General features: G+C 47.1%; 1 protein-coding gene and 4 pseudogenes across 3 annotated transcripts; 4 read left to right on the top strand and 1 right to left on the bottom strand.

Moving 5' to 3' along the window:
* The first annotated feature begins 5824 nt into the window (after positions 1-5824).
* LOC144114910 (uncharacterized) lies at positions 5825-9829 on the top strand (annotated as a pseudogene). Its single transcript, XR_013311163.1, has 4 exons — positions 5825-5882; positions 8266-8482; positions 8906-9227; positions 9612-9829. The product of XR_013311163.1 is annotated as an uncharacterized LOC144114910 (transcript).
* Positions 9830-22414: 12585 nt separating this feature from the next.
* On the bottom strand, positions 22415-26754 carry LOC144114234 (uncharacterized). 2 transcript variants are annotated; one of them, XR_013310987.1, is made up of 5 exons: positions 25257-26738; positions 24513-24673; positions 24015-24288; positions 23736-23846; positions 22415-23453 (listed from the first exon to the last, which is right to left on the bottom strand). XR_013310987.1 is itself a non-coding variant. In XM_077647833.1 (4 exons), exons 1-4 carry the CDS (start codon positions 25436-25438, stop codon positions 23283-23285), a joined length of 738 nt encoding a protein of 245 aa, XP_077503959.1. In that variant the 5' UTR covers positions 25439-26754; the 3' UTR covers positions 22415-23282. The 2 variants fall into 2 exon arrangements, 1 of the variants encoding a protein (XP_077503959.1); XM_077647833.1 differs by lacking the exon at positions 24513-24673 and having other exon boundaries at positions 25257-26754.
* Positions 26755-32119: 5365 nt separating this feature from the next.
* Positions 32120-35063, top strand: LOC144114904 (uncharacterized; annotated as a pseudogene).
* Positions 35064-50990: 15927 nt separating this feature from the next.
* Positions 50991-53827, top strand: LOC144093673 (uncharacterized; annotated as a pseudogene).
* Positions 53828-71482: 17655 nt separating this feature from the next.
* Positions 71483-71934, top strand: part of LOC144114897 (uncharacterized) — a 1144-nt pseudogene continuing 692 nt past the window's right edge.

Genomic DNA, 71934 nt, shown 5'->3' with positions numbered 1-71934 from the left:
AAAGAAAAGATCGAAGCATCCGCAATAAGGAGTATCAAGAACGCACTCAGTCTCCCTCAATCAACCTCGACTACAAGATTACTGACCATTGGAATGCACAACGCAGTAGACGAGTTGGCGGAAGCCACACGAACCACACAGATAGAGCGGCTCAGTCTGTCTGACACCGGGCGACAAATACTGAGATGGGTGGGCCTTCAACACGACAGGGGCACCACCCCGAAAGTTAGTCTCGACAACAGGTACAGAGACAACCTCTACATCCCGCCGATGCCGAAAAACATGAGCCCAATTCACCACAAGGAAAGAAGGGAAAGCAGAGCCAAGGCCATAGCTAGAGAAATGGACTCGAAACCACCGGAAACAGTGGCATACACAGACGCAGCCACCGGAAAATCTGGGGCCGCGGTCGCCGCGTGGTAGATGGGGCAGGCATCCCGTTAATTACAGCATCGATCAAAACAAGAAATGCTGACATCGCAGAGGAAGTGGCTCTTGCACTCGCGTGTGTCGGGACGCAAGCCAACACCATAATTAGTGACAGCAAGACGGCCATCTGGAACCTCGCCAAAGGAAGGGTGGCGGCAGAAACGAAGAAAATACTTGAATCCAGGGAGATTTCCCGTAAGGTCAGAATTATTTGGACTCCTGGCCACGAATCGGCACCGGGGAATGAAGCCGCACACGCGCTCGCTCGAGACGTCTACTACCGGGCGAGCGCAGAGCGGCTCGACGACCCAGTACACGAGGAGCGGCTGACCAACTTCAGGGACATTTGCGACTACTATAAACTGGGTAGAAGATCCTACGCCACACCGCACACACAACTGGACAACGAACAAGCCAGGTGTCTGAGAAGACTCCAGGCGGGCAACTATCCGAACGCACACTGGCTATACCTACTTAACATAGACGCAAGAGAACACGACAGATGTAAACAATGCGACCAGAGAGGGACACTAAACCACATAATCTGGCAATGCCCCTACTCACCTGGGGCTGCCATAAACATTCCTAATGAGGAAGCTTGGGAGTCTCTCCTTCGAAGCTCAAAACTCGAAGACCAACTCGAAGCACACACAGAAGCAAAGAAAGACAAAGGAAAAGCGCTTGTCCTTTGTCTTTCTTTGCGTCCGTGTTTTTTCGCGCTTTTTGTCTTACAATGTAGTACCAACTAGCCCGCACCCACACCTTATTAACAGAAATTTAAATGTTCCATGGAACAGTTTTGTTTCTTTTGTCATAATTTACAGCTTAACACAACTGATTAGTAAGAGCTAAAATTATTTAAGCTAGAATAATTCAGTAAACATGAACAATAGCACTTATAGCCAGCTTTCTACTATCAAAAAGGATATCGTAAAAAAAAGTTTTATCTGTGCTGATTCAACTGATCAAGTGAAAATGAAACAACCATTCCCTGCTGTCATGTAATAAATCGAACCTCACTTGTAACTGGAGCTGCACCTTCCAACTGCTCTTGTTCTCATTCTGCACACTTGTAGCTTTAGTGAATGCACTGGATATAGTTACAAGGACATCACGAAGCAACCACTGTACGATTGTATACTGTATGACACACAAAATAGTTGTCTCGTGTGATTTTTGTAACCATGCGCTTAGCACATTCAAGCTACATATAGCAATGCAATGCCAACTATGGGCTCCTTGGTCCTTCATAACAGCAAATTACTCAATGGTTAATTTGGTGTAAAGGGCAAACATGGCCAATTAACACTATTTGATTTTTCTTAACCATAACTACCAATGCAAGCTAGATGCATGGACTTAAAGCATTAAAAGAAATTGCTGCAACGAACTACCTTGCGTTCTGGTAATATAATGTCCCTGCTAAACTTTGTTTTTCAAGCAGGGCTGCTTTGTTTCAAAATTCAAACTAATAATCTGAGCCCTCTGATACCTCTTTGCTCTGCATTCAATACTCTGCATTGATATGCTTTACTGCTTTCTAGTAACTTTCTGTTAACAAAAGTAAATGCCAGGAAGTAAGAAAGCTTGCGAACTTTGTATCGACACGTGTTGATTAAAAAATCAGCTGTTATAACGTGGTCATCATTTGTATGCCTTAATTAGATGAATGCCCACCATATCAATAAAGTTGAAGGTTTTTGAACTTTCGGTGCACTCAGGCAATATTGTCACTGCCCTAAGAATAAATTGTGGTCTGATAATATAAAAGGCTGCCACTGTATTCATTATGCACTAGCTTAATCAATAATTAAGTGTAACAATACAAGATGCACTATTGTTAATGCTGTTTTGTTTTATATACTTGCAGTGAATATGGGATAGGCTTGGCATCACTGAAATCAAATTGTATAAAATTTTGATCCCACTGTGGTAACACATTGTTTTCATTGAAATTTGTTCTAAACAGTGCTGCTTGAATTGCTTTGAGATGCATATTAACATTTTCTAGCATTTTGGCACCTCTTTTTTCTGTGTCGATATGCTTCATTGCTTTCTATAACTGTATTAACAAAAGTAGATACCAGGAAGTAAGGAAAGATTTACCAACTTTATAGACAGATGTCGATAAAAAATTCCGCTGCTATATTCTAATCTGGTTATTTTTGTATTCCCTAATTAGAATGAATGCCTACCGTATGATTACAGTTGGAGGTTTTTTAACTTCACTATATGCACTCAGGTAATAGGTTATCACTGTTATGCCAACGAGTTGTTTGGTTTTGATCATATAAAAATAGGCTACCACTGGAGATTCAATCTTTATGCACCTTAATCAATAGTTAATTAGCTGCAACAGGCAAAGTACATTATTGTTAATGCTGTTTGGTTTTATACCCGCCAACGCATATGGAAATGTTTGGGAAAAACTAATATCAAATGGCATAACAAATTTGATTCCACTGTTGTAATACATAGTGTCATAGTTTTGCGGTGCAAGCTTAAAATTTTTAGCATTTTGGCACCTCTTTGTGTTGCGTTGAAATGCTTAACTGCTTTCTAGTAACCTTTTATTAATAAAAGTTAATACCAAGAAGTAAAGAAATATTGACCAACTGTGTATCAACAAATGCCAATAGGAAAACTTCTGCTGTTATAAATTGGTTCATTCGTTTATATGCCAATTTGTTGAATGTCTGTTATATGACTGAAGTTGGAGGCCTTTTAAATTGTTCTTCCACTTGGGTAATATATTTACAGCTAGCTGCAGCGAATTTCACCGTGCACTCGGGTAATGTCATCTTTGTTACATGAACAAGGCAGTTTTAATCATATTCAACAGCATGCACTTTGGTCATTCATTTCTCTTGATATGACAAAATGCTTCAATATTCTCTAGCAACTTTCTACAAAAGTGTATACAAGTGTAGGGTTCGGCGCGCTGTCGCATCTTTTTGTACATGTGTTCCGAATATTCCGCGAGAGGGCAGCGACCTAGGCTGCGCGTCCGGTTTTGTTTTATTTTGTTTTTCTTTGGTGCACGCCGTTAGAAGGGGACTCATGCCTTTTTCGTTAGTCTCCCCATTCGTCCTTGCGGTTTCCTTCGCCGCTCCGGACGGCGGGGCTATCTGCCGGCCTCGACCTTGAACCCCTGTCCCCTTTGCGAAGGATTGCGAGACCACCTAGTGAGGAGCTCGGGGGTAAGGGAAAACGCTGACATCAGTTCTGAGCTTTCCTATTTGTCAAAACTGATGAGCCGCAGTTAGCAGTTTATTTTTACGTGTGGAAAGGGGCGCGGGCATCTTCGGGGTGTACCCGCGAAGGGAGCCGCGCCCGTGTGGCTTTGGTCTCTAGCGACTCCTAGCTGGCAGGCGCTCGGTCTGGCCGAGCGCGGAGGGAGTGACCGTTGAGAGCTGGTGCGAGGCGCACCAGTTTGACTGTTGGGACGCGGTGTCCCTCACCTCTGTGCAGGCGGTCGGCTAGGCCGGCCGCGGATAGTTGTGGCCGTATACTGACTTTTGTTTGTACCCATCTGTAAATAGCCTGCATAAAAGTTCGTTTCTCACTAAATCGCTTCGCCTGCAAGTCATATCATCGAGAAACCTTTAAGCAGTGCATCCAGTTTCTGGAAATCACCGGACCAACACCACCGGCAAACTTTTACTGGCGCAGTCGACAGGATCGGTGCTCTCCTGCGGCCCCGAGGAACGGACGAAGGCATCCACGGAGAGAACGACGAAGTTAGGCATCCAAGGCGCGATACCGAAAGGACGACAGGCTACGGGGGTACGAAGGTGCGAACCGCATCGGGCGTGAAACGCCGAAGACCTGGCCTTCAACTGACGCAGGGTGGTATCTCTGTCTGATCAACGGCGGCAGTAGGAAGATTCAAGCGGACACGGCTTTCTGCGCAGCAACGAGGAGGCAACGAGAGGCCTCCGAGGAAGAGAGTGCTGCAGCAGTGGGAAAGGACGAGGCGGCATCTGACTGAGAGGTTCGGAGAGGTCGCAGGGGCCATGGGCAGCGATGCGACGGCAGAGTGAGTCCCCCTTCCCATTTGCTTGCCTCCGTAGCGCTCGAGCCGCAGGGTTAAGGAGCAACGGGTGCGATGGCCGCATTCGGGTGTTCGAGTGGGCAATACGCCAGGAGCGCCTTATGGTCCAGGCTGGACGATGTCAGCCTGGAATCCCTCGAGCGCGAACTAGCGATAGCCAAACAAGAGTACAAGGAGATGAAAGAATCTCTCCAGAAAGAGCGAAGTGCGCAGCAGGAGGTGGTACCGCTAGAGCGAGCTCAGAGCCGATCACCCCCTCTGGGTAGAGGAGACGGCAACGAATCGCTGAGCAGTGTAACAGAGGATGTGGTTGGTTGCTGCAGCTCGAAGCTGGTAGGGATTGAGAGCGCTTCGAGCAAAGCGCAAGTCCCGGCAAACAATGTAGAAATCGCTGCCGCATTCAGGTGTTCGAGTGGGCATTATGCCGGGTTCGCCTTATGGTCCGGGCGAGGTAGTTACCTCGAAAATAAGCTGGACGATGTCAGCCTGGAATCCCTCGAGCGCAAACTGGCAATAGCCAAACAAGAGTACAAGGAGATGAAAGAATCTCTCCAGAAAGAGCGAAGTGCTCAGCAGGAGGTGGTACCGCTAGAGCGAGCTCAGAGCCGATCACCCCCTCCGGGTAGAGGAGACGGCAACGAATCGCTGAGCAGTGTAACAGAGGATGTGGTTAGTTGCTGCAGCTTGAAGCCGGCAGGGATTGAGAGCGTTTCGAGCGAAGCACAAGTCCCGGCAAACAATGTAGAGATTGCTGGCGCTGAGTTGCCGGATGCTGCTCAGTCAGCAATCCAGGTTGAAAGAGAACAGCGGTCCCTACCTGCTGGCTTAGAGATGAGCCCCGTGGAGGGGAAGGCCGATAAAATCCATCCGGTTTGCGACGCACTTGAGGGCATGACGGACTTTTGCGCTGAACCTCATGAGCATGAGGAAAAAGGCGGCTCGGCAGGCGCAGGCGTCCAGTGTGAACTTTCTTTGCGCATCGACATGGAAGCAGTGCGTCGGGGGTGTTTCGCCAATGACGCGGATGAAACATCGAGCTCAGCGGTAGCGGCGTCGCTTGAGGCGCAGGTGTCGCAGCTGACTAGAGCTGATTCTGAGACAGCGGACACGGGTACAAGCAACGCTACAGTGGAGAGATTGCCATACGGCAGATCAGCTGGTGTGGACAGTGTCTGCGTCCTTTACCGTGAACAGAGCACGGAAACACGTCCAAAGTTTGCGACGCACGTCAAATCACGGCACGATCTTGGCGTGCCTTTGCCTATGCAGCCCGAGGGACTGGCGTCCAGCGTAAAGACGCTACAGCAGTTGAGCACGCAAAGCATGAAGGCCTTAGAAAACATGGCTCTGTCCATAGTGAAGGCGCGTGGCCTGAGTGCGCTCACCGCCAACGAGGGTCGTATGTTGAATAGACAGCAGCGCAAAGGGAATGTCACTGCGCTGACCGCCTGTGCCGCACCGATATTCGGTCGTAGATGGCGGGTGCGAGTGTTCGACCCGGGTGGACGCCGCTGAATCGTAGGCTGCGTTGGCCATGCCCACTCCACCTTTAACAGGCCTCGCCATGTCACAACAAGGACCCGTGCGCAGGTATGCAACACGGCTAGCCTTGGTAGCACGTCTCGAGATGAAACAAAAGGCTCGAGTAAGCGCGGATGCAGTAGGTGGGTGTGGGGGATCTAGAGTTGGCAGGACTCAGTGTTCGGAGACTACAGACATGGACATGACCGAATGTTCTTGTGCGGCAGTTATGCTGATTTTACCTTGTGTGCTTCAGTGATTACGGACAGTGTGATATAAACTGCTCGGAACTGGCTTTGTTTGCATATTACAGATGTTTGAGTGCCCCGAGAATGATGTGCTGTCTTAGTTACAAGATTGAGAGTATTTGTCATTGGCACTGTCATTAGCATTGTCCTCGGGATGGGTGTGAGTGTGTGACGAAGGGTCGCAGCATGCGGGCTCGCAGGCTCCGGTTGCTTGCTCGTGCAGAGGTACTCAACCGCCACTTGCCGAACCCTTTTTGTTGTTTGTTGTCTCGGCTTATCTCTGAATAGATTAGCCGAGTCTTGGGTGAAGGTGTAGGGTTCGGCGCGCTGTCGCATCTTTTTGTACATGTGTTCCGAATATTCCGCGAGAGGGCAGCGACCTAGGCTGCGCGTCCGGTTTTGTTTTATTTTGTTTTACTTTGGTGCACGCCGTTAGAAGGGGACTCATGCCTTTTTCGTTAGTCTCCCCATTCGTCCTTGCGGTTTCCTTCGCCGCTCCGGACGGCGGGGCTATCTGCCGGCCTCGACCTTGAACCCATGTCCCCTTTGCGAAGGATTGCGAGACCACCTAGTGAGGAACTCGGGGGTAAGGGAAGACGCTGACATCAGTTCTGAGCTTTCCTATTCGTCAAAACTGATGAGCCGCAGTTAGCAGTTTATTTTTACGTGTGGAAAGGGGCGCGGGTATCTTCGGGGTGTACCCGCGAAGGGAGCCGCGCCCGTGTGGCTTTGGTCTCTAGCGGCTCCTAGCTGGCAGGCGCTCGGTCTGGCCGAGCGCGGAGGGAGTGACCGTTGAGAGCTGGTGCGAGGCGCGCCAGTTTAACTGTTGGGACGCGGTGTCCCTCGCCTCTGTGCAGGCGGTCGGCTAGGCCGGCCGCGGATAGTTGTGGCCGTATACTGACTTTTGTTTGTACCCATCTGTAAATAGCCTGTATAAAAGTTCGTTTCTCACTAAATCGCTTCTCCTGCAAGTCATATCATCGAGAAACCTTCAAGCAGTGCATCCAGTTTCTGGAAATCACCGGACCAACACCACCGGCAAACTTTTACTACAAGGAAGTAACTTCTACCAACCTTGTATTAACAAGTGTGCATAGTACGTAAGGGTTCGTTTCTAGTAACATTCTATCATCAAATGTGTATACAAGGAAGTAACTTCTACCAACCTTGTATTAACAAGTGTGCATAGAATGTAAGGGTTCGTTTCTAGAAACTTTCTATCAACAAAAGTGCATACAAAGAAGTAAATTTCTACCAACTTCGTATTAACAATTGTTCATAGAAAGCAAAAGTTGGTACAGTGTTGATAGAGTCAATAGAATGTAGATACAAATTCTAAAGAATGTTGATTAACAACAGGCCCAAGATAACCTTCCAACCCTCTAGGATCCCTTTACAACTGCTCCTGGAGACACCAGTTTGTATGAGCTCATGTGTTTGTTCACCCTGTCCTGCCAGGGTCGAGCAACAATGCCGGTAGACGAGACTCCGACTGATGCCGGGCAAGTATTGCTCTGGCTTTAGAATGCATCTACTCATGGCCCAGCCACAGTGGTCAGAGAAATATAGGGAGGAAGCACAGCATAAATAAAAATTAAGACAATCATCCAGTTTCTATAGCTCTGTTTACATGGACGCGACCAGGGGGCTGAGTTGAGGGGATGGGTCAGTTTACTCAACCCCACCATGCTCACATAAACCGCGGCGGCTGCGTTTTTATGGAGGAAAAACGCTAAGGCGCCCGTGTGCTGTGCGATGTCAGTGCACGTTAAAGATCCCCAGGTGGTCGAAATTATACCGGAGACCTCCACTACGGCACCTCTTATTCCTTTCTTCTTTCACTCCCTCCTTTATCCCTTCCTTACGGCGCGGTTCAGGTGTCCAACGATATATGAGACAGATACTGCGCCATTACCTTTCCCTCCAAAAAATCATTATTATTATTACTTGCATGTGCACTTGGATTACAAAGATGAATAACGCTGTACTTCATGTCTGTGGAACATTATTCAGAATTTCAGTCCCGAGTACTGAGGATTCTCAATATCATAAGTATGGCGATACAGCACCTTGCAAGCCCAATAGACGCCATGGCACTCTCCCGTGAGCCTGCTGCTGCCGTGCCTGCTCCTGTCCTGCAACAGCCGTTGGACACTGTGGCTGCTATTAACTTCTTTGAGAGTTCGCTGACTGCATCCAGATCAGATGCTTTGGTGTGTCAATATTTCATGTAGTTTTGGGCATTTACAGCTCCGAAAGATGAATAAAAAATGTATAGAAGGTTTTCAGGCAGCATTTAAAGTACATATGCCAGTTAGTAAAGGTGACTGGCTTGGCGTTGTAAGCCTTCAAGTTAGTTGTAGCCACGATGCTATGTAATGCTGCTGTAATGTTCAAGTGTTATGGTTGCATTGTTTTTTTTGTACTATTCTCTTGTCTTAGCTTTTATTTTCATCTGCAGTATCAGGTTTTATTAGCCTCTGCAGAGAATATATGATCACAATCAGTGCCCTGTACCCGTAGTGCATCGAAGTAAATCAATCAAGGTCCCCACCTGATACGAAACTGGTGCACCTTCATACAGAGCATACAATTTGCTCACACATTTAGGGCAGCTTGATCTTTTCATTGATTACAAATGAGCAATTTCAAGCACTATGCACTGCTTCGGAAGTGGGCTCCTACACGTTGTGTGTTGTAGTTTGTTGAGAGTGATAGCACCGAAGCTTAACGGTGCTGTTATGCATATCTTGCAACTTTGTGCTTTATGCATAATTGTCTCCTGGAATAATGAATGCAGTCAATGTGGTATGCTGCAGGTCGCAGAACTGACCCAGCTTGGCGGGCGGGATGCTGGCACCGCAACGAAGCGGATGCTTGCCAATCTTCTGACAGATAAGCTGGCATCTGAAAGCTCATCGCAAGGCAGGAAAGGCAAAAAAAGTTTGGTCTACGGATCTGCGAGCTGATGTGCAGTGAGTTTGCATTGCATTATTCTGAATGGATTGTGCAGTTTAATTTGCACTGTGTTCAGTTTGCTTTCTTTTCATTAATTATGCAATAATTTAATAGGTCAGGTGTATTAAGCTCTTTATTTTCAGATGGCAGTATTGTACCCTATTCATTCTTGTGATTAAAAATATACTTAAGCGTACATTTCTGTCTTAATACTGATTAAAAATTGGCTATTCTTCATGAAAAACAACATGTTGCAGTTGATGAAAACTATTTAATAAATTGCTGAAAAGCCACATGACGAATTTCATTTAGTAAAAACACCTATTACTGAGAGGCATGCCTATTTCGTTTGATTTCTTTTGTGGGGTTAATGCCATTCTGTGTACTTGCTTTTCTTTCAGCTGCAGTACAAAGGCAGTTCCCAAATTCAAATGACGACGTCGAGGCTGCAACAAAATCCTGGCTGAGGCATGCCCCAGAGAGAGCACAGGCTAACAAGAGGGCACCTGCACGCTGAAAAAATTGCATCTCGTGCAATAAACAATTTTTCATTTCACCTACTTTTAGTCGTCTTAATGAAAACAATGGCCTGCCGAGGTCCTGTAGCAAAAAGCATGCAGAAACCGCATGAATAACCTGGGTATGCATGCAGCTCTGAGGTAGTCCGAGAACTGTCCGTATGTCCGCGTTCGGCGTCTGACGGACGTCCGGTGGTTGACTTTGCGTAAAATGGTCTTCCGACAGACTTCCGTCAGACGTCAATAGTCGTGTGATGGATATGCATGCTACCCTTCGATGGTCCGAGAAATGTCTGTCCGTATGTCCGCGTTCGGACGTCCGTCGGACGAACTGCACATGTTCTGCGGTCTTGCATCGGATGGTCCGACGGACGTCCGGTGGTTGACTGGGTAAAAAATGGGTCTTCCGACCGGCATCCGAAAGTCCGAAGCGGGATAACCGTCAGACGTCAGAGGCCGTGTACGTGGGTCAACGTGAGCAACGAAACTCTGAGGCGGGCGTTTGCCGAGTACGGCGAAGTGAAAGAAGTCTCGAGCGATAGATGGCAGACCGGCGGGTTCGAAAACGCTGACTCGACTACTCGAGTTGTGCGGCTGGTTCTACGAGAAGGTGCAAGCCTCGATCGCCTACCCCATTAGACGCGTATCGGGAATGGGACAGTGTTAGTCGTCGTGCCTGGGCGTGCGCCGATATGTCTCCGCTGCCGCAACACAGGCCACATTAGCATGACTGCAAGGTGCCCAAGTGTAGCCAGTGCCACGCGTACGGGCACGAAGAGGCTGAATGCATGAAGCCGTACGCCCGCGCGGCTGGGCGAGGAACACTCGGCGAGAACAGTGAGCTGCATATGGACGAGGATGAAGCTGAGCAGGCCGCCTCCAACCCAGTAGTCGAGACCCTAACGGCTGCATTGAAGCGCGACGACAACGAAAATGACACGCCACCGACTGCTGAACCAACGCTCAGCCCACCCGAGTCGGCAGTCACGAACAAGGTTACCGAGCAACTGCAGGATATCCCACGCCCCGCTGAAAAAGGCAACGGGGAATTCATGGCGCCTTAGCGTTTTGCCTCCATAAAAACGAAACCGACCGCGGCGGCTGCGTTTTTATGGAGGCAAAACGCTAAGGCGCCCGTGTGCTTTGCGATGTCAGTGCACGTTAAAGATCCCCAGGTGGTCGAAATTATTCCGGAGCCCTCCACCACGGCACCTCTTTCTTCCTTTCTTCTTTCACTCCGTCCTTTATCCCTTCCCTTATGGCGCGGTTCAGGTGTCCAACGATATGAGACAGATACTGCGGCATTTCCTTTCCCCAAAAACTAATTAAAAAAATATTCATGGAGGTCAACCCTGCTGCTGCAAAACGGCGCCGCGACGACGTCGAAGCAATGAGCCCGGAGCAAAGGCAACGTCTGCTACAAAGCCAGCGGGACGCCGGCGACGTGAAAAAGCAGCATGACTCCAGCGGGCAACGATCGTCGTCGCAACTCAGTCCTAATAATGGCGGGACGACACTACACGGCGCGACGTTGTGCGTACAAAGGTAAGCGCTGTACTGGTGGCCTGGTCTTGCTAAGCGATGGCGGCTTTGGAAAGACACCTCGTCGTAGCCACGATTAATGTCAGACGTCTTTCATTCAGGAGGACGCAAAATCAGCTGTTACGACTCGTGACTAAGCAGGAATTTATTGTAGAAACCAAAATCGAGAGTCAAGACCAGACCGACATTATGGTGCGTCCGTTCAGCAGCCGATACGATTTTTGCGTGTCTCATGCGGTGGGTACTTCGGCAGGGTGCATGCTTTTGATCCGCCAGTCTCTGGGAGCGATTGTGGAGAGTTCAGACTTGCATTTTCGGTCGTTGGATTCTCTGTGACATGACATTTGCTGGTCTGGAATGGCGCGTCATCTGTATTTACGCGCACATTAACATGGAAGAGGCGAAAACTTTTCGAGACACTTGGAAACTATTGCGATACAGACCGTCCGGTCGTCTGTCTTGGCGATTTCGACTGTGTATGCATGGCAAGCAGCAAGACCAGTTCGACTCCCTATAGAGATGCGAGTACTGCTGTTTGAGTGATGTAACTGATCGCTGTCATCTCGAAGATGTTGGCGATTGTCTCAGGTGTGGTTCTGGCGTTCGTTTTACCCATTTCTAGGGAACGAGTCACGCACGCTTGAATCGGACGTATGTATCTGCCGAACTGATACCATTCTGCGCCGAATACCTCGTACAACCAGTGTCGTTTAGTGGCCATTGTCTTCCCTGTGGGGAAAAGAAAAGGAACGAAAAGCAAATCCGTATGGGAAAACTGGAAACTTAATGAAAAGCTGCTGAAAGATGATATCTTTATAGAACGTGCAGCGTCGGCAATACGCGAACTGCAAATCGAGGTCAATGAACGTATAGAAGTGAAGTGGGAAAGATTTAAGCAGGCAATGAAAATGACAGCTATTGAGCGATCGTGCGATATAAGGAAAAAACAAAGAGTGAAGGAAAATATGCTTAGAGATGACTTGAGGTTTTTGACAGCGCAAGAGGGCAAGCAGCCAGGAGCATGCATTGAAGAAATTTGCTCCATTAAGCGGAAACTAGAGGCGATAGATGCGGAGCGGTATCAAGGAGCAATCGTGAGGACGAGGGCACAACACCTGATAGCGGGCGAAATGCCCACGAAACGTGCTCTCGGCTTGGAAAAGAGGCATTCCCACAAGAATGACGTACCGTAAATAGAGTGGAAAGGTGTAATTTACTCCGATAAAGGTAATAGAGAGAGGGCCTTTAATAAATACTATAGCGAGATTTTTAGTTACACGAAAGTAAGAGCCGAAGACTCTAAAACCCATTTCCTGTCCTTAATGCCGAGGCTTAGTGATGAAACGAAAGAACGGTTAGAAGTGGCTATTTCAACCGAAGTGCGGAAAGCCATACAGGACCTCAACCCTGGAAAGACTCCGGGACCAGATGGGCTAGTAGCATGGCTCTATAAGGCATTCGAGAATGATTTTTGACAAGTTCTGGCTGCGTTGTTTAATGAGGTTTGACAAGGATATGCTTCCCCCGTCATTTCAAACAGCCCATACAATTTTAATACCAAAAAGCGACGATGAAACTAGCTGCGACAAGTTACCGCTTACCAACCAATATCACCGACGAATGTAGATTATAAGATCTTCACAAAAATTCTGGCTAAACGACTCCAAACTGTTATGCAAGAATTAGTAGGGCCACATCAGACCTGTGGTATTAAAGGTCGCACCATATACACCAACATCCACACAGCCTGGTCTGTGCTCGAGTGTTGCGACGCCATGCATGAAAGCATCCCAATGCTCCAGCTTGATCTAGAGAAAGCCTTTGACAGGGTGCCACATAGGGAACCGCAGCGTCACAGAGTGGCGCTACTGCTCCTGACAGAAAGCGCCATCTCCGACAGAAAAAGAGAAACTGGGGGCATCCGCGGTGGCGCGCGCCCTTTGAGCCGCGTCGCTCCCGCTCGCTTCCGTGCACGCGCCGAGCTCACGCCGCGCCAATATGTATCGTCTGAAGTGCGGCTACAAAAAGGTCGCTCAGCTTGACAGCTACTTCCGAAAAACAAACTTGAATAAAGGTCAAAAGCTAATTTCACATGTATACTCTGTGGAGCAGAGTATTGACCACGGTGGAGCCCGGCTAAGTGGCAAATGCACATCGCTAGTGAGCGACCACATCGTGTACGACGTGTACGTCGAGGTAAGTCTGTCATTTTGTTGTATGCTCGAACTACCGATAAATGACTCGCAATGAACAGGGGCACTCGATCCATCTCTGCTGGCGAATACGAGGCAGATGCTTTAGTTGCTGGTTGGAAAATTCACTGACGCTTGCGAGGTTGGCTGAATTAAAGCACTGCGAAACTCGGCTTACTGCCGCCTAATTTTTTTTATTCGGTTCTCACGTCTGCCTACGAGTTTTGTGGGCTAATCTGCATTACAGGCGTTAAACCTGCGGCGTGAACGCCTAGTTAGCTGCGAGTGATACCCAGCCACGGGTGTCGTGCGTGCGACGAAAGCGCGGAAATGTACAGTGCCGTTAGTTTTATCCACGACGAAGCCGTTAAGCAAAAAGAAAACTCAATCTGTGTGCGTGAGTGCGCGCGCGCGTGTGAAGAATCGTGCTCGATTATAACCGAAAGATTTTTCACGGAAAGCCAATGCGTGTGATAGGACGGCCGATCAGATGGTGATAGAAAGTGATGTAAGATAATGAGACAGTGAATGCGGTAACAGAGCAATTGCGAACAGTAATGCAGCGAAACATGCATGACGAGATGAAGACGTGGCTCTAGCAAAAAGCAATGTCTTGGCGCATCCAACTATAAGCCAGGCCACCCAAAATCTGACGTTGCCTTACATTTACAATTAGTTTGATGGTCTAGCATGTCTGGCTGGTTTGAGAAATACCCAGACAATTTCTTTCTCTCATAGTTGGCGTGGTCAAGCCAGGAGTAGAGATGTGAAGGCCTGAAAAAAACACTGCAATTTTGGAAAAAAAAACGGTTTTTTTTTTCGTTTTTTTCAGACGAGAAAAAATGGAAAAAAACATCGAAAATTTCACAATGCAATTTCAAGGTTTTATGATTGCTTGCTTTCAGTTTAGGTTTTTGCTGTGAAAATCATTACAGCGTGCATCTTTGAACGATTGGAGAGCAGCCGCCATCGCCGGTGCCAGGCAGTGGTTTTAAAACGTTCGTGCTGCGAGTACGCGGGTTGAAGGCCAGGTCACATATAAGATCGAGGCTCGACTTAAAAACACACTGATACTTGAACTCACGGCTGAAGTAGACCAGAATGGCTGCAAATTCTACAGCGCGACACACACGGCATAAACAACATAGGCTGCTGTGCACGTAATCGGTTTTAGCCAAATAGAAACCTTGCTTTCTGGGTAGGACGGCTACACAGTAACACCTGAAACTCTGGTAACACTAAGCGAGATCAAGCGTGATGGACTCGCACTGCCATCTAACGAAATGTAGGCGCAACAAAGCTGAACCATTAACTACTACAGCCAATATCGTCTACAGTGGACAGGGCTGCAGAGTGCTGCCATCTGTATTCTGACAAAACAAACGCAAGCACGATTACTCGGAGTGCATGCCGCTTTGTTAGCGTGGTACACGGTTCTGGCTGTGACAATGGTTCGCCCGCGGTCGAATGTTTGGGAACACTTTTCTGTGTGCGAAACGTCCACTGGCGGGACAAAGCGAGCAGTATGCAAGTACTGCAGTGTTCAGCATGGATTTCCGAACGCCACACGTTTGACAAGGCACCTGTTGGCGTGTAAGAAATGCCCGCTGGACATCAAGGAAATTTGCAGCAAGGAAACGAACGCCAAACATCCTGCTGGTGTGTCAACTCAGTCATCAATTGAAGCAAGTGAGTCAGAATTCTGCAAACACGATGAAGAGCAGCCATTGCCAAAAAAAATCAAGAGTATTGCGCCTTTTGTAGACCGCATGACTCCAGAGCAGCAAAGCCAAATCGACACTGCCTTGGCTCGAGCGATCTACTCAAGCAATGTGCCTCTCTCTGTGACTGAGAATGAACATTGGAGAGCAGCTTTTAAGATGCTTCGACCGTCGTATTCTCTGCCTTCTCGACACCTTCTGAGTGGACCTCTGCTGGACTCGGAGTACACTCGAGTGAAGCAACACGTCGAGCAAACCGTGAGAAACGCTTTGTGTCTGACACTGTTGACAGATGGATGGACGAACATTCGTGGCGAGGCAGTCATGAATTTCGTCGTGGCAACGCCAAAGCCATTCTTCTACTCAGCTGTTGAAACAGGCCAAAATCGTCACACTGCGGTGTATGTTGCTGCCGAGATCTGCAAAGTGATTGAATCGCTGGGAAGCGATAAAGTAGTGGCGCTAGTCACAGACAATGCCAGCAACATGCAAGCAGCCTGCAGTATTGTTGCAAGCAAATACGAGCATATCACATGCATTGGATGTGCAGCTCACGGCCTGAACCTGCTTTTGAATGATTTGATGAAACTAAAGACATTGGAGGATGTCCATCGTACGGCAAGGCAAGTTATAAAGTACGTGAAGCGTACCCACATCGTTGCTGCGACGTTGCAGGAGAAACAAGAATCAATATATGGTAAAGGGAGATCCGAAACTCTAAAGCTTCCGAGCAAAACAAGGTGGGGAGGCATGGTTCTGTCACTTCAGCCTCTTGAGAAACAAGGAAGCCCTTCAGCAGACCGTGATATTAAGTGACCTCAAAGTTAATAAGTCCGTGCGAGAAACTGTTTTGGACGAAGACGCTTTCTGGAAGTCCGTGCAAAGCTGCCTGCTCCTCATTACACCAATTGCGTCAGCCATAACCTCACTAGAGTCGGACAATGCTCTGCTGTCCGACGTTCCAGAAGCCTTCCATTCCATTAGAATTGAACTTGCAGCAAACCTGGCGACCTCCGCGTTGACAAGCGAGGAACAGATTCGAGCGAAAGAAATGATCACCAGGCGCGAAAAGCTTTGTTTGCGACCAGTCCACATTGCTGCTAATTTGCTGGATGCAAGATATAGAGGAAGACACCTGGACGATGCGCAGATTGCAGACAGTTTTGAGTGGATATCTCAGCAAGCAGGGCACCTTTCACTGGACATCGGTAAACTGATTTCCAACGTAGCAGAGTACAGGACATCCGCAGGAATATGGTCCAGGACAGGGGTCTGGGACTCAGCGAAGCACGTGGCCCCATCTACCTGGTGGCAAGGCCTTTGCACCAACCAGCCGCTAACTCCTCTGGCTTGCCGACTGCTGCAGATACCACCATCATCCGCCAGCTGCGAACGAAACTGGTCACGTTTCGGAAACGTCCATACAAGGATTCGCAACAGGCTTTCAGGGGAACGCGTTCGAAAGCTTGTGTATGTGCAGTCGAACCTAGCTGTGGACACAACTTCAATCCCTGCTGCTGCGCGTAGTGCCGCATCCAGCGACAGTGATTCTGAGTCCGATATGGGGTGACTTATAGATCAGGTTTCATGTTCCCATTCTCGGTGCAATAGAACAAGAAGTTCGTTCCACAAATATGATATTTATACCTTCATATTCGCCTCAAGTGCAAATCATTATTTATCTTCGCGGTGCAATAGAACAGGAAGTTCGTTTCACAATATGACATCTACAACTGCATATTCGACTCAACTTCGGAGCATTATTATTGATCGTTGTGTTTTTGCAAATAAATTTGTTTTTGTCACGTTTTGCAAAATTTCCAATTTTTCATGAAAAAAACCCTAAAAAACGGTTTTTTTCATGCCATTCAAAATTTCTTGAAATTTTGCATCTCTAGCCAGGAGAGGCGGTACCTCCTCGTTCAAGGAGGGAGATGCACATGCAAAGCTGGCATCACAGCTCATTGCAAGCATGCAGCTGCTATGTGCCTCTATGTAAACAGCTACGAGGAGGAATCATGCACCAGCCAGCCCCAGAAATGGGGAAAGCCGAGTGACAAACCAAAGGGGCGCTTAGAACAAGATGTTTCGGACTTCTCCTGTGAGTAGAATTCGCTGCTTTATTAGATGCTTCAACACTGCAGACTGAAAATATGCTTTCTGGCCAACTAGTTTAGCTGATCTTTTTTATTTCTGTGCATTCAGCATGCCGCCCTTCATAGCTGCTGCTTCCATTTGTTAAGTATGCCATTAACTTGTTTAGTTTTTTTTCCGTCCTTCTTAACAGGCCAGGACACTAGCACTCCAGAAGGAAAGCCTCATGACCCAGACATCATATTTAGCTATCCAGGCATAGTATGTTCCCTACGACAAATATTGGAAATAGAAGACAAGTGCTGAGGATATGATTTGTGAGGAAGAAGTCAATGAAATTGTTGAACAAGTGACGGCAAAATTGGAGAAAGAAACTCTAGAGGAATTACAGCCAATGAAGCACCAACCAGTCTACAGATACCTTGAGGTTCTTGAAAATGAAAAAAACCCAAATCAGAAATTTTGCCAGCGAATAGGATGAGAAAAGCGCTGCAAGCTACGATGAAAAAGTAGTGCTTAAAGAAAACCCATGTGACCTATGCCTTCACACAAGGGGCCAGGCAAACTGCTCACGGTATGTAATGGAAATTCGGCAAATGATAGCAAGCACAACACACATAATGAATGAAATCATGTTTATAATGCTTATAATTTGCAGATGGCACGAAGAGCGTCACGTGCGAATAAGCAGTACAAAAGCACATGCCATCAGGACAAAAAAGAATGATGACGGATTGCAGAGAGCAGCTGAACAATTATGCAAGAGATCATCCTACACAAGTGCTGCAATGCAATACGGTATGCTTTCCAGCAGCACATACCGTATTTATTCGAATCTAAGCCGATGGTTTTTACTGAAATTCCGAATACGAAACTGAGCTGTCGGCTTAGATTCGAGGATGTGGCTGCGCAAGCACCATCGCCATCGCCATCACGGTTTTTTTTTCTCCATTTGCGTTGGGGGCTTTGTGGCTAGTGGACTCTCCGTGCGGTGCGGTTCTTTTGTGCACTTCGTCGACTTCGGTTCACGACGCGATGGCGCCGACAAATAAGCGGTGTCATTATACCGCTGCTTTCAGGCGAAAAGTTGTGCTTGCGGCGGAAAGTTCGTCCAACCTTCAAGCACAGCGAGAGTACGGCGTGGACGAAACAAATATCCGCCGCTGGCGAAAACAACGGGGCCAGTTATTGAACTGCGCTGCAACCCGAATGGCATTTTCCGGACCCCGCAAAGGCCGTCACCATGCGGTGGAAGATGAAGTCGCAAAGTTTATTAGGACGCAGAGGGCCGGAGCACTTCCTGTTACGACCGGAATTATTCAGGCGAAGGCAAGGGAGGTCGCGAAAGCACGCGGCATTCCCCGCACTACGTTCAAGGCAAGCAGAGGCTGGCTTCAAAGGTTTATGAAGCGGTTTGGCTTCAGCCTGCGGCGACGAACGTCAGTGTGCCAGAAGCTGCCCGGAGATTTTGAAGAAAAATTAATTTCTTTTCAACGGTATGTCATAAAGAAGAGGCTTGAGAAAGGGTATGGACTTGGGCAAATTGGCAATGCAGACCAAACCCCCGTTTACTTCGACATGCCCATGGCGTACACAGTGGCCGAAAAGGGGTCAAAAGAACTAAGACTGCGTACTGCGGGCTACGAGAAGGCACGTTCGACTGTGATGCTCTGCTGCACTGCCGATGGACGGAAGATGCCACCTTATATAGTCTTCAAGCGGAAGACACTTCCTGCGAAGGAAGAGTTTCCTAAAAACGTCATCGTTCGTGCGCACGAAAACGGATGGATGACCGCGGCAATGGTCGAAGAATGGATTAGGCTGGTTTGGCAACGTCGACCAGGTGCATTGTTGTGTCGAGATTCCCTCCTGGTCTTATACCCCGGTCACACGGGCACTCTAAAGGCACTTTGAACTAATGCTCCTTTACGCTCCCAAAGGAGCACTACTTCAAGGGAGTTCGTCCGTGCTACACGGTCGCGGAACGACCTTCGCAAGAACTTTTTAGCGCCCTCATCGGCGAAAAGCGTTATTTAAATTGCAAACCTCACTGCACATGTAAATGCATAAATGTCACATGTTTTTAGTAAATTAGCTTTATAACCGTATTATGTTAAAGCAACGCAATTTTAACTGCAATAATGACACGATTTTCCAAGTACAGAGCATAACATCACAGTGCTGGCCACAATGAGCCCAACTCGCTCGTATATCTGGAACGAGAGTATGGCGTGGTGAGACTGCCACAAAACAAATGATCTTATATTTTAAAACACCACTAATCTTATGAAGTGAATTTATAAAACGAAAATTGAACGTTTCTTTTCTCAATTTATTTATGCTGTTAACTCGCTGGGAGAGAGAGTACTCCCTTGAAGCCTCAAAGGACGAACTCGAGCTGCCTTGTTTCGAAGCTCCTTTGAGCTAGGTGTCCTTTGGCGCGTCCGTGTGGCAGCGTGCGTTCGTCCTTAGAGTAATGGAGCACTAGTTCAAAGTACCTTTACAGTGTCCGTGTGACAGGGGTATTAGACTCGTACAGCGGACACCTGACGGACGGCGTGAAGGCTGCACTCTCACGAGGTGGGACAGATTTGGCTATAATACCCGGCGGCATGACCAGTCAACTTCAGCCACTCGATGTCGCCATCAACAAGCCCTTTAAATCTAGAGTGCGCAAATATTACACAGATTGGCTGACTGAGCAAGATCACGAGCTTACTCCGGCAGGTCGAATTAAACGCGCATCGCTGAGTCAAGTGGCCAAATGGGTTGCAGCAGCGTGGGAAGATATTCCCGCGGAGATGATCGTGCGATCATTCCGGAAATGCAGCATCTCAAACGCGCTGGATGGTACCGAGGACAGCGCGCTGTGGGATGAAGATAGTGAGAAGGAAGGAAGGAAGGCCTCAGACGTTGCTGGCACATACCCACTACGGGGGAGTGGCCAAGACACAGGCGGTTAAAGTGAGAAGGAAACCTCCAGCGAGGAAGACGACGCCGAGTGATCAGTCGGTCTCGTGAAGAGCACAGCCAGCTTTTATTTCAATACATGTCTTTCTTGTTCAGGATGGTCTCTTTCTGTCGGCTTGCATTCGAGTTTTTTTTTTTCGGGTTCGCGAGTTTTGGGGGGGTCGGCTTGCAATCGCGGCCGGCTTAGATTCGAGCAAATACGGTAACTTCATTTAAAAGGAAAACATGCTATGCTCTGTCATCAAATCACACCACTGTGCTCCCTGTGCCACAGCAGGATTGAATTCTGTCCAATGTTCATAATAATAAAGTCTAGGACGTCAAATTGTTTTTTCAGGTATCAAAACAGAAGCAATTGCACGAGATGAGCTGCAACAAAAGCTTGGTATTTGCATTGTACAAGTGTTTGCTTGTTGTTTTACCTTGCATGAGTCCCTCCTTGCACGTCAAGTCTTTTATCCCTTAGATCTTTCAAATAAAGTACTAATTAATCCCATTCGTTATTTTCAGACAGGACTCATCATGCTTCCAAAGCAACCATGGGTTTGCTGCAGCCCAGACGGTATCGCCAAAATTGACAATGAAACTGTGCTCATTGAGATTAAGTGCACATATAAGTTCAGAGATGAGCCTTTCATCTTGTATGAAGAAAGGCGCAGCCTGTTGCCTTACTTAGTTTTCAGTGGGGATGAAATTGTATTGAAAAATGTATATAATGATCCTTTACAGGGCCATTCTCTATATTTACAGTCCTAAACACTCACTGATAGTAAAAGTAAACCGGGATGAGGCCTTTCTGTGGAATCTGATTCCAAAGATGGAGTATTTTTATTTTAAGTTTTTAATTCAGTTTTTGTTCTAGAGCTCAATACTTTATTTCCTCAGCTGATTCAAGATGCTTCGCTCAAGTTACTTTACATTGCATAACCACCTTTTTTATCATGTACGCACTGAATTCCTTATTAATTTTGAACCCCTATCCATTTTTTTTAATTCCAGGAATATCCAATTATTAAACATACTTAAGAATTTTGTATTCAGAAGTTATGTAATGAAAATGTGCTATGTTATGTGATATTTATTGCCATGAAGCAACTCTGGCTATAACAGGTGCCTTTTGAAAGGACGTGCCATGTTAATTTAATACACCTGAAGATTTTAAGTGTTTGAGCATGAATTTTTGTTCTAATGGTAGCTTTTTCATTTTTTAGTCCAAGTGTCCCGTAGTCATGACATAGGAAAATTTGCGATAAAGCATTAACATATTTCATCCATTATAAAATTGCATTTCAGTAAAAAACAGTGAAATGCATTAATTTTTTTAGTAAAGCACAAGTAAAACTGAAAAATGTAAGTTATCAATAATATAGCGCTAAAAGTAGCATGCAAAGACCACATGACTAATTAGGGGAAGCGTCAAGCGTTGGTTTGCAAGAGTTTTATGTCCAAAGGACAACAGTCTCAAGCTTTTACTACATTAAATTTCGGTGCATTGTACTGCATTTTTATTGTAAACACATCTGGGCTGACAACCCAGATGTGTAGCACTGTTTATGCTAGTCAGATGTCTAAGTGACCTCATTTAAGTGTAGTCGGGCGTAGCTCATGTGCAATAAATCAGAGTTCTGCGATATGAAGTCATCGTCATTAGCCTGGCTATACCCAAAGCAGGGCAAAGGCCTCTCCCATATTCCTCCAATTAACCTGGTCCTGTGCTAGCTTGCACCCACTTGACCCCTGATTTGCTTCTTTATCTCATCTAATTATCTTCCCCCCCCCCCGCTACACTTTAGTTCCCTTGGAATTCATGTTGTTACCCTCAGTGACCACCAGTTATCCTTTCTTCGCATTACATGTTCTGCCCATGCCTATTCTTGATTTCGACAAGAATGTCATTAACTGAAGTTTTTCCTGTGACCCACTGTGCACACTCCCTATCTCTTAACATTACACCTATGATGAGGTGATATCAAGTGATGTTCAATAAACCATATTTCTGTGATACCATTTCAGTGCCATGTACTGGCTTGCATCCATTGCTTTCACTATTTTGCTGCCATCTATGGGAGAATAAAAAGTTAAAAGCACAGATCTGCTGTGCGAAACACATGGTGACCAACACGGAACCTTTCACAACAAAAGTAAGTAAAACAAAAGTCCTCAGTGCTGTGATTAGCATACCCATTTATTGGCTGGGACGCATGCAATTAAGAGTTGTGAACTCACTTGAGTGCTAACATGAACTCTTATGAATGTAATTCATGCAAACTAAGGTATGGACTACATCAAGCAAAGCAGGCCTACTGCTTAATTATTGGAGGTTGCAAATTTACTAAGACAGCACACACTGAAAATACTTTCTTCTCGTGTGGTATCAGGCTAAGTGGTACTCTGTTCCTTAGAATAAGAAAAATTTTCAATCTTTGGATTACTCTCTCAACATGGATACGTACAGAGGCAATCTTGTAAGTCATGTCCATGTCATCATCAGACATTTGACCACCTGTTGAATTAAAAGGAGGCATGAGTAGCACCGCACCTTTCCCTTCTACCGTTGTGCGGATGCTTGGAAATCCTTTATCACTTAAAATTAAATCGCCTGGTCTAACAAGCTCCAGAAAGCCAGAGTCTTGGGTAATGAATGAGCCAGTATGTCGCCCTCCATAAACCTTTGATACAAAGCTTATCATACCATTAGGAATTATACCAATTATGAATTTCAGCGTGTATCCTCCCTTGTAATGTGAATACAAAATATGTTGACAGTAAGGGTTTGAGGGTGCTTCAGTGCGGATCTCGGTACAATCTATTATTAAGGTGCAGTTCGGGTGTTTTCTTTAAATGGGGCAGGCAAAGAAAGTTTGATTGCTCTCCGGGAAGGCATGAAGACCCAATCCTTCAGAGCAATGCTTAAAATACCAGGTGTTTTCCTAAAGACAGTGGATTCTGTTGAGGGTGCGACACTGAAAATTACTCCTAGTGCACTATATGTTATCCCAAGACGTAGCTTGGCGAGAAACAAGCACAGCCTATCTTCATTTGACACAGTATTGCGCCTGTACTTCGGAGGCGGCAGCAGGTTCAAAAGGAGGCAGAAGACTTGCAGTGTCACTCCACATAAATCTTGCAGCGCTTTTTCTTTTTCCTTTAGAGACTGAAAGACTTGAAATCCAGTTTTTCTTCCAGTTGCCATCCATACTTGCAACCTGCAGCAGAATAAACAGAGAACATGGTGCAATTTACAGGCAAATATACTTTAGCAAGAGGACTAACCAATGAAAAATGCTATTTGCATCCCCCTGCAACTATGCTCATTCATTCCAAAAAAAAAATAAGCACCACTACTATAAAATAACAAAATGTTACACAGGAACAAAAATTCACAACAAAGGTAATTGCACTAAAAAAAGAAATCCTCTGCTAGCCTTAATAAAATGTTAGCTAGAGTTAAGCACAACTGATAAGGGGAAACCGCAGCATAGTCCAACCTTGTCACTCATTTCTGTGTGCACGACTTGAGTAGATGCATCAGTTCCATTTGTCGCAGAAAGAAGTATAGTTAGCTTTCCTTGAGCCACACTATCTTTGGGTTGGGATGCCTGAAAAAAAATATGTATAAATGACTATGTTGTATTGCACAGATATGCTCTCAGTGCTACAGGAGAACAGTGTTGAAAGGGCAGTATTAATAGCAAACTAATGTTGGATTTGTGTCAAACTTTTTCTATAGACAGAAATGTGATCCCATAATTAAAAGGTGTTCTTACAGCATCTCTCTTTGCAATGAAATGACTTTCTCCTGTGCCACACACACTCATTGAAGGATGCGAATCACTTGTGCTGATTGTCGAAGCCACAGCTGCGCTCATCTCCAGAGGTGCATCACTGAGATCCATCATGTGAATGTCCTGATGTCGACAGTCTGTAATGGAGGTTCCTGGTTTATGCATTGTCGCTTCATCGTCTGTACTTCGTGATGGATTTTCACTTCCTGCACTGAGCTGTCTAGAAGATATTGCCTGGTTGAGACGCCTTTGCCACCTGCATTGAACCAGTAAAAGTAACATATTACTGCCAACCTTAAAAAGGGTGCAGCCAAGCTCATCGTGCAATTAACTGCTATATTTTTATCTCATTGCCCTTGTGAATGCCCTCCCTGTTACAATCAGTGACGGGATTTAAAGTATGAAATAAAAAAAGCAGAACTCATTAAAAAACACAAGGCTGCATTTTACACTGGCAGTTTCACATTTTTGCTTTCATACCTTTGCGCTCTTTCCCTGTTAGGTGCTTTTTTCTGTAGATCGGAGGGAAAATGGTAGGGATGTAGGCTGGATGTTGGCTAATGTCACTCTTGCAGTTGCCTACAAAATGTCTGCTGCAAATTCTTGTGTGCTCCTTAGGCAACCAAACAGTTCCATCAGGGCTACATAAGAAATAATAGTATTGTCTATTATCATTTGCCAAGGCAAACATAAACACACGCACAGACACAAACGAAACCGCACAAGTTCCGAAGGGAGCAACTCAAATAATTCACGAGCTCCTCGAATATAGCATAATAATAAGTGCAAGTGTGATTCACAGGTTAAAACAGCATATAAATTCACAACAAAACAAAGCAAACTACTGCGTCTATCATATTGCCTGAGGTGGTTTCGGGTGTAGAATTCACAAACCAATCCTTTATTGCAGCAGTTCGTTCCGATGTGATAAAGCTGCTCTGACAGTGCCTAACTGTAATCACCTAACAGCGCAATGTTTATTTAAACGCGCTAGCATATTCATGTGCAAACTTGTAACAACGACGGCCACACCTAAAAAAAAACAATACAGGAAATCAAAAGCCACTGCGCAATCGCAATCCAACTTTTACATTTGTGCTTGCAAGAACACAAGTACCCGTAATCATCAGTGCAGTCGTCGCGTGCATGGTCAGCGTTGAGTACCGGCTTGTAACCAAAACGAACGAACACAAAATACAAACCGCCACAGCTGTAGGGACTTACCTAACCCTCCTCACTGCGTTGATCCACGCTTGAAGTCTTTCTTTTTCATACCATTTCCCCGGAAATCGGTACAGTTTTACAGGTGGATCAAGTTCCTTGGTGTTTTCCGCACTGTTGTGGCAGCCGACAACACAGCAATACTTCGGGCCCCGCTTCCGGTTAGGTAGGGCCGCTTCTGCCATTGTGCAAATTCCACAACACGCTCGCCGAACAACTGCACAAAACTGGCGGTGCCCTGCTGCGCCCAGGACGGCCTCGGAACGCGTGCGCACGCACTTGTCTGCCGCCGCGCAACGGCGCGCACCGGCTGCTTCTCTTCCCAGTAGTTCATGTTCCGCCGCCAGATGGCCAGCAAACTTGAGCCGCGGGTCCCTATGGCCTCTTGTTCTCTGTTAGAGCACGTGAATGTCGGATCAGTCATCTGCCAGGGCATACAGGGGATGCACGACACGGTTGATAGTGAATAAAGGGGTGGGTGCGCGCATCCGAGTGCAGCGCTCTGTGCGTCAAGGTTGACCCCTGTCACCACTGCTATTTTGCTTGTATATTGAACCCTTTTGTTTGAGCATAATTCAAAGTAGCAGTATTCATGGTTTTCGTCTGCATGCGGCCGAAGTCCGCGTTCTCGCGTATGCAGATGACATTGCCGTATTTTGTGCTGACTACGAAAGCGTTCGTGTTGTGGTTGAAACTGTGAAGAACTTTTGTTCTGTGAGTGGGAGCGCTGTGAACTGGGCTAACTGTTTGGGGTTCTGGCACGGCGATTGGCCCACAACCCCAACAATTTTCGCAAACATGCCTTGTACAGTAACCCCAGTAAAATATTTAGGAGTGCCGCTGGAGAATTATCATGATAGTGTGCCGTATTAGAAACGCGAAGTTAATGAAGTGCGTGAGAAGGCCGACAGGCTAAAAGGCTTCAGTTGGTCTATTTTTGCGCGTGCCACAATATGTAACACATTTTTTGTAAACAAGCTTTGGCACATTATGCAAGCAATTCATTGTTCTCGAGTCAATGTGCAGAGGCTGCACCGGGTTTTTGCGGCTTTTGTATGGGGAAGCACCTGGGAGCGGACACGGCGAACCAATCTGTTTCATCGTGTCCGCTCTGGAGGAGTAGGTTTGACGGATTTGTATCTGCGCCACTTGGTGAATCGATTTATGTTCTTTCGGGACGTGAATGACCCCTTTCTGTGAGCTGTTTGTCAAGTTAGGCTGGGTAGGGTCTTGCCAAATTTAGTTGTTAGTTCGGCAACTATGCAACGGGGCATATCCGGCTTCCTTATAGAGGTGTACATGGCATGTCGCGTCTTGCAAAAGTGATTTTCAATGGAATATCTGTCAGCTGTATCGCGAAAGAAACTTTATAAGGACCTGTGTGATGTCTTTCTTCCGGTCCCATTTTACAGGTCGTTGTACTGTGCAGGTTCATGGCAGACAGTTCTAAAACGAGTGAAATGCATGCCTGTACCAGGTGGAGTTAAAAGTTTCTTTTTTTAAGCTCCATACGAACACTCTTGATGTCAAGACGTATCTAGAAGAGAAGGGTTTCTTTTGTACCATGGGGAAATCATTGTTTCATATGCCGAAAGCCGGAAACGATTGAACACGTCTTCTTAGATTGTTGAGAAGCCTTTTTCTTTTGGGACATTCTACAGCGCACGATTAAAAAAGACTTACCGGTGGATGCTTTCAGAATCAGATTTTTGCCTGCTGACAATGAATACAGGGTTCCTTTCGACATGATCATGATATTGAGCCTGCACAGTATTTGGTGATCCAGGATGGCAGTCATACATGCGGACATTGGCGCGAGGCCGATAAAAGAGTATTTTCGTGAATCTGTTGGAAGAGTTATTGAAGTCCACAAGATACAAGACCCAGTGCCTGAGTGGCTTCCGAGAATGGAAGCTTTGTTATACATGCGCGAATTTTAATGTGTTTACGTAACCCCAAGTGCGGGTGACGTAGTTTTAGCATCTGTGTTGTTTTGTTCACGTGGATTGGTTTGTAAATGACGTGCTGAAGATGGCAATAAAGGGAAAAAAAGCCATTATGCCGGAGTGGTAGCGTCTCCACCCCAAGCGCCAAAGGCCCTGGTTCGATTCCCGGCCTCAACACAGGTTTTTTTTTATTCAGTGAGTGTGCGGGGGGTTGACAACGCGGTTGGTCACGTGACCAGTCACGTGGTTGGTCACATGGTGCGGTTTCCAGAACATGCGCAGACCGGCGAGGCGCGCGCGGCAGCTCTGGTGCGCCAGCTGTGCGCTTTGTGACGTCACTGCTCCTCACGCATGCGCAGCACGGCTCTCCAGGAGCCGCGCAAAACTGGTCAATCTCAGCCACTGTAGCTTACGCTACAAAAGATGGGAGAACTAAGGAGAAAGTGTGCCCAATGACTACAAGAAAAAACAAGTGTCGACGCGCCCAAGGTTGAGGTTGACGTTGAGGTGTTGAATGCTACAGGTGGGGTTAGCCTTGCTTTATCTGCCGGCAATTGCTCCACCTCAGCGTCCCTTCGATATTAACAATGCCGCATCTACCCCGCTAAGTGCACAGTCTCTTATAATAGCACACATTCTCTCACACAGTCACCATCTATGCACACAATCAATCCACACAGTTCACATCACAGTCCACCAGTCCAGAAGTCACCATCTATGCACATATTCAGTCACAGTAGAACATAGGCCATTGTAGTGCCACAATCCATACACACATTCACTCACGATATAAAGTAGTCCACTCCGGAAGACACCATCTACGCACACATTCAATCACAGTAGGCCATAGTCCGTGCCCATACCGTTGGCATCTAAAACACCGTGGAGGAGCTTCAGTGAAATCTGCAACTGCGTGTTTTGTGAATCCCAGATCAATTTGTTCGGGGCGCTCTGTGTTGGGAGCGAATGTCAACACGATAGAGTTAATAGGTTTCGCAGCCCATTCTTTTCCTGGAGACTCCACACGACGCACCAGTCGTTTCACGTGCAGCACACCTTGTGGTTTCAGATAATCAAGTAGGTCGCGTTCTGAATACCACTTTGGTACACCCTTAATAACACAGGTGTTCTTCATGTAGGAATGGGGCAACCGCACGTTAACTTTGATGCCAAAAATCTGAGAGCTCTGCAGGAGCTTGTCAACCTGCTCTTCCGTCGAGACATCCAGCTGAAGAGCCCCGTGCATGGGGAACCGACTTCGAATCGGAGCTGATCCCAGCGGTGATTGAATGGCCGCGAAAAGTAAGATGGGATTCTTCTCTCTTAAATCAACCCCCTTTTCTGTGGGCTCAACCACTACCGGGATCCCTACCGTTCGTTGCTTGCGATGACTCACCAACTTGAAGCGCTCGTTGTCCACGTCAGCCATATCGGCCACTGACTCGTCACCATCCATGATCGTTGACTCAGCCCCACTAAGCGATGAGGTCTCGCTGGACGGGTGGTCGAGTGCATGTTCTGGTCACTCCACAGCCTGGGAAGCCATGGCCACCTCTTCCGAGCCAGCCTCCTTTGAATGCAAGGTCCCTTTAGGCTTGCCGGCGCCGGAGCAGCCGTACTCTTCCCGTAGGGACAGTACCGCTTTGAAGATACTGCCGTCCTCGAATATTCAAATAAAACTAGGTAAATGAGGAAAAATTAGCTAAATAAACAGAGCTGAGGCGACAGGCGATCGAACAACGTCTTCGTCTTCCTCTTCCTCCGACGCGCCCAAGGCTCTAAATGTGCCTAGCCGTACTGCGAATGCATGCCTAGATCGCAGGGGCAGAGGCTTGCCTCACCGGATCAGGCCTTCCGGGCCCCCGCGATCAAGAGGCATAAGGATCATGAGTACACAAGGCCCGTGAAAAACACAAGTGTCAGAGCCTAGATGAGAATACCTACACAACAAAAAGATTGATTTCAAGAATCATTTCAGAATGATTATACAGTGATTCCATCTACAAGGTCCCCATATGTGGAGGTAGGAAATGTACCCCTGCATCTCGTTTTTATGTGCAAGGTATCTTGCAGTGTCGTTGCGCTTGTTTTCATGTCTAAAGAGCCATCATTTCATGAACGGTCAGTTCAGCACAAAAGCCAACTGTGAATCGGATAGGAAGCAGCCTGTGCTGCCAAAAACGAAAACAAAACCTTCTATTGACTGAAGAAAGCTGGCTCTGATGTCGGCCACTTTGTACTTCAATATTAGAGTAACATGACCACTCAAAGCAGTTTCACTGCCCTGAACCCTAGTTTCAAACCGCGGCTGATACTCAACTTAGAACCTATCTATTTTCTTGCCATCCAGAAAAGCCATCCTGCAAAGCTCCGCGTTCCTGCCAGACTGATGACTGCACAGCAGGTGTTGCCCTACAATTTGAGCTTCTTAGACAAATAATGTATCTCATAGCTCTGCAGTCTTCCAATCTTCAAATAAACCCAGTGCATTGGGTATAGAGGCCAACCCTACAAAAGACCACAGCCAGCCTGCACTGTATATTGCTGACATTCGCAAAACCACTAGCAGGTACCTCGATCCTCCCTACTGCTTGCTGTTCACAAAACCATTCACTGAAGATGTGCCAGGTGCTCCAAACCAGCCAGCCGCTCACAACAGGAGCGCTATTTCAAGTTTGTGTCAATCAAAAGCATCAAAATCTGCAGCAGCGGCCACACCCGATTGGTCAAAACGCCGGAAGCAGATGTCGGTTCGGTTGCGCCTGTGAGCAGCGCCAGGATGTCACTGCGTTGCGCTTGCCGCAGAGAAATATTCGAGAAATGGAATGCGACCAACGCAACATAAGAAAAATTTACCCACATGTTGAGTTGCACATCGGATTCCACTGTAAAAGGGGGAACATTAAAGCTGCTTTATTTACCCAATGGTCTTAAACAACTACAAACAATAGTTCAGATACTTTTTTCTGCAACGTAAAGGCCGGAGGTGAACTTAAAGAAGAAAACATTGCAGCAACTACGCATGGCTCTGCAGTGACAGAAGGCGGCCGCTACAGCCGCCAATGGTAAATACATAGCAGCTAGCTTGTTCGCGCAACACGGCGTTTTAAATTCATCTTGAGAGGAAAATGGAACGAGAGAATTTGTGGCATGTACTCACTCGCTGCACAATGCACGCTCCCTGCTGTCTGCAACATCGCTGCACATAAGTTGCTGCAGTGATCAGACGGTTGTGCAGACAGTAATTTACTTTTTTCATTTCTTTTGTGCAAGCACTGCAAGGACGACTTGCCACTGTTAGGTTTTTCATTTTTCTGCAGCAAATAAATAATGGATGAGCTAAAAAATCTGCTTGCTGTGTTTCTTTTCATATATGCATTAGGAGACTTTGCAGACAAAGACACAGCTTTAGTCTTCAGTGTGCCAGGTGCTCCAAATAAGCCAGCCACTGACTACAGGTGTGTCACCAATATGCAGCTTTAGCCTTCAGTGTGCCAGGTGTTCCAAATCAGCCAGCCAATGACCACAGGTATGCCACTAAGAGGCAGCTTTAGTCTTCAGTCTGCCAGGTGCTCCAAATCATCCAGCTGCTGATTATAGGTGTGCCACCAAAATGAAGCTTTAGCCTTGAGTGTGTCAAGTGCTCCAAATCAGCAAGCCACTGACTACAGATGTGCCACCCACCAAGACGGAGCATTAGTCTTCAGTGCGCCAGGTGCTCCAAATCAGCCAGCCACTGACTACAGAAGTGCCACCAAGATGCAGCTTTAGTCTTCCATGTGCCAGTTACTCACATGAACAAGCCACCATTGCTCTCGTAACACCAGGAAAGCAATCTAATCGCGGTGATTAAGAGAAACGGTTCTGGGATATCACAGACTCGAAATACCTTTGGTGTGACTTAAAAGACAGTACTTCCAGGAGACTGTCAAAAGATTTCACAGGTGAGCACGAGCTACCTGTCCAGCTATTTTTGAATTTGAATGAATAAGAAAGTGTTCCATTTTTTTCTTTGAAATAGTAATTAGAATAATTTTACTGGGTTCCTATTTCATAGCTAGAATGATGTGCATAGTCACACTTTTTAGTTCTCTGGCAGATTGGAACTCAATGAGTGCTGAGATTGTGGAGTGATTTGAAGCAATGTGTACTTATGACCAACATTTTATTAATATGCTTCAAAGGGCAGAAAGCTGGCGAAGTTGGTAATGCATCTTGGAACAGCAATACGAAATGCACAGAAGTAGACTTAGGCATCCTGTGTTCAATTCTGTGTGTTCAGTCTTTTGCACTGGTCTTTCACATTAGTAACTAACTGTTCGGTTTTGCCTTGTGTCGTATTTACGGCATAAGAATCTTTTTAACCATTTCGCCTACCACGCCCCCCCCCCCCCCCACTGGCTATTTCTAGATCTGTGCTGGCCTAGTGCTGTGTTTTGCTGTAAGTGCAGTTAACCTTTTTCCCACTGGTCAATGGCATGTAGGTGTTTTAATCGTGCATTTACCGGACTCTGCTGTTCACCACTGTTAGAGTTAATGGCTGTTAATGGCATAACATGGTTATGTCTTCAAAATTGCTGTAGGTTGTTGTTGGCGCTAGGCTTTGCAACACTTTATATAGCATTGTGTGCAGAGACTTAGGCCAACTGTTTTTACCTTCCAGAAGTGCAGGACGACGTAATTCCAATATTAAAAGAGATTATGGCAGAGCTTGTGCAACAGAGTGCTCCTGAAGAAGATTGAAAAAGTCACGTCATCAAATGTGCCAACAGGATTGGCGGAACCAGTGGATAACAGCATTCTCGCCCTTCTAACTGTTCGGTTTTGCCTTGTGTCGTATTTTCGGCATGATAAGAATCGTTTTAACCATTTCACCTACCACGCCGGTGTTTTTAATGGTGCTTTGTGTCCTATCGATTCATGGTCCATGGCGCTGAAGAGCTAAAGAACTTTCAGGAACCATCTGTTGAGACACCACAGGTAGCGCGCGTACAAACCAAAACTTGCCGAAACCTGTTTTGTGTGTCCAGTGCTGCCATGTGGGAGACTCAAGTCGTCCCGTAGAAAATTTGTGTCACACACTGCTAGCCATCTTGACAATACAACAAGAGCTGTTGTGTGCTCTTTTACAGGATGTGTCGGCACGTTAAACTCTGCTGCTGGTTCATTCAGGACATGTTTCTAGGTATCACCAAGAGGCCGGAGACAACTAGCATTGTTCCAGTGTGGTGGATGTAGACAGAGTTGGGGACCGAACCTGAAATCGAGGTAGCTCAGAGCAATGTTTCAATTCTTTGCACCGAGAGTAGATCGGCTCAGGAGCAAAGCACCAGCAACCACTCAAATAGAAAGCTTCTCACAGATAACTTTCCACTCTTTCTGCTCAAAATTGAAGCACAACAGCATGCACGTGCAAAAACAGTACAGTATATAACGAAAGAGGAGCAGAATCTTCACAACCTGAGCCAGCAGATAGTTTTGATAGATTGGTCGGTAACACTGTTTCAGGTTCTGTGGTTCGTAGCATCCAGTCCTTGCTTACAGAATATGTAGGACACTGCCGCACCTATGTCACTCAGGTCATCTCACTGCTGCAGCAAATACTACAATGAAAATTTTCATCTTGTGCAGCTCAAGACTTGAATAAAAAGAAAACAACCTCTGTGTACCATTATGTGCCAAGTGAAGGCGTGATACAGTTTTTCATGGCTGTGGTACCTGATAATGGACGTCATGTGTCTGATGATTGTTTTTCTTAGTGCCTTTGCCTTGTGTCCGTCTTTCAGACATACGGCAGAACATGGGGTACAGGTAATCCCGTACCAGGATGAGTTTGAAATAGCTGATCCGCTGGGCTTGGCAAAACGGTAATTCAAACTCCGGGGTGTATATATGACACTGAGCAATTTGCCTTTGCATTGCAGGTGACAGGAATGATGCTTTGTTACCAGAAAGATGCAAAGAAGTCTAGATGGCTTGCAGTGCTGCAGCCTTTGATAAATGACTTTGTTCATGCGGAGAGATGTGGAACACTGATCAGTGGAATAAACAAACACAGTAATGCTGAGATTCATTATACACAAAAACCTTGAAAGATATACAGTTGATGGCTTCACCAAAAATTTCAGTTCATGGGCATACTTGTGTCGGTTCTGCCTGGTCGCATGCACAGATTTTGACTAGCAACCTCATGTAGTTGGGGAAAGACGGACACCAGAAAATTACAATAAATATCTTGAATGCCTTGCACGACCATGGTGCGGTCTCATCCTTCCGCATTCTGCAGCACTTTCATGTGTGTGGTTGTGGCTTGCTACCCTGCACTACACGACCATAGCAAAGGGGTAGTTCATAATGATTCTGGCTTTATACACTCATTACTTTGTGAATAAAAAGCGTGGTTCACGTATGTAACAGTCATCGTGATAAGCACTGTGCGCGCGGCTGTCCCACTGGTACACGCTGAGATATGCGCTATGCCTTCCTTTCCCTCACCCAGTTCTCACATAAGTCGTGTGACCGTTCTGGGCACAGGCAGGAGCTTATTGGTTTACGTTTTTTTTATGGCAGCTCCACCATACTTTTTTTGTATATATTGCGCGACAGAACATTAAAAGGGGTCATTTCTTGGTCACCACCATCAGTGTCTGTCTGACTCGTCTGACATGGTGTCAGAAATGGGATGAAAGCCGGCTCCGATGTAGCACCAAACAGCACCGCCAACAAGAGGATGACCAGAAGCTGCTGAAACAAGAGCAAGTCGTCCCGGTGGCAAGCGACAAGCAGCACTTCAGAATGGTGGGAATCAAGCCTCCGAGGCCCTTCGACTTCTAGAACGTCGCGGACTGGCCCGCCTGGAGGGACGAATTTGAATACAGATTCGCCTCCGGACTACACGAGAAGCCAGCCGAAGTTTAAGAACTCTTCTCTATGCAATGGACAGAAAGTCGCGGGAGATTCTTCGGGCACTAAATGTCAAAGATGAAGAAATGAAGGACCTCAGCTTCGTAAAGTCGAAGTTTCAGAGCTACTTTGTCCACACCAAGAATGTAGTCTATGAGAGTGCTCGCTTTAATCAACGCCGACAGCAGCTGGGCAAAACTGCAGACCAGTTCGCAACCGAGCTAAAACAGGCTAACAGACAGATGCGAGTTCAGAGACATGAAGGACCGCCTAATTAGAGACAGGTTCGTAGTTGGTCTACGGGATGAGGCTCTATCGGAAGAACTACAAATGGATCCGAACCTCACACTGAACATGCCTTTGGCAAAAGCGCGTACGAGCGAAACGGTGGAGAAACAGCAAGCAGAGCTAAAAGGCAACGACTGTATGGTCCCGGAGGCTTGTATCGGCGCAGTAAAGTCGAGGAAAGCCGGGGCAAGGACAGCATTTTCACGCGTACAGAAGAATGCTTATCATCACAAGAGCTGCAGCTTCTGTGCCGGTCAGTATCATCTGAGAAGCAGTTGCCCAGCGCTACAAGAAAGGTGCAGGTTCTGCCGAAAGTTGGGCCACTTCGAAAAAGCAGGCAGACGGGAATCTCGACGGCATTGCCGAACCTGATAAGAAATTTCTTGGCACGGTCGAGCAATCACAGAACAGAGCGTCTGCGCACTTCGTCAAAGAACTGATAAACGACCACGAAGTTGGCATGAAAGTAGATACTGGAGCAGAAGTGACTATCGTAGGTGAAAAGTTTCCGTTCCTTCCAAGTTCCCTGCATCAAGCAGGTGATCTGATCGGGCCGAGCAATGCAAGCATCCGTACAATCGGAAAATTTGATGCTGAAATAGCTTGGAAAGAAAACCGTTCGCAACAAACTATTTACGTCATGCACAACTTGCACACGCCCTTGTTGAGATTGCCAGCTATCAAAGCCCCAGGAATCGTACACTTTCTACATGAATTGCTGACTGCTGACGTCATAGTAAGCAGGTAGCCTAGGTTATTCCAAGGGACAGGGTGCATATCTGGAGAACATAAGATACTCCTTGTGCCGAATGCAGTCCCGTACGCGGTGTCTACACCCCGGCGGATTCCTATACCCATGAAAGAAAGGGTTAAGGAAGACCTGGACGGGCTAGAACGAGAAGGAATGATAAAAAAGGTTGAAGAGCGGACAGAATGGTGCGCGCCTATTGTCCCCGTAATGAAGCCGTCTGGAGCAGTAAGAATCGGCGTTTAGTTAATGCAACTGAACCACTTCATAAGACGGGAGCGCCATCAGCTGCCAACGGTGGAGCAAGTCATGGGGAGCTTCCAGGAAGCTAAGGTCTTCTCTAATCTGGACGCGAATTCCGGATTCTACTAAATACGGCTTTCCAAAGAGTGTCAAAAGTTGACCACTTTCATTACGGCGTATGGGCGGTACTGCTACTGTAGGTTACCGTTCGGGATCACATCCGCACCAGAAATTTTCCAAATAAAATTCTCGCAAGTCCTAGGAGGCCTAGACGGTGTGCTGAACTATATGGACGACATTTTGGTATACGGCAAAAACAAAATGGAACACGACAGCTGCCTTCGTGAAGTACTCAACCGGCTGCAACAGATGGGCGTGACCCTCAACAAAGAAAAATGTTTTTCTGTCAAGCAGGTAACCTTTCTTGGCATGACCTTCGACGGCAGCAGGGTGCGCCCAGATCCTGAAAAGATTAGGGCTATCAAGGAGTTGCCCCGACCTGAAAACGTAGCTGAAGTTCATTCCTTGCTAAGCATGATGAACCACCTCGCAAGGTTCCTTCCTGACGCTGCGTCTATGTCGGCGCTTCTATGCAGCATCCTCAACAGACAGCGATTGGTCATGGGGAAACCCAACAAGAGGACGCCTTTGAAAAGATCAAGGCTACTCTCAGCTCGAACAGATGTCTAGCAAGGTACAACCCCAGGTACCCGACAATCGTGTCGGCGGATGCGTCTTCGCAAGGACTTGGTTCAGTTTTACTCCAAGATCAGCTTTTAGGCGAAAGGCGTCCTGTAGCATATGCCTCCAGATCTCTCACGAAAACTGAGCAGAGGTATTGGCAGATCAAGAAGGAAGCGTTATCTTTGACTTGGGCAGCGGAGCGCTTCGACGAATTCCTGAGAGGTCTCACGTTGATGTTTGAGACAAATCACAAGCCCCTCCTTCCGTTGCTAGGTCGTGATCCCCTCGACTCTCTTCCACCAGGAATTCAAAGGTTCAAGGTGCGTCTCAAGAAATACTCGTTCACGCTTACACACGTCCCGGGTAAAAGCGTCGCTACGGCGGACACTCTTTCTCGGGCTAGAGGGATGAACATGGGACTAGCCATCAGAGAACTGTCTGAAGCTGACGTCTCGGCATACGTGGATGGAGTTGTCCGATATGCGCTCTCAGGTAACATACTAGACTGCATACGCTCAGAGCAGGCAAAGGATCCAGAGCGCGCCTCTTTGCTCGAAGAGTGCGCGCACGGTTAGCCTGAAAAGGACTGGGTACCACAAGTTCTAAAACAGTTTTGGGAATATCGAGGCAACATCACGGTGTGCAAGAAGCTACTTCTGAAGGACTCCACACTAGTAATTCCACGAGCGCTGCGGAAAGAAATACTGCAACGAGTCCATGACGGTCATCAGGGCGTCATCCGCTGTCGCGCAAATGCTAAAGGATCGGTCTGGTGGCCAGACATAAGCCAGGAAATAGCAAGAACCGTAGCCAACTGCCCAACCTGTGCGCAAGAACGCACCCAATTTTTTGAACCGATGATCCCCTGTGAAACAACGGAGCTTCCATGGGAAAAAGTCGGAGTGGATTTATTCGAGATGAAAGCACCTGTCTATCTTGCTGTTGCCGATTATCACTCCAGGTATCCTGAGCTGGCCCTGCTGGATCGAGAAACATCGTCAGAGGTGGTCATCCAGCATCTGAAAAGTATCTTCGCCAGGCACGGGATCCTGAAAACGGTGATATCGGACAATGGTCCACAGTTCATCTCATTTGCTTTCATTGAGTTTGCAAGATTCTACGGCTTCAAGCATGTTACAAGCCCTCGTTACCCGCGGGCTAACGGGGAAGATAAGCGCATGGTAGGGACTCTCAAAAGGCTGCTGAAGAAAGCGCAAGAACCCTACATTGCCTTGCTGAACTATAAAAATTCCCCGCGGCCAACCGGCTATAGTCCAGCACAACTGCTAATGAGCCGTCGCTTACGCTCGAGAGTGCCATGCATGCCATCCGCGCTAAAGCCTCGAGTAGTCGGCGCTTCTTGGAAGGAGACGAAAAGTGCCAACAGAAACAAAAGCTGTATTTTGACAGACGTCATGCTGCTAGACCTCTTCCCAGTTTGTCTGCAGGTTACCAGGCGTGGGTGCGAGACAGGTGCGCCCGAGGCAAAGTCCTTCGTCCATCTTCGACACCAAGGTCTTACTGGGTCCAGACTGAACGGGGAGCCATACGCTGAAACAGACGTCATCTGGTGCTGCTCCCTGACGAAGAAATCAGCACCGCACCGGTCGACCAGCGTCAACAAAGCAGCCAGCTTACAGAAACAAGAACCAACGACGTGATGACACGAACTGGTTCTGGTTCGCTTGGCAAGACCATCGTGCAGGAGCAGTCATCCAACAGCCAAACGAACGTACCTGAAAATGCAACTTCAACACCAGTGCAAAGAACGACGCGATATAGGCGCATCGTACCAACGCTGAGAAGACTTGATATCAATGACTGAATGCTGAAGTGTATTTTGTGTTTCTTTGTGGGCACACAGTGTTTGTAAAACAGGGGAAGATGTGACAGTCATCGTGATAAGCACTGAGCGCATGGCCGTCCCACTGATACGCGCTGAGATATGCGCTATGCCTTCCTTTCCCTCACCCAGTTCTCACTTAAGTCATGTGACCGTTCTGGCTGTATATATTGCGCGACGGAACATTAAAAGGGTCATTTCTTGGTCACCATCACGAGCGTTTGTCTGAATGGTCTGATAACGTATAATTACCTGGACACGTGAATTGTGACCATGAAGTATACTGCTCATTGTTTACGCAATTGCAGGTCATACAATTGCAGGCTGCTGCCTGTGTGCTTAGGCACTAGAGTAGTTGAAAAAGGTATAAATGCGGCAGCGTGTGCACAGTAAAAAACCAATGAAACTCAATGCGAAGCTGATGTGGCGGAGGTGCACTGTGTGTGCTTGCCCTTTGTGATCTAGTGGAAGTCAGCATGGGATCGGGCGGAATCTCCTGCAAGGTATCAACTCAATCACAGCACTTCCATGTGAGACACGTTGGATTCACACGAGTTGTGCTATAAATTGCAAACTGTTGGCACCCGTAGTAACGCCTGTGCAAGTCTCATACTGAAGGCCTTTATTGAAAAGTGTACTGAATATCAATGTTTCCTGTTCCCTGCCTGCAAACTGAGACCAAGGCATCTCTTCATGAATCATTAGTCAGCTCATTCAGGAGTTAGGCACACTTTGCCATGGGAATCCAAACATTATTACACTTAAACCTGCCTACAATGAACATCCATACAACGAATACAACAGCCCTTTTTACCAGCTGTGTCCAAACCGCACCTTTACACTAAATCGACATGTCTACTACGCGGCAAAATCAGTACACTTTGTTTAACTGTTTGCTGTGTGTAATCTCAGACGGAAGCAACCAGTGTCCCACCGGTTGTCGGAAAGGGTGCCCAACCCAGAACTTTAAACGGACACACATAATGTCAATGAAATGCACGGCAAATGTGAAAGCATAGATGACACAGGATATATTGCCAAACTACCAATCCATCCAGCGGCGCCATACTGCGGCCGAACTGTTTTAGCTGGAACTTGCCATGCCTTGCGCATTCGAGGGACTAGAGGATTGTCACCTTCCTTGCCCGAGCGCCCTGCTGTCTTTCTCGCCCAGACACCTGGTCTCTGTGCTTCGACAGTTTATCGATGACATATCTGGTGGAGCAGCTGGGTAGCGTCCCATGTACAGACTACGAGGACACTCTTGACGCCTGTTCTTCATGCGTGGACTCAACACCCGTCCACAAAGCGAGCCGCAGTCAACGAGGCCTACAACTGGAGTTCGGGCAACTGACAGCGCCGGTAAAGGCCATGACATCCACCGTGGCTAGACAGACGACTCAACATTCCGGAAATGCCCCGCCTTTCGTCCTTCACACACCTCGGTCGCCGCCATCGTTCCATGCAGACAGGTTCGAGGACTTCAAAGACTGGTTGGCCAGCTTTGACCGAGAGGCGGATTTCAATGAGTGGGACGGCGAGCGCAAATTGCGCAACATCCACTTTGCGCTGCAGGACTCCGGCAAAACTTGGTTTGAGAACCACGAAGCTTCCTTTACCACCTGGGAGGCTTTTCGTCGAGAGCTGCTAGCAACATTTACCAGCAGAGAAAGAAAAGAGAAAGCTGAAATCGCCCTGCACTCGAGATCACAGCAGCCGAACGAGAATGTCGCGATGTTCATAGAGGACATGACACGACTGTTCAATCGGGCTGACCCTGCTATGCCCTAAGCCAAGGTATGACACTTAATGCGCAGCGTAAAAGAGCAGCTGTTTGCCGGACTGTACCGTGACCCGCCAAGAACAGTGGACGACTTCACCAAAGAGGCAACGGGTATCTAGCGCTCTCTGCAGGAACGGGGCGTACACTACGGACGTCACGCTACTGTAGCAGCTGCTTTCCAGTACACGCATACGTCGCTGCCCGCCAAGGGGCTTCGGGAGCTTGTAAGAAGCCTTGTGCACAAGGAACTGGCGAAACTTCGCTTTGAAGCCCCACAGGCCAGCGTCGATGCCGTAACGGACGTGGTACGTGAAGAAATCCGAGTTGTGCAGCCACCCCCTGCTCCACACCCGGCGCCCTCCGTTATGACGTGCAGCGACGCGCTACGAAGTGCCGGGCCAGCGATGCAAGCCTTTTCCCCCTCGCTCCTGTGCCACCTCTGCAGTACCCAATCGCAACAGTACCCTCCGTGCCGCAGGAGTCCAGGCCCCCCATGAGCAAACCGCACGTGTGGCGTACGCCAAGCAATCGGCCGCTCTGTTACCACTGCGGAGAGCTCGGCTGCATCCTCCGCCACTGCCCCTACCGCAGAATGGCTTTAAGGGGGTTTTCACCTGACGCACCTCAGCCGTGCTGCGGTGAACGACCACGGGATATCGAGTAGTACCTGGCTGATAACGTGCAGTCCTCAACCTCGCAGCGACGCCAGTCCCGATCGCCATCCCCAAGGCAGTTCTCTTCACCCGGCCTGTATGTCCCCACGTCGGGAAAACTGAAGACGGCGTCCTCCGGGGGTAAGGCCGCCGTTACTGGACTGAGTAAAGAGCCTCCACCCGACAATTCGCCGCGACGCTCCGACCGACGACGACCTGATGCGACGACCTCGACGACGCACTGCGATCGGCCGACTGGTTTCCGCCAAAATTCCCGTATCCGCCGACAACCACGACGTTACCGCACTCGTGGATACCGGCGCCGATTTTTCTGTAATGAGCAGACGGTTAGCCACGGCCCTGAGGAAGGGTCTGACCCCTTGGTCTGGGCCGCAGATCCGGACTCAGTGATTTTGATTCCGTGATTTTGCCCGCATTGTGGCTTATGTGCAATAGACCTGCGTGTATACTGCTTTAGTCTAAAGTGATTGCATTCACTGAGGCTAAGAGCTCTTTAAAAGAAAATTAGTTTTAGTGATCTACCTCAATTCATGTGGTCGCACGGAGCTCATTTTTTAACATGAGATTGTCGCATTGAAGCACGTTGTTAAGCCACTGATTGGTGCCTTACAGAGATGACTGGGTGCCAAACATCACCTCGAACTATACTAAAGTGTACAGCCTGCACTTCAAGGAGACGGACTTTGCAGAAGGCAAACGGTGGCGCCTCAAGAAAGGTGTTGTGCCCTCCTTGTTTCTCGAATACCCTTCCTACATGAGACCACTTCCATTGAAAGAGAGGGCTACAGAAAGCATCACTAAGAGTCTCTTCTGCGAACTCAGGATAAAGAAAATGAGCCAGCAAGAAAACGAATAAGGTACCAGAGCAACATCGATGCTGAAGAAATGCTAGACGACAACTGTCAAGTGGTCAGCCCATTGCCAACATTTGATGAAACTCATTCTTTTCCAGAAGAAGAAGAGCAGGTCATGGTTGAGATGGAAAGAGGATTAGAAGAGGCTCCAGTCTGCACTGATGCAAGGGTTTCACACCAAGCAACACAGGTAAGATGTAAGAGTTTCCAGGCTGCTTGCGACAGAGCGAAATGGAAGCGCGAAGAAAGGGACCTGAAAAGGCAGGTAGAACGGCTTCGACATACAGCTGACCACTACAAAGAAGAGCTTGAGAGAATTAAAAATGATTGCCATTTTAGTAACCTGGAGTACATCCGCCAACAAGCAAAAAAAGCATATTTCGGCTGTCTTTATAGGACCAAATTGCTAACTTCAGGCGGAAGAAACCAGCACGAACTAAAGACGTGGTACGTCACTGCGTCATACTGCGCCATTTGTCTACAAAGGCCTCTGAGCACACAAGGAGGGATATGATACAACTACCAAGCAAAAGCACTCTTCGGAACTACATTGGGAGCAGTTCTGAACAGACGGTTGTCAAAAGTCTAGTGCAAGCCAGGCTGAAAGCTGAAGAAAAGCTTGATGCACCCCAGTCGAGAACTTGCCCACTGATAGTTGATGAGATGTGGATAAAGCTTCAATACAACAAGCAAAAAGACTGCTTTGTTGGCCAAGTTGACATGGGCATATATAGTCAATGAATCAGAAAGTGAAGTTCTGCTGGCAAACTCCTTGCTTTGCTTTGTCATCAACGGGTGCATATCGTACAGAATTCAGTTTCATAGTTTTTTACAAGAGGTCTGAATGGGTCCCAGCTGTTGACGTTGCTTGTTTATGTCATGAAAAAATTTGAGATTGGGTTCAGGACAACATGCCTTGTCACAGACAATCAAACTCAATGCGAGTGCCATGAACGAGCTTTGTGGTGCGTTTTTGACATACAGAATTCACCACCCTTGCAACCCCGAAAGGCTGCTTTTTCCAAGTTTTGAGTATTGCCACATTATGAAGAATATTCAGCCACAGTTTCTTTCACGAGACCTCGGCAAGGCTGGTGAGGTATCCTCTATGTACCTAAAAAAACTCTATGAAATGCAGAAAACATGGCTTGTCAAGCCAGTGCGGAATCTTAGCAGGAAGCATGTGTACCCAAACAACATAGAGAAGCTGAATGTCAGAAGGGCAGTGGAAGTGTTATCCTCTGTTGTTACTTCAGCATTCATTTCTGAAGGAGCAAGCGGGCCACAGCTTCCCTCCGTCTTTTGCTTATGCAGGACCTACAATAAGCTTCATGAGAAACATGTACCAGTGGTTTATTTTGCACGACATCAGTAACACAGTGCAACATGTTCAACAACGCTTTCCTGATGTCAGGCACTATGACAACCCCAACAACGATCACACTGAGTGGCTTGAAGTCACATTTCCAATGTACATAGAGGAACTGAAGATAGACGCAACATCCCCTTGGGGATTTTTAACGACAGAGACATATGAGTCACACCTACTCACGACTTCCCCTGTGCTGCTGAGGTGTCAATGTAACAACGCTCTTCCGAAGGAATTTTGATTCTCTCTAAAACATAGAAAATATACGACACATCTGTCCTTTGTTAACTACGAAAAAAAACCTGAAAAGACTGCCTCAAAGTGACCCAGCAAGTAAACTGTTCTGGAACGGAACACCACAGGCCCTCGGCCACCAGTATGGCCAGAAGACCTGCACGGCCTTAACGATGCACTGACGGAACAAAGGTACAAGGCAGACTTGGCACCGCCCTTAGATGATTGGGGGGGGGGGGGCAGCCACACCCCTATGGGATGGTCACCCCGTAGGTGCTGCTCATCTCTGTGCATCTCTAATCATGCCAGCAGTATGCACAAGAAGGAAAGTTTTACTGCTTCTGATAAGAGCAGTGGCTCTATTCATACTGGGGAGGAGACACGAGTGGAACCACCAGAGGATGCTGCGGCAGTGGGTTCAGACTGTGTTTATGGCGCGCAACCAAGACCTAAATTAATAAACCAGAAAGACATTCAGGTGAACAGCTGTGCAACTGTAGAACTGGAGCTCATGGTGATCCCCTGTATATACTACTTGCTTAAGAGTCTTGCCTGGAGACGGAGAAATCACGGGGCTGAAATTCTCGTGTTATCGACCTCTAATTGAGAAGAGCAAGGTTCCGGACTAGTTGGTAATGCATTTAGGGGAGAAACACAGAGTCAGCGCTCGTGTGTGTCCGTTCTTCGTGTGTCCGTGTTTCATTGCGCTGTTTCTCCCCTCTAATTGAGGCTGACGTAATTTGTCCTGATTCTTTTTCATGGCCATACTAATGAAAAGAAGGCAGAGTACTGAGCCACCTGAACAGACCTCATAGGGACCACATATACACTACTATAATGGGAGTTTTTTCCCTTATTTAATCTATTTCAGAATGCACTCAGCGCTTTATTCAGAACCAAGGCATGATTATGACAAATTTTTTTTCCTAACTGTTCGAGATAGGTTAAGCAAGCTTCACCATCACACCTGCCAGATGATGGGAGGAGCCAACTTCGGTTCGTCAGAGGGTGCATGTGCACTGGTAAAATAGATGGTGGTGTGGAAAGAAAACGATTGAGAGTCATTGAGAAAACGAAGGCACTGAAAGAGTTCAGCAGAATAGGGAAAGGAAGGAACAAACGGGCATAGCAACAATGGAACGCCGGTGACGATGACCGTTGTCGCTCGCCATTTGGAAACTTTCCTGTGGCCGACGTCATGCACATGTATGAAGTGTTGTCTCTGAAATAACACCAACCCGTATCTGTTGCTTCAGTAGTTTTGCGTACTGCTTCCACTTTTTTTCCGGGCCCTCGACGCCTAGGCTGTATTATAATTGGCTTGAATAAACTGTGATTCCATTATAACTGCAATCTTTTTTTTTCGTTTCTGTCAGGTCGCAAACTATCCCCACCCCTCCCACATTATATTCATGTAAAGACAGTACATGTGTCGGCAACTTTGGAGCTTATCTTAAGGCCTGTCACTAGAGTACTCCAGACAAAACAACTAGCGGTGCAGTTCCGTCCAGGTATCAAAAAAAATAATTTGTGCCCAAATAGATTGCTCATTTCCCAACAGGAACCCTTCACTATGGCGCCGCTCATATCACCAGATGCTTTGGAACATAGAACCCTACAAATCACAAATTACTTGTAATATCATAGGAAACATATTCTACTTATTCAAACAACCACATATAGCAAATACTGGTACTTATTGTGATACTGCACACTGGTGCCTGCAGAGTGAAGTGTAGCAGCAGTAGCTATGTTACTTTTTTTTCAGGACGAAACACCGAACACACACAAAATGTGAGCCACTATGTTGACAGAATAAAGCAACAGCCACTTGAGTCCTCTGGCAACAAACTGAAACATTTCAGATGTCATAGTTATAACAAAACTAAGTAGCAATGTACCATCGCAGATTTTGTAATGGTATGTATTTGTGCCTGTATGATCAAAACTTCAAGGGTCATTTTAGCCCCTGCGTTGCTTCCAAAAAAATCGAGGCTCACATGTACACGAATGCAGCGCTATGAAATACTGGATATAATTCAAGAGAAATTGTTGTTCCGTCTGGGCGGAGTGCTAGAAACTCAGTAGCTTGAAATATCCTAGTTGCAATTTGGCACTAAGTTTGGTTGATTAATGCGTTTTTTTTTATAAAATATGACTGAATTTTGTAGCGATTACATGAGCATACACGAAGTGGCATCTTTCAACATGTGCCACCTGGTATGTGAGAAGTGGTGAAACCAATTTGCATATATGCCCTCACTGCATTGCCCCTTGGTTTATTGATGAGAGGCATAAGGGCACTGCTGGAGTGGAGTGCATGTGCTGTCGCCAGCAGGCAGTGAGTGGATACATGTGCTCCTTTTCGATACAAGTTACCGTTGCACAAAGCACGTCCAAGAATGCAGATGATCTGTTGACTGCCGGTGCTGTGTTTGTTTTCTTAAACTATTCTTCCAAAGCACCTAATAAGTGGTTCCCTTTTTTTGGTATGGTAGCAAACCGATTGTTCTTCTGGTTAACCTCCTTTTTTCCAGAAATTTAGGTAACTCATGTTACCCACTGGTCGTATCAGTGCTTCCTTTTGGGGAGATACTGCCGTCAGCACGCTTAACACGAACGCTCGAGCGCGCGTCTTCCACTGACATTGGCGCCGCTGGGCGTCGGCCGCTGGGTCTGAGACAATACTAGGGTGGAATCAGGGCACGAGCTTGCTCCAACCGCCGCAAACACAGCAGCATGGTTTAGTGCTCAGCGCGCAGCGCTGAGGGGCTGCAATATCAGCGCAGGAAGCGCACTCGAGCGTTCGTGTTAAGCGTGCTGACGGTGGTACTATACTGAATAGCTTTGCATGACCGTGTCATGGTGGTAAAAATACTTTAGTGCATCAATGAGTTGCACACCAGTAATTTTGCATTACGAGAACCTACAAGTTTCATACTGTGAAAATTCTTGGCCTGCCATGTCTGCACCAAAGCTATTCATGAAACTGCAGCACTGACAATACTCAAACACAAAAAAAACACAGATGCAAGGTGAAGTTTCTTCATGGATTGATTGTCTGCCTTGTAGCTGCCTAGCTTCAGGGCAAGACATATTCAACGTGGCACCTGCCTAACACGTAGGCATTGAAACAGTAATGTGGTGTATACATGCAGTGTGTCGGGCCATCTGGAAACTATTGAAATACCACTTCATGCAGCTGAGCTGAAACATGGCTGCTGAAAATTTATCACCCATTGCATTTCGTTTAAGTGCTATATGGTAACACCAATTCTGCACGATTTCATTGATGTGTGTCACTCTGCTATGAAAGACGACATTGGCGGTCTGTCAGATGCACTGTGCAGTGTTGCAGCTTTGTAGCAGCTTTGCTGCAAGCTTCATAGAGGCTTTGCAACAGGTGGTGGTACTCATACCCTCGTTAGCAGTTTTCATATTCTGCCAGCTTACAGCCAGCAAAGCCGAAATTGTATCACTGCCTTGCTTTATCATTATATTAATTGTATCTTATTGTTGGTTCCATTGCTACCATTTAATATGCAGATAAAATATGCAACATTTTTAACTACAAGGAACAAGTAGATGTAATTTACAGGGTCGTCCACTCTTAGAATGTCGCTCCGTGCTGCCGGCGCTCCGCAGGGCGCCTATGGCGGCCGCCGTAGAAACTATTGCGCAGGAGCAGTGAGAGCCGCAGGCGAGGCTTCACGCGTCGTCTGCTACAGTGGGCTTTGTATTGCGGTGAAGTGGGCTTCAAGTTTTCACTGCGTCCGCAGAACGCTGATCGGAGAAACGTTTCTGACTAAACAAAAGACTGCAGAGAAGCCTATCAGCCGCTGTTATCGCGTTGCAGCAACCGCAGCAGTCTTCTGCGTGCCTGGTGAAGTTGAAACCTACAAATAAAAAACACTGAGGAGAAAATGCGAGCCACGTAATATTCAAAGCTTTATACTACTGCTGCAGCACTACGATCCACAAATATCTTAAAGCTTTGGCATCAGATGTGTCTGGTCACTTCAATGTTTTCTGCTTGTGGGCCACACTAAACCGAAATGTTGAGAGTGCCAGAGGACGAAAGGCGGTTAATTGTTGATTTAAGTCTGAGGGGCTACTCGCAGAAACAAATTGCAGCAGAAACCAATCGTGCAATTCACACAGTGAATAGAATAATTAATGCATACCGGAATGACGGCAGGCTTCAGGATGCCCCTCGGCAGCCTCATCGCAGAGTGACAACAGGTCAAGAAGACAGAGAGCTAGTAGCCGCTATACTATACTTTTCAAATGCGCAGCAGCTCATTTTTTTTTAACATCAGGCAAAAACTGATCAATGTGTCCGGCCTAGATGTATGCATCTAAAGCCAGTAAAAAAAAGCTTGAATACAGTTGAGTGCGACCCGTTCCGATTTTGACCCGTGTTTTATCAATAAGCGTTGATCGCGAACCCCCTTTTCTGTGGGCTCAACCACTACCGGGATCCCTACCGTTCGTTGCTTGCGATGACTCACCAACTTGAAGCGCTCGTTGTCCACGTCAGCCATATCGGCCACTGACTCGTCACCATCCATGATCGTTGACTCAGCCCCACTAAGCGATGAGGTCTCGCTGGACGGGTGGTCGAGTGCATGTTCTGGTCACTCCACAGCCTGGGAAGCCATGGCCACCTCTTCCGAGCCAGCCTCCTTTGAATGCAAGGTCCCTTTAGGCTTGCCGGCGCCGGAGCAGCCGTACTCTTCCCGTAGGGACAGTACCGCTTTGAAGATACTGCCGTCCTCGAATATTCAAATAAAACTAGGTAAATGAGGAAAAATTAGCTAAATAAACAGAGCTGAGGCGACAGGCGATCGAACAACGTCTTCGTCTTCCTCTTCCTCCGACGCGCCCAAGGCTCTAAATGTGCCTAGCCGTACTGCGAATGCATGCCTAGATCGCAGGGGCAGAGGCTTGCCTCACCGGATCAGGCCTTCCGCGCCCCCGCGATCAAGAGGCATAAGGATCATGAGTACACAAGGCCCGTGAAAAACACAAGTGTCAGAGCCTAGATGAGAATACCTACACAACAAAAAGATTGATTTCAAGAATCATTTCAGAACGATTATACAGTGATTCCATCTACAAGGTCCCCATATGTGGAGGTAGGAAATGTACCCCTGCATCTCGTTTTTATGTGCAAGGTATCTTGCAGTGTCGTTGCGCTTGTTTTCATGTCTAAAGAGCCATCATTTCATGAACGGTCAGTTCAGCACAAAAGCCAACTGTGAATCGGATAGGAAGCAGCCTGTGCTGCCAAAAACGAAAACAAAACCTTCTATTGACTGAAGAAAGCTGGCTCTGATGTCGGCCACTTTGTACTTCAATATTAGAGTAACATGACCACTCAAAGCAGTTTCACTGCCCTGAACCCTAGTTTCAAACCGCGGCTGATACTCAACTTAGAACCTATCTATTTTCTTGCCATCCAGAAAAGCCATCCTGCAAAGCTCCGCGTTCCTGCCAGACTGATGACTGCACAGCAGGTGTTGCCCTACAATTTGAGCTTCTTAGACAAATAATGTATCTCATAGCTCTGCAGTCTTCCAATCTTCAAATAAACCCAGTGCATTGGGTATAGAGGCCAACCCTACAAAAGACCACAGCCAGCCTGCACTGTATATTGCTGACATTCGCAAAACCACTAGCAGGTACCTCGATCCTCCCTACTGCTTGCTGTTCACAAAACCATTCACTGAAGATGTGCCAGGTGCTCCAAACCAGCCAGCCGCTCACAACAGGAGCGCTATTTCAAGTTTGTGTCAATCAAAAGCATCAAAATCTGCAGCAGCGGCCACACCCGATTGGTCAAAACGCCGGAAGCAGATGTCGGTTCGGTTGCGCCTGTGAGCAGCGCCAGGATGTCACTGCGTTGCGCTTGCCGCAGAGAAATATTCGAGAAATGGAATGCGACCAACGCAACATAAGAAAAATTTACCCACATGTTGAGTTGCACATCGGATTCCACTGTAAAAGGGGGAACATTAAAGCTGCTTTATTTACCCAATGGTCTTAAACAACTACAAACAATAGTTCAGATACTTTTTTCTGCAACGTAAAGGCCGGAGGTGAACTTAAAGAAGAAAACATTGCAGCAACTACGCATGGCTCTGCAGTGACAGAAGGCGGCCGCTACAGCCGCCAATGGTAAATACATAGCAGCTAGCTTGTTCGCGCAACACGGCGTTTTAAATTCATCTTGAGAGGAAAATGGAACGAGAGAATTTGTGGCATGTACTCACTCGCTGCACAATGCACGCTCCCTGCTGTCTGCAACATCGCTGCACATAAGTTGCTGCAGTGATCAGACGGTTGTGCAGACAGTAATTTACTTTTTTCATTTCTTTTGTGCAAGCACTGCAAGGACGACTTGCCACTGTTAGGTTTTTCATTTTTCTGCAGCAAATAAATAATGGATGAGCTAAAAAATCTGCTTGCTGTGTTTCTTTTCATATATGCATTAGGAGACTTTGCAGACAAAGACACAGCTTTAGTCTTCAGTGTGCCAGGTGCTCCAAATAAGCCAGCCACTGACTACAGGTGTGTCACCAATATGCAGCTTTAGCCTTCAGTGTGCCAGGTGTTCCAAATCAGCCAGCCAATGACCACAGGTATGCCACTAAGAGGCAGCTTTAGTCTTCAGTCTGCCAGGTGCTCCAAATCATCCAGCTGCTGATTATAGGTGTGCCACCAAAATGAAGCTTTAGCCTTGAGTGTGTCAAGTGCTCCAAATCAGCAAGCCACTGACTACAGATGTGCCACCCACCAAGACGGAGCATTAGTCTTCAGTGCGCCAGGTGCTCCAAATCAGCCAGCCACTGACTACAGAAGTGCCACCAAGATGCAGCTTTAGTCTTCCATGTGCCAGTTACTCACATGAACAAGCCACCATTGCTCTCGTAACACCAGGAAAGCAATCTAATCGCGGTGATTAAGAGAAACGGTTCTGGGATATCACAGACTCGAAATACCTTTGGTGTGACTTAAAAGACAGTACTTCCAGGAGACTGTCAAAAGATTTCACAGGTGAGCACGAGCTACCTGTCCAGCTATTTTTGAATTTGAATGAATAAGAAAGTGTTCCATTTTTTTCTTTGAAATAGTAATTAGAATAATTTTACTGGGTTCCTATTTCATAGCTAGAATGATGTGCATAGTCACACTTTTTAGTTCTCTGGCAGATTGGAACTCAATGAGTGCTGAGATTGTGGAGTGATTTGAAGCAATGTGTACTTATGACCAACATTTTATTAATATGCTTCAAAGGGCAGAAAGCTGGCGAAGTTGGTAATGCATCTTGGAACAGCAATACGAAATACGAAATGCACAGAAGTAGACTTAGGCATCCTGTGTTCAATTCTGTGTGTTCAGTCTTTTGCACTGGTCTTTCACATTAGTAACTAACTGTTCGGTTTTGCCTTGTGTCGTATTTACGGCATAAGAATCTTTTTAACCATTTCGCCTACCACGCCCCCCCCCCCCCCACTGGCTATTTCTAGATCTGTGCTGGCCTAGTGCTGTGTGTTGCTGTAAGTGCAGTTAACCTTTTTCCCACTGGTCAATGGCATGTAGGTGTTTTAATCGTGCATTTACCGGACTCTGCTGTTCACCACTGTTAGAGTTAATGGCTGTTAATGGCATAACATGGTTATGTCTTCAAAATTGCTGTAGGTTGTTGTTGGCGCTAGGCTTTGCAACACTTTATATAGCATTGTGTGCAGAGACTTAGGCCAACTGTTTTTACCTTCCAGAAGTGCAGGACGACGTAATTCCAATATTAAAAGAGATTATGGCAGAGCTTGTGCAACAGAGTGCTCCTGAAGAAGATTGAAAAAGTCACGTCATCAAATGTGCCAACAGGATTGGCGGAACCGGTGGATAACAGCATTCTCGCCCTTCTAACTGTTCGGTTTTGCCTTGTGTCGTATTTTCGGCATGATAAGAATCGTTTTAACCATTTCACCTACCACGCCGGTGTTTTTAATGGTGCTTTGTGTCCTATCAATTCATGGTCCATGGCGCTGAAGAGCTAAAGAACTTTCAGGAACCATCTGTTGAGACACCACAGGTAGCGCGCGTACAAACCAAAACTTGCCGAAACCTGTTTTGTGTGTCCAGTGCTGCCATGTGGGAGACTCAAGTCGTCCCGTAGAAAATTTGTGTCACACACTGCTAGCCATCTTGACAATACAACAAGAGCTGTTGTGTGCTCTTTTACAGGATGTGTCGGCACGTTAAACTCTGCTGCTGGTTCATTCAGGACATGTTTCTAGGTATCACCAAGAGGCCGGAGACAACTAGCATTGTTCCAGTGTGGTGGATGTAGACAGAGTTGGGGACCGAACCTGAAATCGAGGTAGCTCAGAGCAATGTTTCAATTCTTTGCACCGAGAGTAGATCGGCTCAGGAGCAAAGCACCAGCAACCACTCAAATAGAAAGCTTCTCACAGATAACTTTCCACTCTTTCTGCTCAAAATTGAAGCACAACAGCATGCACGTGCAAAAACAGTACAGTATATAACGAAAGAGGAGCAGAATCTTCACAACCTGAGCCAGCAGATAGTTTTGATAGATTGGTCGGTAACACTGTTTCAGGTTCTGTGGTTCGTAGCATCCAGTCCTTGCTTACAGAATATGTAGGACACTGCCGCACCTATGTCACTCAGGTCATCTCACTGCTGCAGCAAATACTACAATGAAAATTTTCATCTTGTGCAGCTCAAGACTTGAATAAAAAGAAAACAACCTCTGTGTACCATTATGTGCCAAGTGAAGGCGTGATACAGTTTTTCATGGCTGTGGTACCTGATAATGGACGTCATGTGTCTGATGATTGTTTTTCTTAGTGCCTTTGCCTTGTGTCCGTCTTTCAGACATACGGCAGAACATGGGGTACAGGTAATCCCGTACCAGGATGAGTTTGAAATAGCTGATCCGCTGGGCTTGGCAAAACGGTAATTCAAACTCCGGGGTGTATATATGACACTGAGCAATTTGCCTTTGCATTGCAGGTGACAGGAATGATGCTTTGTTACCAGAAAGATGCAAAGAAGTCTAGATGGCTTGCAGTGCTGCAGCCTTTGATAAATGACTTTGTTCATGCGGAGAGATGTGGAACACTGATCAGTGGAATAAACAAACACAGTAATGCTGAGATTCATTATACACAAAAACCTTGAAAGATATACAGTTGATGGCTTCACCAAAAATTTCAGTTCATGGGCATACTTGTGTCGGTTCTGCCTGGTCGCATGCACAGATTTTGACTAGCAACCTCATGTAGTTGGGGAAAGACGGACACCAGAAAATTACAATAAATATCTTGAATGCCTTGCACGACCATGGTGCGGTCTCATCCTTCCGCATTCTGCAGCACTTTCATGTGTGTGGTTGTGGCTTGCTACCCTGCACTACACGACCATAGCAAAGGGGTAGTTCATAATGATTCTGGCTTTATACACTCATTACTTTGTGAATAAAAAGCGTGGTTCACGTATGTAACAGTCATCGTGATAAGCACTGTGCGCGCGGCTGTCCCACTGGTACACGCTGAGATATGCGCTATGCCTTCCTTTCCCTCACCCAGTTCTCACATAAGTCGTGTGACCGTTCTGGGCACAGGCAGGAGCTTATTGGTTTACGTTTTTTTTATGGCAGCTCCACCATACTTTTTTTGTATATATTGCGCGACAGAACATTAAAAGGGGTCATTTCTTGGTCACCACCATGAGTGTCTGTCTGACTCGTCTGACATGGTGTCAGAAATGGGATGAAAGCCGGCTCCGATGTAGCACCAAACAGCACCGCCAACAAGAGGATGACCAGAAGCTGCTGAAACAAGAGCAAGTCGTCCCGGTGGCAAGCGACAAGCAGCACTTCAGAATGGTGGGAATCAAGCCTCCGAGGCCCTTCGACTTCTAGAACGTCGCGGACTGGCCCGCCTGGAGGGACGAATTTGAATACAGATTCGCCTCCGGACTACACGAGAAGCCAGCCGAAGTTTAAGAACTCTTCTCTATGCAATGGACAGAAAGTCGCGGGAGATTCTTCGGGCACTAAATGTCAAAGATGAAGAAATGAAGGACCTCAGCTTCGTAAAGTCGAAGTTTCAGAGCTACTTTGTCCACACCAAGAATGTAGTCTATGAGAGTGCTCGCTTTAATCAACGCCGACAGCAGCTGGGCGAAACTGCAGACCAGTTCGCAACCGAGCTAAAACAGGCTAACAGACAGATGCGAGTTCAGAGACATGAAGGACCGCCTAATTAGAGACAGGTTCGTAGTTGGTCTACGGGATGAGGCTCTATCGGAAGAACTACAAATGGATCCGAACCTCACACTGAACATGCCTTTGGCAAAAGCGCGTACGAGCGAAACGGTGGAGAAACAGCAAGCAGAGCTAAAAGGCAACGACTGTATGGTCCCGGAGGCTTGTATCGGCGCAGTAAAGTCGAGGAAAGCCGGGGCAAGGACAGCATTTTCACGCGTACAGAAGAATGCTTATCATCACAAGAGCTGCAGCTTCTGTGCCGGTCAGTATCATCTGAGAAGCAGTTGCCCAGCGCTACAAGAAAGGTGCAGGTTCTGCCGAAAGTTGGGCCACTTCGAAAAAGCAGGCAGACGGGAATCTCGACGGCATTGCCGAACCTGATAAGAAATTTCTTGGCACGGTCGAGCAATCACAGAACAGAGCGTCTGCGCACTTCGTCAAAGAACTGATAAACGACCACGAAGTTGGCATGAAAGTAGATACTGGAGCAGAAGTGACTATCGTAGGTGAAAAGTTTCCGTTCCTTCCAAGTTCCCTGCATCAAGCAGGTGATCTGATCGGGCCGAGCAATGCAAGCATCCGTACAATCGGAAAATTTGATGCTGAAATAGCTTGGAAAGAAAACCGTTCGCAACAAACTATTTACGTCATGCACAACTTGCACACGCCCTTGTTGAGATTGCCAGCTATCAAAGCCCCAGGAATCGTACACTTTCTACATGAATTGCTGACTGCTGACGTCATAGTAAGCAGGTAGCCTAAGTTATTCCAAGGGACAGGGTGCATATCTAGGGAACATAAGATACTCCTTGTGCCGAATGCAGTCCCGTACGCGGTGTCTACACCCCGGCGGATTCCTATACCCATGAAAGAAAGGGTTAAGGAAGACCTGGACAGGCTAGAACGAGAAGGAATGATAAAAAAGGTTGAAGAGCGGACAGAATGGTGCGCGCCTATTGTCCCCGTAATGAAGCCGTCTGGAGCAGTAAGAATCGGCGTTTAGTTAATGCAACTGAACCACTTCATAAGACGGGAGCGCCATCAGCTGCCAACGGTGGAGCAAGTCATGGGGAGCTTCCAGGAAGCTAAGGTCTTCTCTAATCTGGACGCGAATTCCGGATTCTACTAAATACGGCTTTCCAAAGAGTGTCAAAAGTTGACCACTTTCATTACGGCGTATGGGCGGTACTGCTACTGTAGGTTACCGTTCGGGATCACATCCGCACCAGAAATTTTCCAAATAAAATTCTCGCAAGTCCTAGGAGGCCTAGACGGTGTGCTGAACTATATGGACGACATTTTGGTATACGGCAAAAACAAAATGGAACACGACAGCTGCCTTCGTGAAGTACTCAACCGGCTGCAACAGATGGGCGTGACCCTCAACAAAGAAAAATGTTTTTCTGTCAAGCAGGTAACCTTTCTTGGCATGACCTTCGACGGCAGCAGGGTGCGCCCAGATCCTGAAAAGATTAGGGCTATCAAGGAGTTGCCCCGACCTGAAAACGTAGCTGAAGTTCATTCCTTGCTAAGCATGATGAACCACCTCGCAAGGTTCCTTCCTGACGCTGCGTCTATGTCGGCGCTTCTATGCAGCATCCTCAACAGACAGCGATTGGTCATGGGGAAACCCAACAAGAGGACGCCTTTGAAAAGATCAAGGCTACTCTCAGCTCGAACCGATGTCTAGCAAGGTACAACCCCAGGTACCCGACAATCGTGTCGGCGGATGCGTCTTCGCAAGGACTTGGTTCAGTTTTACTCCAAGATCAGCTTTTAGGCGAAAGGCGTCCTGTAGCATATGCCTCCAGATCTCTCACGAAAACTGAGCAGAGGTATTGGCAGATCAAGAAGGAAGCGTTATCTTTGACTTGGGCAGCGGAGCGCTTCGACGAATTCCTGAGAGGTCTCACGTTGATGTTTGAGACAAATCACAAGCCCCTCCTTCCGTTGCTAGGTCGTGATCCCCTCGACTCTCTTCCACCAGGAATTCAAAGGTTCAAGGTGCGTCTCAAGAAATACTCGTTCACGCTTACACACGTCCCGGGTAAAAGCGTCGCTACGGCGGACACTCTTTCTCGGGCTAGAGGGATGAACATGGGACTAGCCATCAGAGAACTGTCTGAAGCTGACGTCTCGGCATACGTGGATGGAGTTGTCCGATATGCGCTCTCAGGTAACATACTAGACTGCATACGCTCAGAGCAGGCAAAGGATCCAGAGCGCGCCTCTTTGCTCGAAGAGTGCGCGCACGGTTAGCCTGAAAAGGACTGGGTACCACAAGTTCTAAAACAGTTTTGGGAATATCGAGGCAACATCACGGTGTGCAAGAAGCTACTTCTGAAGGACTCCACACTAGTAATTCCACGAGCGCTGCGGAAAGAAATACTGCAACGAGTCCATGACGGTCATCAGGGCGTCATCCGCTGTCGCGCAAATGCTAAAGGATCGGTCTGGTGGCCAGACATAAGCCAGGAAATAGCAAGAACCGTAGCCAACTGCCCAACCTGTGCGCAAGAACGCACCCAATTTTTTGAACCGATGATCCCCTGTGAAACAACGGAGCTTCCATGGGAAAAAGTCGGAGTGGATTTATTCGAGATGAAAGCACCTGTCTATCTTGCTGTTGCCGATTATCACTCCAGGTATCCTGAGCTGGCCCTGCTGGATCGAGAAACATCGTCAGAGGTGGTCATCCAGCATCTGAAAAGTATCTTCGCCAGGCACGGGATCCTGAAAACGGTGATATCGGACAATGGTCCACAGTTCATCTCATTTGCTTTCATTGAGTTTGCAAGATTCTACGGCTTCAAGCATGTTACAAGCCCTCGTTACCCGCGGGCTAACGGGGAAGATAAGCGCATGGTAGGGACTCTCAAAAGGCTGCTGAAGAAAGCGCAAGAACCCTACATTGCCTTGCTGAACTATAAAAATTCCCCGCGGCCAACCGGCTATAGTCCAGCACAACTGCTAATGAGCCGTCGCTTACGCTCGAGAGTGCCATGCATGCCATCCGCGCTAAAGCCTCGAGTAGTCGGCGCTTCTTGGAAGGAGACGAAAAGTGCCAACAGAAACAAAAGCTGTATTTTGACAGACGTCATGCTGCTAGACCTCTTCCCAGTTTGTCTGCAGGTTACCAGGCGTGGGTGCGAGACAGGTGCGCCCGAGGCAAAGTCCTTCGTCCATCTTCGACACCAAGGTCTTACTGGGTCCAGACTGAACGGGGAGCCATACGCTGAAACAGACGTCATCTGGTGCTGCTCCCTGACGAAGAAATCAGCACCGCACCGGTCGACCAGCGTCAACAAAGCAGCCAGCTTACAGAAACAAGAACCAACGACGTGATGACACGAACTGGTTCTGGTTCGCTTGGCAAGACCATCGTGCAGGAGCAGTCATCCAACAGCCAAACGAACGTACCTGAAAATGCAACTTCAACACCAGTGCAAAGAACGACGCGATATAGGCGCATCGTACCAACGCTGAGAAGACTTGATATCAATGACTGAATGCTGAAGTGTATTTTGTGTTTCTTTGTGGGCACACAGTGTTTGTAAAACAGGGGAAGATGTGACAGTCATCGTGATAAGCACTGAGCGCATGGCCGTCCCACTGATACGCGCTGAGATATGCGCTATGCCTTCCTTTCCCTCACCCAGTTCTCACTTAAGTCATGTGACCGTTCTGGCTGTATATATTGCGCGACGGAACATTAAAAGGGTCATTTCTTGGTCACCATCACGAGCGTTTGTCTGAATGGTCTGATAACGTATAATTACCTGGACACGTGAATTGTGACCATGAAGTATACTGCTCATTGTTTACGCAATTGCAGGTCATACAATTGCAGGCTGCTGCCTGTGTGCTTAGGCACTAGAGTAGTTGAAAAAGGTATAAATGCGGCAGCGTGTGCACAGTAAAAAACCAATGAAACTCAATGCGAAGCTGATGTGGCGGAGGTGCACTGTGTGTGCTTGCCCTTTGTGATCTAGTGGAAGTCAGCATGGGATCGGGCGGAATCTCCTGCAAGGTATCAACTCAATCACAGCACTTCCATGTGAGACACGTTGGATTCACACGAGTTGTGCTATAAATTGCAAACTGTTGGCACCCGTAGTAACGCCTGTGCAAGTCTCATACTGAAGGCCTTTATTGAAAAGTGTACTGAATATCAATGTTTCCTGTTCCCTGCCTGCAAACTGAGACCAAGGCATCTCTTCATGAATCATTAGTCAGCTCATTCAGGAGTTAGGCACACTTTGCCATGGGAATCCAAACATTATTACACTTAAACCTGCCTACAATGAACATCCATACAACGAATACAACAGCCCTTTTTACCAGCTGTGTCCAAACCGCACCTTTACACTAAATCGACATGTCTACTACGCGGCAAAATCAGTACACTTTGTTTAACTGTTTGCTGTGTGTAATCTCAGACGGAAGCAACCAGTGTCCCACCGGTTGTCGGAAAGGGTGCCCAACCCAGAACTTTAAACGGACACACATAATGTCAATGAAATGCACGGCAAATGTGAAAGCATAGATGACACAGGATATATTGCCAAAGTACCAATCCATCCAGCGGCGCCATACTGCGGCCGAACTATTTTAGCTGGAACTTGCCATGCCTTGCGCATTCGAGGGACTAGAGGATTGTCACCTTCCTTGCCCGAGCGCCCTGCTGTCTTTCTCGCCCAGACACCTGGTCTCTGTGCTTCGACAGTTTATCGATGACATATCTGGTGGAGCAGCTGGGTAGCGTCCCATGTACAGACTACGAGGACACTCTTGACGCCTGTTCTTCATGCGTGGACTCAACACCCGTCCACAAAGCGAGCCGCAGTCAACGAGGCCTACAACTGGAGTTCGGGCAACTGACAGCGCCGGTAAAGGCCATGACATCCACCGTGGCTAGACAGACGACTCAACATTCCGGAAATGCCCCGCCTTTCGTCCTTCACACACCTCGGTCGCCGCCATCGTTCCATGCAGACAGGTTCGAGGACTTCAAAGACTGGTTGGCCAGCTTTGACCGAGAGGCGGATTTCAATGAGTGGGACGGCGAGCGCAAATTGCGCAACATCCACTTTGCGCTGCAGGACTCCGGCAAAACTTGGTTTGAGAACCACGAAGCTTCCTTTACCACCTGGGAGGCTTTTCGTCGAGAGCTGCTAGCGACATTTACCAGCAGAGAAAGAAAAGAGAAAGCTGAAATCGCCCTGCACTCGAGATCACAGCAGCCGAACGAGAATGTCGCGATGTTCATAGAGGACATGACACGACTGTTCAATCGGGCTGACCCTGCTATGCCCTAAGCCAAGGTATGACACTTAATGCGCAGCGTAAAAGAGCAGCTGTTTGCCGGACTGTACCGTGACCCGCCAAGAACAGTGGACGACTTCACCAAAGAGGCAACGGGTATCTAGCGCTCTCTGCAGGAACGGGGCGTACACTACGGACGTCACGCTACTGTAGCAGCTGCTTTCCAGTACACGCATACGTCGCTGCCCGCCAAGGGGCTTCGGGAGCTTGTAAGAAGCCTTGTGCACAAGGAACTGGCGAAACTTCGCTTTGAAGCCCCACAGGCCAGCGTCGATGCCGTAACGGACGTGGTACGTGAAGAAATCCGAGTTGTGCAGCCACCCCCTGCTCCACACCCGGCGCCCTCCGTTATGACGTGCAGCGACGCGCTACGAAGTGCCGGGCCAGCGATGCAAGCCTTTTCCCCCTCGCTCCTGTGCCACCTCTGCAGTACCCAATCGCAACAGTACCCTCCGTGCCGCAGGAGTCCAGGCCCCCCATGAGCAAACCGCACGTGTGGCGTACGCCAAGCAATCGGCCGCTCTGTTACCACTGCGGAGAGCTCGGCCGCATCCTCCGCCACTGCCCCTACCGCAGAATGGCTTTAAGGGGGTTTTCACCTGACGCACCTCAGCCGTGCTGCGGTGAACGACCACGGGATATCGAGTAGTACCTGGCTGATAACGTGCAGTCCTCAACCTCGCAGCGACGCCAGTCCCGATCGCCATCCCCAAGGCGGTTCTCTTCACCCGGCCTGTATGTCCCCACGTCGGGAAAACTGAAGACGGCGTCCTCCGGGGGTAAGGCCGCCGTTACTGGACTGAGTAAAGAGCCTCCACCCGACAATTCGCCGCGACGCTCCGACCGACGACGACCTGATGCGACGACCTCGACGACGCACTGCGATCGGCCGACTGGTTTCCGCCAAAATTCCCGTATCCGCCGACAACCACGACGTTACCGCACTCGTGGATACCGGCGCCGATTTTTCTGTAATGAGCAGACGGTTAGCCACGGCCCTGAGGAAGGGTCTGACCCCTTGGTCTGGGCCGCAGATCCGGACTCAGTGATTTTGATTCCGTGATTTTGCCCGCATTGTGGCTTATGTGCAATAGACCTGCGTGTATACTGCTTTAGTCTAAAGTGATTGCATTCACTGAGGCTAAGAGCTCTTTAAAAGAAAATTAGTTTTAGTGATCTACCTCAATTCATGTGGTCGCACGGAGCTCATTTTTTAACATGAGATTGTCGCATTGAAGCACGTTGTTAAGCCACTGATTGGTGCCTTACAGAGATGACTGGGTGCCAAACATCACCTCGAACTATACTAAAGTGTACAGCCTGCACTTCAAGGAGACGGACTTTGCAGAAGGCAAACGGTGGCGCCTCAAGAAAGGTGTTGTGCCCTCCTTGTTTCTCGAATACCCTTCCTACATGAGACCACTTCCATTGAAAGAGAGGGCTACAGAAAGCATCACTAAGAGTCTCTTCTGCGAACTCAGGATAAAGAAAATGAGCCAGCAAGAAAACGAATAAGGTACCAGAGCAACATCGATGCTGAAGAAATGCTAGACGACAACTGTCAAGTGGTCAGCCCATTGCCAACATTTGATGAAACTCATTCTTTTCCAGAAGAAGAAGAGCAGGTCATGGTTGAGATGGAAAGAGGATTAGAAGAGGCTCCAGTCTGCACTGATGCAAGGCTTTCACACCAAGCAACACAGGTAAGATGTAAGAGTTTCCAGGCTGCTTGCGACAGAGCGAAATGGAAGCGCGAAGAAAGGGACCTGAAAAGGCAGGTAGAACGGCTTCGACATACAGCTGACCACTACAAAGAAGAGCTTGAGAGAATTAAAAATGATTGCCATTTTAGTAACCTGGAGTACATCCGCCAACAAGCAAAAAAAGCATATTTCGGCTGTCTTTATAGGACCAAATTGCTAACTTCAGGCGGAAGAAACCAGCACGAACTAAAGACGTGGTACGTCACTGCGTCATACTGCGCCATTTGTCTACAAAGGCCTCTGAGCACACAAGGAGGGATATGATACAACTACCAAGCAAAAGCACTCTTCGGAACTACATTGGGAGCAGTTCTGAACAGACGGTTGTCAAAAGTCTAGTGCAAGCCAGGCTGAAAGCTGAAGAAAAGCTTGATGCACCCCAGTCGAGAACTTGCCCACTGATAGTTGATGAGATGTGGATAAAGCTTCAATACAACAAGCAAAAAGACTGCTTTGTTGGCCAAGTTGACATGGGCATATATAGACAATGAATCAGAAAGTGAAGTTCTGCTGGCAAACTCCTTGCTTTGCTTTGTCATCAACGGGTGCATATCGTACAGAATTCAGTTTCATAGTTTTTTACAAGAGGTCTGAATGGGTCCCAGCTGTTGACGTTGCTTGTTTATGTCATGAAAAAATTTGAGATTGGGTTCAGGACAACATGCCTTGTCACAGACAATCAAACTCAATGCGAGTGCCATGAACGAGCTTTGTGGTGCGTTTTTGACATACAGAATTCACCACCCTTGCAACCCCGAAAGGCTGCTTTTTCCAAGTTTTGAGTATTGCCACATTATGAAGAATATTCAGCCACAGTTTCTTTCACGAGACCTCGGCAAGGCTGGTGAGGTATCCTCTATGTACCTAAAAAAACTCTATGAAATGCAGAAAACATGGCTTGTCAAGCCAGTGCGGAATCTTAGCAGGAAGCATGTGTACCCAAACAACATAGAGAAGCTGAATGTCAGAAGGGCAGTGGAAGTGTTATCCTCTGTTGTTACTTCAGCATTCATTTCTGAAGGAGCAAGCGGGCCACAGCTTCCCTCCGTCTTTTGCTTATGCAGGACCTACAATAAGCTTCATGAGAAACATGTACCAGTGGTGTATTTTGCACGACATCAGTAACACAGTGCAACATGTTCAACAACGCTTTCCTGATGTCAGGCACTATGACAACCCCAACAACGATCACACTGAGTGGCTTGAAGTCACATTTCCAATGTACATAGAGGAACTGAAGATAGACGCAACATCCCCTTGGGGATTTTTAACGACAGAGACATATGAGTCACACCTACTCACGACTTCCCCTGTGCTGCTGAGGTGTCAATGTAACAACGCTCTTCCGAAGGAATTTTGATTCTCTCTAAAACATAGAAAATATACGACACATCTGTCCTTTGTTAACTACGAAAAAAACCTGAAAAGACTGCCTCAAAGTGACCCAGCAAGTAAACTGTTCTGGAACGGAACACCACAGGCCCTCGGCCACCAGTATGGCCAGAAGACCTGCACGGCCTTAACGATGCACTGACGGAACAAAGGTACAAGGCAGACTTGGCACCGCCATTAGATGATTGGGTGGGGGGGGGGGGCAGCCACACCCCTATGGGATGGTCACCCCGTAGGTGCTGCTCATCTCTGTGCATCTCTAATCATGCCAGCAGTATGCACAAGAAGGAAAGTTTTACTGCTTCTGATAAGAGCAGTGGCTCTATTCATACTGGGGAGGAGACACGAGTGGAACCACCAGAGGATGCTGCGGCAGTGGGTTCAGACTGTGTTTATGGCGCGCAACCAAGACCTAAATTAATAAACCAGAAAGACATTCAGGTGAACAGCTGTGCAACTGTAGAACTGGAGCTCATGGTGATCCCCTGTATATACTACTTGCTTAAGAGTCTTGCCTGGAGACGGAGAAATCACGGGGCTGAAATTCTCGTGTTATCGACCTCTAATTGAGAAGAGCAAGGTTCCGGACTAGTTGGTAATGCATTTAGGGGAGAAACACAGAGTCAGCGCTCGTGTGTGTCCGTTCTTCGTGTGTCCGTGTTTCATTGCGCTGTTTCTCCCCTCTAATTGAGGCTGACGTAATTTGTCCTGATTCTTTTTCATGGCCATACTAATGAAAAGAAGGCAGAGTACTGAGCCACCTGAACAGACCTCATAGGGACCACATATACACTACTATAATGGGAGTTTTTTCCCTTATTTAATCTATTTCAGAATGCACTCAGCGCTTTATTCAGAACCAAGGCATGATTATGACAAATTTTTTTTCCTAACTGTTCGAGATAGGTTAAGCAAGCTTCACCATCACACCTGCCAGATGATGGGAGGAGCCAACTTCGGTTCGTCAGAGGGTGCATGTGCACTGGTAAAATAGATGGTGGTGTGGAAAGAAAACGATTGAGAGTCATTGAGAAAACGAAGGCACTGAAAGAGTTCAGCAGAATAGGGAAAGGAAGGAACAAACGGGCATAGCAACAATGGAACGCCGGTGACGATGACCGTTGTCGCTCGCCATTTGGAAACTTTCCTGTGGCCGACGTCATGCACATGTATGAAGTGTTGTCTCTGAAATAACACCAACCCGTATCTGTTGCTTCAGTAGTTTTGCGTACTGCTTCCACTTTTTTTCCGGGCCCTCGACGCCTAGGCTGTATTATAATTGGCTTGAATAAACTGTGATTCCATTATAACTGCAATCTTTTTTTTTCGTTTCTGTCAGGTCGCAAACTATCCCCACCCCTCCCACATTATATTCATGTAAAGACAGTACATGTGTCGGCAACTTTGGAGCTTATCTTAAGGCCTGTCACTAGAGTACTCCAGACAAAACAACTAGCGGTGCAGTTCCGTCCAGGTATCAAAAAAAATAATTTGTGCCCAAATAGATTGCTCATTTCCCAACAGGAACCCTTCACTATGGCGCCGCTCATATCACCAGATGCTTTGGAACATAGAACCCTACAAATCACAAATTACTTGTAATATCATAGGAAACATATTCTACTTATTCAAACAACCACATATAGCAAATACTGGTACTTATTGTGATACTGCACACTGGTGCCTGCAGAGTGAAGTGTAGCAGCAGTAGCTATGTTACTTTTTTTTCAGGGCGAAACACCGAACACACACAAAATGTGAGCCACTATGTTGACAGAATAAAGCAACAGCCACTTGAGTCCTCTGGCAACAAACTGAAACATTTCAGATGTCATAGTTATAACAAAACTAAGTAGCAATGTACCATCGCAGATTTTGTAATGGTATGTATTTGTGCCTGTATGATCAAAACTTCAAGGGTCATTTTAGCCCCTGCGTTGCTTCCAAAAAAATCGAGGCTCACATGTACACGAATGCAGCGCTATGAAATACTGGATATAATTCAAGAGAAATTGTTGTTCCGTCTGGGCGGAGTGCTAGAAACTCAGTAGCTTGAAATATCCTAGTTGCAATTTGGCACTAAGTTTGGTTGATTAATGCGTTTTTTTTTATAAAATATGACTGAATTTTGTAGCGATTACATGAGCATACACGAAGTGGCATCTTTCAACATGTGCCACCTGGTATGTGAGAAGTGGTGAAACCAATTTGCATATATGCCCTCACTGCATTGCCCCTTGGTTTATTGATGAGAGGCATAAGGGCACTGCTGGAGTGGAGTGCATGTGCTGTCGCCAGCAGGCAGTGAGTGGATACATGTGCTCCTTTTCGATACAAGTTACCGTTGCACAAAGCACGTCCAAGAATGCAGATGATCTGTTGACTGCCGGTGCTGTGTTTGTTTTCTTAAACTATTCTTCCAAAGCACCTAATAAGTGCTTCCCTTTTTTTGGTATGGTAGCAAACCGATTGTTCTTCTGGTTAACCTCCTTTTTTCCAGAAATTTAGGTAACTCATGTTACCCACTGGTCGTATCAGTGCTTCCTTTTGGGGAGATACTGCCGTCAGCACGCTTAACACGAACGCTCGAGCGCGCGTCTTCCACTGACATTGGCGCCGCTGGGCGTCGGCCGCTGGGTCTGAGACAATACTAGGGTGGAATCAGGGCACGAGCTTGCTCCAACCGCCGCAAACACAGCAGCATGGTTTAGTGCTCAGCGCGCAGCGCTGAGGGGCTGCAATATCAGCGCAGGAAGCGCACTCGAGCGTTCGTGTTAAGCGTGCTGACGGTGGTACTATACTGAATAGCTTTGCATGACCGTGTCATGGTGGTAAAAATACTTTAGTGCATCAATGAGTTGCACACCAGTAATTTTGCATTACGAGAACCTACAAGTTTCATACTGTGAAAATTCTTGGCCTGCCATGTCTGCACCAAAGCTATTCATGAAACTGCAGCACTGACAATACTCAAACACAAAAAAAACACAGATGCAAGGTGAAGTTTCTTCATGGATTGATTGTCTGCCTTGTAGCTGCCTAGCTTCAGGGCAAGACATATTCAACGTGGCACCTGCCTAACACGTAGGCATTGAAACAGTAATGTGGTGTATACATGCAGTGTGTCGGGCCATCTGGAAACTATTGAAATACCACTTCATGCAGCTGAGCTGAAACATGGCTGCTGAAAATTTATCACCCATTGCATTTCGTTTAAGTGCTATATGGTAACACAAATTCTGCACGATTTCATTGATGTGTGTCACTCTGCTATGAAAGACGACATTGGCGGTCTGTCAGATGCACTGTGCAGTGTTGCAGCTTTGTAGCAGCTTTGCTGCAAGCTTCATAGAGGCTTTGCAACAGGTGGTGGTACTCATACCCTCGTTAGCAGTTTTCATATTCTGCCAGCTTACAGCCAGCAAAGCCGAAATTGTATCACTGCCTTGCTTTATCATTATATTAATTGTATCTTATTGTTGGTTCCATTGCTACCATTTAATATGCAGATAAAATATGCAACATTTTTAACTACAAGGAACAAGTAGATGTAATTTACAGGGTCGTCCACTCTTAGAATGTCGCTCCGTGCTGCCGGCGCTCCGCAGGGCGCCTATGGCGGCCGCCGTAGAAACTATTGCGCAGGAGCAGTGAGAGCCGCAGGCGAGGCTTCACGCGTCGTCTGCTACAGTGGGCTTTGTATTGCGGTGAAGTGGGCTTCAAGTTTTCACTGCGTCCGCAGAACGCTGATCGGAGAAACGTTTCTGACTAAACAAAAGACTGCAGAGAAGCCTATCAGCCGCTGTTATCGCGTTGCAGCAACCGCAGCAGTCTTCTGCGTGCCTGGTGAAGTTGAAACCTACAAATAAAAAACACTGAGGAGAAAATGCGAGCCACGTAATATTCAAAGCTTTATACTACTGCTGCAGCACTACGATCCACAAATATCTTAAAGCTTTGGCATCAGATGTGTCTGGTCACTTCAATGTTTTCTGCTTGTGGGCCACACTAAACCGAAATGTTGAGAGTGCCAGAGGACGAAAGGCGGTTAATTGTTGATTTAAGTCTGAGGGGCTACTCGCAGAAACAAATTGCAGCAGAAACCAATCGTGCAATTCACACAGTGAATAGAATAATTAATGCATACCGGAATGACGGCAGGCTTCAGGATGCCCCTCGGCAGCCTCATCGCAGAGTGACAACAGGTCAAGAAGACAGAGAGCTAGTAGCCGCTATACTATACTTTTCAAATGCGCAGCAGCTCATTTTTTTTTAACATCAGGCAAAAACTGATCAATGTGTCCGGCCTAGATGTATGCATCTAAAGCCAGTAAAAAAAAGCTTGAATACAGTTGAGTGCGACCCGTTCCGATTTTGACCCGTGTTTTATCAATAAGCGTTGATCGCGAACCCCCTTTTCTGTGGGCTCAACCACTACCGGGATCCCTACCGTTCGTTGCTTGCGATGACTCACCAACTTGAAGCGCTCGTTGTCCACGTCAGCCATATCGGCCACTGACTCGTCACCATCCATGATCGTTGACTCAGCCCCACTAAGCGATGAGGTCTCGCTGGACGGGTGGTCGAGTGCATGTTCTGGTCACTCCACAGCCTGGGAAGCCATGGCCACCTCTTCCGAGCCAGCCTCCTTTGAATGCAAGGTCCCTTTAGGCTTGCCGGCGCCGGAGCAGCCGTACTCTTCCCGTAGGGACAGTACCGCTTTGAAGATACTGCCGTCCTCGAATATTCAAATAAATCTAGGTAAATGAGGAAAAATTAGCTAAATAAACAGAGCTGAGGCGACAGGCGATCGAACAACGTCTTCGTCTTCCTCTTCCTCCGACGCGCCCAAGGCTCTAAATGTGCCTAGCCGTACTGCGAATGCATGCCTAGATCGCAGGGGCAGAGGCTTGCCTCACCGGATCAGGCCTTCCGGGCCCCCGCGATCAAGAGGCATAAGGATCATGAGTACACAAGGCCCGTGAAAAACACAAGTGTCAGAGCCTAGATGAGAATACCTACACAACAAAAAGATTGATTTCAAGAATCATTTCAGAACGATTATACAGTGATTCCATCTACAAGGTCCCCATATGTGGAGGTAGGAAATGTACCCCTGCATCTCGTTTTTATGTGCAAGGTATCTTGCAGTGTCGTTGCGCTTGTTTTCATGTCTAAAGAGCCATCATTTCATGAACGGTCAGTTCAGCACAAAAGCCAACTGTGAATCGGATAGGAAGCAGCCTGTGCTGCCAAAAACGAAAACAAAACCTTCTATTGACTGAAGAAAGCTGGCTCTGATGTCGGCCACTTTGTACTTCAATATTAGAGTAACATGACCACTCAAAGCAGTTTCACTGCCCTGAACCCTAGTTTCAAACCGCGGCTGATACTCAACTTAGAACCTATCTATTTTCTTGCCATCCAGAAAAGCCATCCTGCAAAGCTCCGCGTTCCTGCCAGACTGATGACTGCACAGCAGGTGTTGCCCTACAATTTGAGCTTCTTAGACAAATAATGTATCTCATAGCTCTGCAGTCTTCCAATCTTCAAATAAACCCAGTGCATTGGGTATAGAGGCCAACCCTACAAAAGACCACAGCCAGCCTGCACTGTATATTGCTGACATTCGCAAAACCACTAGCAGGTACCTCGATCCTCCCTACTGCTTGCTGTTCACAAAACCATTCACTGAAGATGTGCCAGGTGCTCCAAACCAGCCAGCCGCTCACAACAGGAGCGCTATTTCAAGTTTGTGTCAATCAAAAGCATCAAAATCTGCAGCAGCGGCCACACCCGATTGGTCAAAACGCCGGAAGCAGATGTCGGTTCGGTTGCGCCTGTGAGCAGCGCCAGGATGTCACTGCGTTGCGCTTGCCGCAGAGAAATATTCGAGAAATGGAATGCGACCAACGCAACATAAGAAAAATTTACCCACATGTTGAGTTGCACATCGGATTCCACTGTAAAAGGGGGAACATTAAAGCTGCTTTATTTACCCAATGGTCTTAAACAACTACAAACAATAGTTCAGATACTTTTTTCTGCAACGTAAAGGCCGGAGGTGAACTTAAAGAAGAAAACATTGCAGCAACTACGCATGGCTCTGCAGTGACAGAAGGCGGCCGCTACAGCCGCCAATGGTAAATACATAGCAGCTAGCTTGTTCGCGCAACACGGCGTTTTAAATTCATCTTGAGAGGAAAATGGAACGAGAGAATTTGTGGCATGTACTCACTCGCTGCACAATGCACGCTCCCTGCTGTCTGCAACATCGCTGCACATAAGTTGCTGCAGTGATCAGACGGTTGTGCAGACAGTAATTTACTTTTTTCATTTCTTTTGTGCAAGCACTGCAAGGACGACTTGCCACTGTTAGGTTTTTCATTTTTCTGCAGCAAATAAATAATGGATGAGCTAAAAAATCTGCTTGCTGTGTTTCTTTTCATATATGCATTAGGAGACTTTGCAGACAAAGACACAGCTTTAGTCTTCAGTGTGCCAGGTGCTCCAAATAAGCCAGCCACTGACTACAGGTGTGTCACCAATATGCAGCTTTAGCCTTCAGTGTGCCAGGTGTTCCAAATCAGCCAGCCAATGACCACAGGTATGCCACTAAGAGGCAGCTTTAGTCTTCAGTCTGCCAGGTGCTCCAAATCATCCAGCTGCTGATTATAGGTGTGCCACCAAAATGAAGCTTTAGCCTTGAGTGTGTCAAGTGCTCCAAATCAGCAAGCCACTGACTACAGATGTGCCACCCACCAAGACGGAGCATTAGTCTTCAGTGCGCCAGGTGCTCCAAATCAGCCAGCCACTGACTACAGAAGTGCCACCAAGATGCAGCTTTAGTCTTCCATGTGCCAGTTACTCACATGAACAAGCCACCATTGCTCTCGTAACACCAGGAAAGCAATCTAATCGCGGTGATTAAGAGAAACGGTTCTGGGATATCACAGACTCGAAATACCTTTGGTGTGACTTAAAAGACAGTACTTCCAGGAGACTGTCAAAAGATTTCACAGGTGAGCACGAGCTACCTGTCCAGCTATTTTTGAATTTGAATGAATAAGAAAGTGTTCCATTTTTTTCTTTGAAATAGTAATTAGAATAATTTTACTGGGTTCCTATTTCATAGCTAGAATGATGTGCATAGTCACACTTTTTAGTTCTCTGGCAGATTGGAACTCAATGAGTGCTGAGATTGTGGAGTGATTTGAAGCAATGTGTACTTATGACCAACATTTTATTAATATGCTTCAAAGGGCAGAAAGCTGGCGAAGTTGGTAATGCATCTTGGAACAGCAATACGAAATACGAAATGCACAGAAGTAGACTTAGGCATCCTGTGTTCAATTCTGTGTGTTCAGTCTTTTGCACTGGTCTTTCACATTAGTAACTAACTGTTCGGTTTTGCCTTGTGTCGTATTTACGGCATAAGAATCTTTTTAACCATTTCGCCTACCACGCCCCCCCCCCCCACTGGCTATTTCTAGATCTGTGCTGGCCTAGTGCTGTGTGTTGCTGTAAGTGCAGTTAACCTTTTTCCCACTGGTCAATGGCATGTAGGTGTTTTAATCGTGCATTTACCGGACTCTGCTGTTCACCACTGTTAGAGTTAATGGCTGTTAATGGCATAACATGGTTATGTCTTCAAAATTGCTGTAGGTTGTTGTTGGCGCTAGGCTTTGCAACACTTTATATAGCATTGTGTGCAGAGACTTAGGCCAACTGTTTTTACCTTCCAGAAGTGCAGGACGACGTAATTCCAATATTAAAAGAGATTATGGCAGAGCTTGTGCAACAGAGTGCTCCTGAAGAAGATTGAAAAAGTCACGTCATCAAATGTGCCAACAGGATTGGCGGAACCGGTGGATAACAGCATTCTCGCCCTTCTAACTGTTCGGTTTTGCCTTGTGTCGTATTTTCGGCATGATAAGAATCGTTTTAACCATTTCACCTACCACGCCGGTGTTTTTAATGGTGCTTTGTGTCCTATCGATTCATGGTCCATGGCGCTGAAGAGCTAAAGAACTTTCAGGAACCATCTGTTGAGACACCACAGGTAGCGCGCGTACAAACCAAAACTTGCCGAAACCTGTTTTGTGTGTCCAGTGCTGCCATGTGGGAGACTCAAGTCGTCCCGTAGAAAATTTGTGTCACACACTGCTAGCCATCTTGACAATACAACAAGAGCTGTTGTGTGCTCTTTTACAGGATGTGTCGGCACGTTAAACTCTGCTGCTGGTTCATTCAGGACATGTTTCTAGGTATCACCAAGAGGCCGGAGACAACTAGCATTGTTCCAGTGTGGTGGATGTAGACAGAGTTGGGGACCGAACCTGAAATCGAGGTAGCTCAGAGCAATGTTTCAATTCTTTGCACCGAGAGTAGATCGGCTCAGGAGCAAAGCACCAGCAACCACTCAAATAGAAAGCTTCTCACAGATAACTTTCCACTCTTTCTGCTCAAAATTGAAGCACAACAGCATGCACGTGCAAAAACAGTACAGTATATAACGAAAGAGGAGCAGAATCTTCACAACCTGAGCCAGCAGATAGTTTTGATAGATTGGTCGGTAACACTGTTTCAGGTTCTGTGGTTCGTAGCATCCAGTCCTTGCTTACAGAATATGTAGGACACTGCCGCACCTATGTCACTCAGGTCATCTCACTGCTGCAGCAAATACTACAATGAAAATTTTCATCTTGTGCAGCTCAAGACTTGAATAAAAAGAAAACAACCTCTGTGTACCATTATGTGCCAAGTGAAGGCGTGATACAGTTTTTCATGGCTGTGGTACCTGATAATGGACGTCATGTGTCTGATGATTGTTTTTCTTAGTGCCTTTGCCTTGTGTCCGTCTTTCAGACATACGGCAGAACATGGGGTACAGGTAATCCCGTACCAGGATGAGTTTGAAATAGCTGATCCGCTGGGCTTGGCAAAACGGTAATTCAAACTCCGGGGTGTATATATGACACTGAGCAATTTGCCTTTGCATTGCAGGTGACAGGAATGATGCTTTGTTACCAGAAAGATGCAAAGAAGTCTAGATGGCTTGCAGTGCTGCAGCCTTTGATAAATGACTTTGTTCATGCGGAGAGATGTGGAACACTGATCAGTGGAATAAACAAACACAGTAATGCTGAGATTCATTATACACAAAAACCTTGAAAGATATACAGTTGATGGCTTCACCAAAAATTTCAGTTCATGGGCATACTTGTGTCGGTTCTGCCTGGTCGCATGCACAGATTTTGACTAGCAACCTCATGTAGTTGGGGAAAGACGGACACCAGAAAATTACAATAAATATCTTGAATGCCTTGCACGACCATGGTGCGGTCTCATCCTTCCGCATTCTGCAGCACTTTCATGTGTGTGGTTGTGGCTTGCTACCCTGCACTACACGACCATAGCAAAGGGGTAGTTCATAATGATTCTGGCTTTATACACTCATTACTTTGTGAATAAAAAGCGTGGTTCACGTATGTAACAGTCATCGTGATAAGCACTGTGCGCGCGGCTGTCCCACTGGTACACGCTGAGATATGCGCTATGCCTTCCTTTCCCTCACCCAGTTCTCACATAAGTCGTGTGACCGTTCTGGGCACAGGCAGGAGCTTATTGGTTTACGTTTTTTTTATGGCAGCTCCACCATACTTTTTTTGTATATATTGCACGACAGAACATTAAAAGGGGTCATTTCTTGGTCACCACCATGAGTGTCTGTCTGACTCGTCTGACATGGTGTCAGAAATGGGATGAAAGCCGGCTCCGATGTAGCACCAAACAGCACCGCCAACAAGAGGATGACCAGAAGCTGCTGAAACAAGAGCAAGTCGTCCCGGTGGCAAGCGACAAGCAGCACTTCAGAATGGTGGGAATCAAGCCTCCGAGGCCCTTCGACTTCTAGAACGTCGCGGACTGGCCCGCCTGGAGGGACGAATTTGAATACAGATTCGCCTCCGGACTACACGAGAAGCCAGCCGAAGTTTAAGAACTCTTCTCTATGCAATGGACAGAAAGTCGCGGGAGATTCTTCGGGCACTAAATGTCAAAGATGAAGAAATGAAGGACCTCAGCTTCGTAAAGTCGAAGTTTCAGAGCTACTTTGTCCACACCAAGAATGTAGTCTATGAGAGTGCTCGCTTTAATCAACGCCGACAGCAGCTGGGCGAAACTGCAGACCAGTTCGCAACCGAGCTAAAACAGGCTAACAGACAGATGCGAGTTCAGAGACATGAAGGACCGCCTAATTAGAGACAGGTTCGTAGTTGGTCTACGGGATGAGGCTCTATCGGAAGAACTACAAATGGATCCGAACCT

Source organism: Amblyomma americanum, chromosome 1 (assembly GCF_052857255.1).
Source record: "Amblyomma americanum isolate KBUSLIRL-KWMA chromosome 1, ASM5285725v1, whole genome shotgun sequence".
In the NCBI taxonomy this organism is placed as follows: domain Eukaryota; kingdom Metazoa; phylum Arthropoda; class Arachnida; order Ixodida; family Ixodidae; genus Amblyomma; species Amblyomma americanum.
This window is presented reverse-complemented; position numbering and strand designations above follow the sequence as displayed.

Excerpts from the sequence above, each read along its gene's own strand:
- LOC144114234 (XM_077647833.1), bottom strand. The coding sequence starts at position 25,438 with ATGGCAGAAGCGGCCCTACCTAACCGGAAGCGGGGCCCGAAGTATTGC. Across the intron at positions 24,289-25,256 it reads AACGCAGTGAGGAGGGTTAG|GTGGCAAAGGCGTCTCAACC; the intron begins GTAAGTCCCTAC and ends GGTTCAATGCAG. Across the intron at positions 23,847-24,014 it reads TCATTGCAAAGAGAGATGCT|GCATCCCAACCCAAAGATAG; the intron begins GTAAGAACACCT and ends ATTTTTTTTCAG.